Below are 72,089 nucleotides of genomic sequence, written 5' to 3'. Positions count from 1 at the left end.
TGAGCTGTAGTTGATTTCATCAGCAAATTAACATCAGGTCATCCTAACTACAAATTCTAACTCTGACTCTGTGCCCCAGTTATTAACAGCTGCTCCAAGCCTTTTTGCTGTTTTTCACTGTCCACCCTTTGGAACATATATTGCTAAACCCAAGTTTCTTATGTCAACAGCCTGCCTTCAGTACACTTTGTTATCTGTCACTATCTGTTCTGAATATCACATTCCTACAAGTTTAACTAAGGAAAGAATGGGAGAAAACATTCTCCAAAAGTGATGATTTTCAACAATATTTTTAAGATAATATGTTGAAATGATTGTTTTTAAGTCTTGAGACACAGAAAAGGGGGTCAAAATAGTCAATGAGCATTGCATTTTTTTCTTAACCTGCTCACTCCCCTATCAGCCAATACAATGCCCACTGCCATACAGATATACCCTGTGGTATCCTCTCCCTGATGTTAGAAACAAGGCGGGACTCTGTACTTTCTGCCTTCCGAGCTGGGCTTACTTTTATTAGCCAAAGCTGGGTCTCTTCTCCAGCATCTGCCCCATTCCAGACATCTTTGGTTCTAGCCTCCCCTTACTAATTAAATATTTATGAGTCCCAAGGTGCCTCATCAGTAAAAGGAACAAAGGCTCTCTCTCTACACCTTCCTGTGTCTCAGACTAGATTTTGTGTGGGAAGTGATATCCCCAAACTGAATTCTAATTTATATTCTTAATTTGAAAATTATAAATGTTTCTTTTTGACCTTCCTATGTTCTTTACTTTCTAGACATGGCTACATTTAAATGACCAAATAATACTCTGTAATAGAGGCAAAATAATTTTACAACTGTAAAACCCTTATTTAAAAAAAATTAGTCTTTGCTTTCCTGTTGATTTTTCAGGAGATTAGTAAATTCAGACGGATGTTGAACAGAAACAACATTTTTGGGCAGTAACCAGGAAAACTAAACTTTCTTTCACTGCTGGCTGCCTCCCCAAATCCAGCCTTAACCACCTACAGCAATAAGTGTGTGTGTGTGTGTGTGTGTGTGTGTGTGTGTGTGTGTGTGTGTGTGTGTGTGTGTGTGTGTGTCAGAGTGTGGGGAGGTGAAGGGACCTGTGTTCCTTAGGTAGCCAGATAGTATTTCTACTGCTAAAAGCTTAGCAAAACTCTAGCTACAGCATAGTCATTTGGCATTTCTGATGACTAATCAACATATGAAGGAACGTTAACTTTGTTAGCTTCATTATGTCCTCAGACACAGACTAATCCTCTCAACTGTACCCAGACTTCATACCCTCTGGACCAAGTAGAAGAAAAATAATTCCCTGGAAAGAAAATACTGGTTCAGAATAAGAACGATGGAAAAAAATCAGCCCACTTTAAAAAGTTGCACTCATTTTCAAGAGAGTAAAAGTGAATCATGATCTCCTTCTAGTGCCCAAACAAAGAGTAGCCACCACACTATCTCGAGTTACTTTTTTTCCTTTTCAGCAGTCTGTCTTTAAATGCAAAAATGTTCATATTTATCGTTAGTAACTAAACACACACACACACACACCCCCACCCACCCATACACACAAACACACACACACACACACACACACACACACACACACAAAATATGTATATCTCTCTTTGTCTCTATGACCAGACCATAATTGTGTGCTTGGAGCAGAATCAGAACACAGACAAATTATGGATGCTATAATTTGGATAACAGCTGAATATGCACTAATCATTTTAATATTGAGCATACAGTGCCCCATAAAACATTAAATCCTTGGGACTGGACAACTCCAAGTTTGATAATCTAGTGTTTAAAAGAAGAAGAAATTTGATTTTCTTTCAGTTGGACTAAATCTAATGAATTTACATTGAAGGATGAGCTTTTAGAAAATGCCGGGAATCAGATTATACTACACACTTTTTGTTTCTCCAGTCTTCATTAAGTGCTTTCCGTTGCACAGTGGTTTCCTCTCTCTATCGTTTTCAAAGTTATAATTTTTTAATGTTCTATAGTGTTTGCCCTTAAGAATCATTCTTATGTTTATTTAACTTTTAAATTTCTTAGCTATTAATACTTATAATTTTTCTCTAATAGAACAAGACGTTCAGCATGTTTCTCAACTTAATTTGGTTTGCTGCCATTTCCATTATGTTAACATTGACTAGAATTTTAGTTATGGGTTATGAATAATATACTTTCACTTTTTTCTTCTCTATAGTCCTGAAATAATTTTTAATTTTACTTTTAAGGCACCAATAACCTTATCAAAGAAATTTGGTCATCCTAACTTGCTATATTCCTAGCACCGTGTTTGGATTTCTCTTCTTGATTGAATACTTCTTCTGGTTGAGTTGTTCAGTGTTGGTTCTTGTGTAGCAAATCCCCTAAGGACTAATATTCTGAAGAATATTTTTATTATTCCTTCACATTCGAGTAACAATTTGGCTAGATAAAAAATCTAGTTTCAAAGTTATTTTTCTTCATGTTTTATATAAAAATCGCTCTATTGCTTTCTCGTGTCCAGAATGCTATTGAAAAGTCTGATATCATTCTAATGCTGATTCCTTTTTTGTCGATCTTTCTTTCTTGCACATTTCTAGGCTGGTTAATTTTTTTTTTTTTTAATTAATAGACTTTGCATTTTAGAGCAGCTTTAAGATTACCTAAAAATTAACTGAAGAGTATGGAAAGTTCACATACGAGGGATCATCAAAAAATTCATGGAAAGATTTGTATTATCTTTTAATTCCATTTTTCCATGAACTTTTTGAAGTACCCTCATATATCCTGACCCCCGACCCCCAAACATGCACATACACAGGTTCCCCTATGGTTAATATCTTACAATAGTATCGCACATTTGTCACAATTATGGGGCAATCTTGACACATTATTATTAACTAAAGTTCACAACATATTAGGGTTCACTTCTTGTGCTATACATGCCATGGGTTTTGACAAGTGTGTCATGATATTATCCGCCATTACAGTATCATGCAGAGTAGTTGCCCTGCACTAAAAATGCCCTATGCTTCACCTGCTCATTCCTCCCTCCCTCCATTGCCATCATCATCACCATTCCCATGATCATCAGTATCAACACCATCATCATCCTCACCGTCACTGAGTCATCATCATCTTCATTATCCCATCATCCTTACCATGCCATCTTTTTAATCATCATCACCATCACCACAATTATCAACATCATCATCATCTTCATAATCAACGGGATCTTTATCATGATCACAATCATCATCTTTACTACCATCAGCAGCAGAAGATCACCATCATCATCCTCATCCTCACGATCATGATTATGATAATCATCATTCTCGTCATCTTCATTATGACCAGCAGCAGACTCATCACCATCGCCCTCAGCATCATCTTCATCATCATTGTCAGCATCTGTTATGGAATAAATTGTGCACCTCCAGAACTCATATGTTGAAGCCCTAACCCCCAATGCGACTGAATTTGGAGACAGGGCCTCTAAGGAGGTAATTAAGGTTAAATGGGGTCACATAAGTGGGGTCCTAAACCAATAGACCTGGCATCCTTATAAGAAGAAGGGACTTCAGAGTGCGCGTGCTCGCTCTCTTCTCTCTCTCTCTCTCTCTCTCTCTCTCTCTCTCTCTCTCAGCACGGGCAAAGACAAAAGCCTTGTGAGGACACAGCATGAAGGTGCCATCTGCAAGCCAAGGAGAGAGATCTCACCAGAAACAACTTTCCTGGCACCTGGATCTTGAAATTCTAGCCTTCAGAACTGTGAGAAAATAAACTTCTGCTGTGTTAGCCACCCAATCTGTGGTATGTTGTTAAGGCAGGCTGAGCAGATAACTACATTACTGTATCATATTTATCATCTAAACCGCCACCACTGTCATTTTCATCATCAGCATCAGCATCATTTTCATTATCAGCAGCATCATAGTCACCACCATCATCACCCTCTGCATCATCTTTATTATAACCATCATTTTCTTCATCACCGTTCTTATCACCATCATCTTCATTATCAAATTCATCATCTTCCTCAGCATCACTCTCAACATTGTTATTATGTACACCATGACATTCATCACCGTCATGAGCTCCATCACCATTTTTATCTTCATCACAATCTTCGTCACCGACATCATCACCCTTAGCATCATCTTCATATCACTGTCACCAGAATCATTGGAATTATGACCATATTCATCATTTTCGTTATCATCATCATCTTTATTCTCACCATTAACACTATAGTCATTATCAGTACAATCACTATCATCTTCATTATCTCCATAATTATCATCATCATCATCATCATCAAAATTATCATCATCATGATGATCACTCCGTCATCACCATTCTCTTCACCAGCACTATTTTTACAACTATCATCTTCATCGTCATCACCACCGTCGTTGTCATCATCATCACACCATCATCATCTATGTCACCATCACTATTCTTACCACCATTCTCATCAAGATTATCACCATAATCAACATCTTCATCATCTCACCATTAGCACCACCATCACCATCATCCTCGCTTTCATTTATAATCATTGTCATCACCACCTTTTTCATCATCATCACCATTCTCATCACCTTCATCATCATTTTCATTATCATCTACATGGATTTTGTGATCCCACTCATCATTATCTTCATTATTATCACCAGAATCATCACCAACCTCATCATCTTTATAAACACCCAATTCATCATTATCCTAATAATCTTCATCTTCATCACTATCAACATTATTTTAGCACACTATCCATCTTAATTATTATTACCAGTATCACTAAAATCATCATGTTCACTATCATTAGTTTCATAATAATTATCACCATCTTCATCAATATCAGCGGATTTTTAATAAAAAAAAAATCCTCTTAGTCTTTACGACAATCAGATAACATAAAGAACCTCACTTTCTCGTTACCAGAGGCAGAAAAAGGGACGGGGGGCGGGGGGGCCAGGGAAAGGTTGGTAGCCTGGTACACGGTTACAGTTAGACAGGAACAATAAGTTCTGGTGCCCTAGGGGGACAATAGCTAATAATATTGTATATTTCAAGACAGCCAGAAAAGAGGATCTTGAATATTATAAGCAAAAAGAAATGATGCTTAAGTGATAGATATGCTAACTGTTCTGATTGCATCATTATATATGCATGTATTGAAACAACGCAGTGTACCCCATAAGCGTGTACAGTGAAAAAAAAGTTTTTTTTAAGAAACTCACTTAAGCATCAAATTCTACTTTAAGTATCAAATTCTGATACTTAAACTTTTAAGCCACAAATACTGCATGTTGTTAAATCTGTACACAATACAAACAGAGTATAAATCTATCTAGGTGTTTTATTCAAAACATACTTTTACCTAATGATCACTCAGACTTCCTCTGAAGTCAATACTGACAGCACTTTATACCTATTAAAGATGTTATGCAACATCATAATTTAATATTTACATAATTATGTTAAGTTACAAGCTGCAACAGAGTTTTGTAAGCAACAATTTATAGCCAAAATTCTATAGATGTGGTAAGTAAACAAATGGCCGTTCCATACAGGAATTTCCATTATGCTTAGTTTACTGGTGCCTTAAAAAAAGGTCCCTTTACAGGCTGGATGTTCTAGAAATATTCAAACATTAAACAATTAAGTCTTGGCAAGTCTTTTTACACAACTGCTTGGTTTGGTTATTTAGTCACTTTAGTGATACAACGTATTTATACTCTAACCAGAAGTGAAATAAACACTACATGAAAAAATGCAACCCTACCAAATTCATCAGTAATACCTATTATGCAATTTTAGCACTAAGGACCATCATTCCTAGATTTCAAACATTTTATTTTCTTTCTGGGCACAGCTTACAGCATTGTACTATAGGAATCAAAAGGCATAACCAAAAAGAAAATTGAGGACCAGTCCATTCGTTATTTGAAATATAATCAAATCCATGAAACTATACAATTTCCACATTAAAAACAAGTTGGTACAAGAATGTGTCCAAGTAGTGCTGCATATATTACATCTCTACCCCAACTATTTTAATCATTTTGATTCAAGAGTTTCCAAGATGCAACAGCACTAGATGGGGCTGTTACTACCTAGGCAAGAAAAATATGCCACTCGCAAACACATGAATTGGGTGTCATAGTGGTAATTTTTAAAAACTCTTCAGATAAACCATATTTGTTAGAGGAAGTAAGTAGAAAAACTAATGTTTGATTTGCACTATCCCTACCAGGAACTGTGTCACATATTCATAGTTCAAATATTCTTGGTAAAATAACACGGAAGGATATATATACTGTAAATTTAACAAAACAGTTTTATGTACAGAAGCCTAAATATCTTAGGAGGTTAGATTACTGATAAAGAAAATCACTAAGTAAATTCTTCAAGGCCAGTATCTTAGTAGTATTAAAAACCAGCCCTTAGTCTCATATGCATTCCACATAGAAGAATGTTCAAGAACTCAATAGAATAAGAAATATTAACCACAATTTTACACTCAATTTCTTTTCTTCAACTTAGTGTTCTATGGGACCTCAGATTTTGAATCTAGAGTTTGCATACCTAGGAAAGAAAATTATAGTAAGAGTGAGATTAGAGAAGACTTACTTTGTTTTGAAGCCATGTGAAGGTTTATTCCTCTGTTTGTTACTTTTCATCACTGAAAAGTTCTTTGGAGACCAATAGAATAAAAGTTTTACAAGCTATATCTCGGTTCTCTTATTTTAAAAAGTTCCATATGATTTTAATGTGGCTAGTGCAGTCTCCCTAGCCCAGCCCTAATTTCATTAGAGTTGATAACTAAAAATTAAATAAGGAAGGGTAAACATAAATTCCCAATAAAAGAAAAAAAAATGTCCGCGTGATAAAATACATCCTTAGCAAAAAGTAAGGGTATAATATACTCTGCAGCATAATATTTTCTTTATTATATTTCTCAGCTATAGCTCTTCCACTCAGAAATTGGAGACCATCTTTTAATGAAGTTGTTATTCCTTCCTCTTTCCCAAGCTTACAGGTAGGTTAACTTGTACAAATTGTTATAAAATTAAATTTTCATTTGTACATATTTAAGTGTTTATAAAGCACTCAAAATTGTAGATTACATGTACATGAATTCTGAAAATAAAATAACACTTTTAAGATAATCTTTCTGTTGTAAAAATATTCTACATACATGCGTATGACCAGAATAATCTTTTCTTGTTTGGGAAATTTCCTATGCACAGTAAGTTAAGAAAAAATAGTCAACAATATCAAGATTCATACTTCCCATGTAAAGATAACTGGGCACCACCTAGTGTTCAATTTCTGCAACTACTAACCTTACAAATCTAAAATTGCTACTGAAACTCGGGTTCTAAAAACTACATTTTAGAAATGCTTTGTAAAAAATATGTTTATAATGGCAAAATAAGAGTACAAAAAGAATGTACATGATGTCAAAATTAGTATAAAAATAGCCACATGCTACTTAAATGTGAAAATCAGACCTTTTTTTATTCCAAATGCAGATTTCTGCCTCCCTCAAATTGTATCAATTCTGAAGAGAAGATCTAGGTAACTGAAATATACAGAAAGACTGTACAGTCAACAGGCTAGTCAAAACTATGGCTTAATCATACAAGGCAAATGGTTTATTCAAAACATCTGTTTACTTATTGGAAGGGATCAAAATAGCAAAGGCAACAATGCATATTTTCCTTTTTCTTTACACAGCCAAAGTGGTCTTCTACCCATAAGCTCCATTACATCAAAAGAACAAAGTGGGATTAATTCTTCATTTAAGATCATTCAGCATTACCAGTTTTTAAAGAAACATGAATATCTTAGAAACGAATCAGTCTGCTTTAACAAACTGCATTCATGCTACAGAAATTTGAACCTTCTTTAAGGGTTAAGGCCAAAATCCAAACTGTAGGACAATGTTCAGAAAAATTAGAAATGTAAAATGTTGAGCTCAATTTAGATACCATTGATATCTTCATCAACATCTGCAGCGTCATCAAAATTAATTTTGTCATCATCTCCAGGACCAAATGTGTCACTTTCATTGATTTTAGCTTGGTCCAGAGGCTCACCATATGTCTTCAGGAGTGTAGCTTCATCTGCATTGTATTTAAAATTATATCAGCACTGTTATCCTGGCAGTCTCAGACACCAACCAACATAATGTTTGTGGTATTTATCCAAACATTTTTTCTCAGTTTCCCTCTGATGTGACATAACCTCTATATACCATGGAAACACATTGCTTCTGGAGGTGAGGTCATCGAGATGGCAGGATATACAGTCCTCAGCATTACTCCTCCCCCTCCTAACAGCTGATCAATCTACAACTATTTAAAAGGAAACACTGCCATCCTAAGACCGCTGGGGCTCAGCGGAAGAGGAGAAGAGACCTGCAGAGTATGTGAAGGCATGAGAAGCCATGATGAGAGGGAGTAGGGACTGTTCCAAGCCCTGGCTACTTCTGGGCCAGTGCAGTGTGGGGTGGGGAGCAGCTGCAGCACACGAAGTAGCTGGTGGAAGATAGCCAAGCTGCAGCAGCGCCCTCTGCATGAAGCTTCTTGGAGTCTGTAGAGGAGAAGAGGGCTTTGGAACATACCATACGAGCTCCTAGGCCAGCAAGACCACTTGCATGGTGTCCCTGGACCTGTATAGCAGCAAGGGGCGCCACAGCCTACAGAGAAAGGAACCACCCAGAGCTCGGTGCATCATTGCAAGGGACTCATGCACAGTCTGCCCCACAGGAAGAGTCTCGAGTGCGGGGGAAGGCTGGCCTGCTGGGGGAACATTGGAGCACAGTGTTGGCAGCTGATCTACACGGGCACCACTCAGTGAATACCAGTAACGGTGATAAAACTGCAGGGGATGCAGATTGCAAGAGACACTTAGTCCTGGACCACAATTTCCACACACCCAATTATATCTATGGAGACCTCATAAAACCCAGAAGTGATTAAAAGACCACACTGAAAATCCAATCTGCACAAAAAGCCTTCCCCATCAAAGAGAATCAGCATTGAAGCAACAATTCAGCTCAAGCACAGAGCTCAAGTTCAGGTCTCCACAGGAAGTGCCCCCAATTTTGGAGTTAGGCACAGGCCCCACCACAAAATGGAAAATACAACAGACCAGAGACAAAGCTCTGATATTAATGACTGAAGGTCTACCACCACCAAAGAACATTTATAAACCCTGGAAGAGGTAGAAGTCTCCTCAAATGCCCAGGTATCAATGTAAAGATGCAAAGATGGAGAAAGAACAGAGAAATATGACACCAACAAAGGAAACAAGCAAAGCACCAGCAAAGAACCCAAAAGAACAGTGGCTTTATAAAATGTCAGACAGAGAATTCAGAATAACCCTCTTAAAGATCTTCAGAGAGTCACAAGAAAATAGAGATAGAAAATTAAATATCTGGAAAACAATCCAGGAGCCGAATGAGAAAACTGACAAAGGAATAGAATCAATTTAAAAAAACCCAGAAATTCTAGCAATAAAGAATACATTATCTGAGCTGAAAAGTTAGAAAAAAAGATAGAAAGCTCCAACAGACTTGATCAAACAGAAGATAGAATCAGTGAGCTCAAAGACAGAACATATGAAATTATCCAATCAGAGAAGCAAAAAAAGAAGAATAGGAAAAACTGAAATAGAAATACAAAAGTTATGGGACTCCCTCAGGCAAAATAACATCCACATAATTGGGATACCTGAAGGAGAGGAAAAAGGAAGAGACCTAGAAAGTATATTCAAGGAAATAATGACTGACAATTTTCCAAGCGTGGAGAAAGATGACAGCATCCAGGTACAGGAAGCTAAGAGGTCACCATTCAAATTCAAGCCAAAGAGGAAGACCCCAAGGCACATAATAATTAAATTATCAGAAACCAAAGACAAAGAAAGAATATTGAAAGCAACAAGAGAAAAGGAACACATAACATTCAGTGGAGCCTGAATACATCTGTCAGCAGATTTCTCAGTAGAAATTTTATAGGACAGAAAAGAATGGGATGATATATTCAAAGTTCTGAAGGAAAAGACTGTCAGCCAAGAATTCTACATCCAGCAAAACTAACCTTCATATATGAAGGAGAAATAAAGTCTTTCCCAGATAAACAAAAGCTAAGGGAATTCATAAACAAGAGATCTGCTTTACAAGAAATGCTAAAGAGAGTCGTTCAGTCTGAAAGAAGACAACACGAAGGAGCAGCAAGAAAACATTTGAAGGTACATAATTCATTAGTAAAGTAACTACAAGACAACCTCAGAATACTCCAGTGTGATAAGGGTGGTGAATAACCCACTTACATCCTCTGTATGAAGACTAAAGGACAAACCTAACAAGACAATAACAAATACAACAACCATATAAGAGATAGTCAATATTAAAAAATGTAACTTGAGAAAACAATGTCAAAAAGTGGGGAAAGAGTCCAAAGCAGAAAGTTGGCTTTGTTTTTTTTCTTCTTTCTTAGATATCAAAGTTAAGTTATTAGTCTAAAATAATCTGTTATAACTATAACAAGTTTTTGGTAAGCCTCATGACAACTGTAACACAAAAACTTTTGAGACAGACTAAAAATAAATAGCAAGAAATCAAAATATACTGCTAGAGAGAACCACTCAAACACAAGGGGAGACAGTAACACTGGAAAGAAAGAAAAAGAGATCTGCCAAACAACAGAAAGAAAAGTTAACAAAATGGCAGTAACGAGCCCCTATATATCAGTAATAATTCTGAATGTAAATGGATTAAATGCCCCAATTAAAAGACACAGAGTGGCTCGATGGATATAAAACAAGAATCAATAATATGCTGCCTATAAGAAACTTACTTTACCTACAAAGACACACATCAACTGAAAGTGAAGGGATGGAAAATGATATTTCATGTAAACAGAAACCAAAAAGAGCAGGAGTATCTATACTTATATCAGATAAAATAGACATCAAGCCAAGGAAAGTTAAAAAAAGATAAGAAAGGTAGTTATATTATGATAAAGGAATCAATTTAACAAGAGGATATAAGAATTATATATATATATGTATTTTTTTTTTTTTTTGACCGGTAAGAGGATCGCAACCCTCTGCACAGTGTGGTCTGCACCACTCTCAGCCAGTGAGCGCACCAGCCACCCCTATATAGGATCCGAACCTGCGGCCTCGGTGCTACCAGCACCACACTCTCCGGAGTGAGCCAAGGGGCCAGCCCAACAATTCTAAATATATATACCCAACTCCAGAGCACCTAGTTATATAAACCAATTACTATTAGACCTAATGGGAGAGATAGACTCCAACACAATAATAGTTGGGGAATTTAACACCCCACTTGTAGTAAAGGACAGAACATCCAGACAGAAAATTAACCAAGAAACAGCAGAACTAATCTCTACTCTAGGCCAATTGGGCCTCACTGACATTTATAAAACATTTCATCCAACAGCTGCAGAATACACATCCTTCTCAGCAGCACATGGAACATTCTCTAGAACAGACCACATGTTAGGTCACAAAACAAGCTTTAACAGATTTTTAAAAATTGAAATCATATCAACTACCTTGACCAACCATAATGAAATAAAACTAGAAATCAGCTACAATAGAGACACTAGAAACCTTACAAAGACATGGAAAGTAAACAATACACTCCTAAACAATGAATAAGTCAAAGAAGAAATCTAAAAGGAAGTCTAAAACTTCCAGGAGACAAATGAAAATGAAAACACAACAAACCAGAACATATGGGATAAGTGAAAGCAGTGCTAAGAGGGAAGTTTGTACCAATAAATGACTGCATCAAAAAAGGAGAAGGACTTCAAATAAACAACCTAATGTTACAAATCAAGGAACTAGAAAAACAAGAAGAAGCCAAACATAAATCAGTAGAGAGAGACAAATAACAAAGATCAGAACAGAAATATATGAATTAGAGATTTAAAAAAGAATACAAAAGATGGATGAAACAAAGAGTTGGTTTTTCAAAAAGATAAAATCAATAAACCTTTAGCTAGACTACTGAAGAAAAAAAAAGACTCAAATAAAATCATAAACAAAAAAGGAGACATTACAACTGATACCACAGAAATACAAAGGATCATAAGAGACTACTATGAGCAAACTATATGCAAATATATGAAATCCTAGATGAAATGGATAAATTCCTGGACACATACAACTTGACAAATTTGAATCCTAAAGAACTAGAAAACCTAAACAGACCAATAACAGGTACTGAGATTGAAGCAGTAATAAAAAGTCTTCCAAAAAAGAAAACCCCAGGACCAGATGGCTTCACTGCCAAATTCTACCAAACATTTAAAGAAGAACTAATACCTCTTCTCAAACTCTTCCAAAAAATTGAAAAGGTTAAAATACTCCCAAACTCATTTTGTGAGCATTATGGTCATACCAAAACTGGAAGAAGACACAACAAAAAAAGAAAACTACAGACCAATATCTCTAATGAACACAGATGCAAAGATCTTCAACAAAATATTAGCAAACGGAATCCAACCATACACTAAAAAGATCATTCATAATGATTAAATGGGATTAATCCCAGGGATGCAAGGATGGTTGGACATACACAGATCAATAAAAATGATATATCACATTAATAAAATGAAGGGGAGAAAAAACCCATACAATCATTTAAATAGATGCATAAAAAGCATTTGATAAAATCCAACACTCCTTCGTGACAAAAACACTCAGTAAATTAGGGATAGAAGGAATGTACTTCAACATAATAAAGGTCTTATATGACAAACCCACAGCTAATAGACTGAATGGATAAAAATTGGAGGCTTTTCCTCTAAGATCTGAAACAAGAAAAGGATGCCCAATTTCCACTCTTATTCAACATAGTACTGCAAGTTCTAGCCAGTACAATAAGGCAAGAAAAAGCAATAAAGGGCATCCAAATCAGAGGGGAGAAATTCAATCTATCCCTATTTGAAGATAACATGATCATATACTTAGAAAATCCTAAAGACTCCACCAAAAAATTACTAGAACTGATAATTCAATTTAGTATAGTGGCAGTATACAAAAGCAACAGAAAAAATTCAATTGCCTTCCTATACTCCAATAACAAAGTAGCCAAAGGAGAAATCAAGAAAGTAATTCCATTCACAAGAGCTACGAAAAAAATGAAATACCTAGGTATAAGTTTAACCAGAGAGGCGAAAGATCTCTACAATGAAAACTGAAAACATCGGTGAAAACTTTGAAGAGGACACAAATAAATGGAAAGATATCCCATGTTCATGGGTTGAAAGAATTAAAATCATCAAAATGTCCATATTACCCAAAGCAATCTACACATTCAATGCAATTCCTATCAAAATACCAATGGCAATCTTCACAGAAATAGAAAAAACAATCCTAAAGGTATGGAACCACAAAAGACCCCATATAGCTAAAGCAATCTTGAGCAAAATAACAAAGTTAGAGGTATCATGTGTCCTGACTTCAAAATATACTATAAAGCTATAGTAACCAAAACAGCAGAGTACTGGCATCAAAATAGACAAATTGACCAATGGACAGAATAGAGAGATCAGAAATAAACCCAGTCACTTAAAGCCAGCTGATTTTCAACAAAGGTGCCAAGAATATACAGTGGAAAAAGGACAGTCTTTTCAATAAATGGTGCTGGGAAAACTGGATATCCACATGCAGAAGATTGAAATTAGGTCCCTATATCTCACCATACACAAAAATGAACTCAAAATGAATTAAAAGCCTACATTTAAGACCCCAAACTATGAAACTACTAGAAGAAAACATAAGGGATACGCTACATGAAATGGGAGTAGGCAGCACTCTTTGAGCAAGACTACAAAGGCCCAGGCAACTGAAGCAAAATTACACAAATAGGACTACATCAAACTAAAAAGCTTCTGTACAGCAAGGGACATTATCAACAACGTGAAGAGCCAATGTGCAGAATGGGAGAAAATGTTTGCAAACTACACATCAGCAAAGGACCTGAACAGACAATTCTCAAAAGAAGACATACAAATGGCCAACGGGCATATGAAAAAAATGGTCAAAATCACTAATCATCAGGGAAATACCAATTAAAGCCATAATGGGAAATCATCTCACTCCAGTTAGAATGGCTATTACCAACAAGATGAAAAATTACAAATGCTGGCGAGGATGCAGAGAAAAGGGAACTCTCCTACACTACTGGTGGGAATGTAAATTGGTGCAGCCATTATGGAAAACAGTATGGAAATTCCTCAGGGAACTAAAAATTGATCTACCATACAACCCAGCTATCCCACTATTGGATATATGCCCAAAGGAAATGAAATCAGTATATCAAAAAGACACCTGCACATCCATGTTCTTTGCAACACTATTCATGATGCCAAGAGATGGAATCAACGGAAATGCAATCAAGAAAGGAGTGGATTAAAAAAACGTGGTATACATACACAATGGAATACTATTCAGCTATTTTTTTTAAAAAAAGATATCCTATTATTTTCAGGAACCTGGATGGAACTGCAGAGAGGTCACCAGGGAACTAGAATGGCAAATAGCAACCAGATGGTGAATAAGGTGGGATGGTCATCCAGGACCAGATTAATGGGGAGGCTTCAGCTCAGGGCATGTTTATAGGGCTCAGCTCACTCTCAGCAGCTCAGAGATGTGACTCAACACTCAGGATGGGGGGGCCACGGTTCATGGTGCGCAACCCACCTTGTTAAATGAAGTAAGTCAGGCACAGAAAGACAAATACCACATTATATCGCTCATGTGGAATCTTTAAAAAAAAAGTGGTTCTCATAGAAGTAGAGAGTAGGATAGTGGTTACCGGAGTCTAGGTGGGGAAGGGGTCGGGTGGAGGGGAAGTGGTGGACTAACAGGTACCAAATTATGCTATCTACCCTAACTGAGTCATTATGCAGTACATGCATGTATCGGAACAATATAATGTACCTCACAAATATGTAAAAGTAAGTGTTAAAATAAAATTTTAAAAAGGAATAATTGTGTGACTAAGTCAAGAGTTTAGTTAATAGTAATGCACCAATATTGATTTCTTAGTTTTGATAAATATTCCATGGTAATTTGGAAGGTTAAAAATAGGGAACACTGGGTAAGAGTATATGAAAACTCTGTATTTGCAATTTTTCTGAAAATCTCAAATTATCACACACACACACAAAAATCTAGTGAACATGGCAGACTGTGACATTAAGGTTGGCACCTTAGGCTTGATTCGTAAAGACCACAGGGTATAGTCTCTGTTCCAACAGACTCTTGTCTACCCAACCCTAGATAAGAAAGTTTTCCTGCAAAAATATTGTTGCAATTGCCCCATATAAAACTATTATTTAAAGTGCACCTAAAGAGTACCTAAAAGGACAGAGGCCTAGGAATTCATTGAGTTTAAAGAACAGGTTGTACATTTGTGTTTTCTAAATTTATTTTTCACTACTATAATAATGAGGACATATATTTGTTTTGTACATTCTTGCTAATAATATTTATGTGCAAAAACAAACAAAAATTTTTTTAAAAAAACATGTTGCATTTAACCGTCCATTTCTCAACATTTTCAGTACCTGAGTATACTCTTGTCCATCTTCTTTGAACACCAGCTCCCTTTTATCAGATTCATTCTCATTCTTACCTCTGCATCTATTTTACTTCCTTTACTTTCTCCTGGGACAGTTTCACATTGCTCTGTGCTATTGTTAGGTGGATTTCTACAACTTCCTGAACCACATAGATTCCTTAGAGTCCAGTATTTGGGCATCGTTAGGACACACAGAAACTAATGTTCTTTATTCTAGGGCATGGCATTCATGGCCATCTCGCTGTGTCTCTGACTTTTTTCTGGGTTATGGCAGTGGCAGCAGTGGCGAAAGCAGCAGCAGTGTCAGTGATTTCTCCAGGGGGTGCGAGGGGTGACACAAGGAAGCACGAGGGATGAAGCAGGCGCTGGGAGCTGGGTAGCATGCACAGGAGAGTCTCACAACCGAGCTTTCTGAGATCTGCCTGCACCCAGTAACATCAGCAGATTCTTATCATTCTCAAAATCATCATCACCAACATCATGATCTTTACCATCATTATCACCATTACTTTCACCATATTGTTCCCCATTATGGCCATCATCATGACCAACAGGAAAGTTACCATCATTATTTCATCATCTTCATTATCACCATTATCTTTATCTTCACCATCCTCATCATCACCAATAAAATTACAATCATGGACAACAGCATCATCATGATCACCATGATTATCACCATGCCCATCACCATTGTCATCCTCAACAGCATCCGCATCATCATTTTCATTGTCTCCATTATCATAACCTTGATCATCAATATGATCAACATCATTCTTCACCTTTATCTCATCAATGAAATGTTCACCGTCATTACCATTACCATCATCATTATCACCATAATTAACAAAAATCACTCTCAGCAGCAGTATCCTCACCATCTTCACAATTATCACCTCCACCAACAATTTCATTGTTATGATAGCATTTTTATAATCTTCATTACCATCATTATCATGACTCTAATCACTGCCAACATCATTTTCATCAATAATACCATCATAATCAATACCTTCATCATCAACAGAATTATCATCAGCATCACCGATTTCACCATTATTATCAGTTATCACTGTTGTCATCATCATTACCATCATCATCATCATCATTTACAATATCTCCATCATTATCACTATCATCACCCTCATCGCCACTATGATAAACACACCCTTCTCATTTCATTATCATTAACATTAAATCATTTTTATCATCACCACTATACTCTTCACATCATCATCACCATTACCTTCCTATTCAGCATTACCATCATTTTTATCGTCTTTCACTCTTCATCTCCATCATCATCAACAGAATCAAAATCATGTCCATCTCATCATCGTTATCACCATCATCATTTTCTTCATTATCACCATCATCGTCTTCATCATCCATACCAGTATCATCTTCATTATCATTTGCATTATCCTCATAACGATTATCATCATCATCACTGGTGCCATCATGTCGATCACAATGATTATCATCATTTTCATTATCACTGTCATCTTCTCCACCATTATCACCATCATGAATATCACCATCATCGTTTTTTCATTATCACCATCTTAATCTTATCATCACCATTGTCTTCACCATTCAAATCACTAGTATCATCTTTACCATGAACTATTCAAATCACCATTGAAATCACTATTATCATCTTTACCATCATCTTCACACACATCATAAGCATCATCTTTTTTATCACCATTATCATCTACATTGTTACCATCATCATCATAATCGTCACTCCCATTATCAACTTCAATATCTCCATCACCATTACCATGACCATCTTCACTGCAGAATCATAACCATTTTTATCTTCATCATTATCATTAGCTTCATCGGACTTGCACTTACCGTGACCATCATGATTTTAAGAGATCATCATCATCACTATTTCACCATATTCATTCTTACCACCATATCATCATCTTCATCATCATCATTCTCAGAATTATCTACATAATCGTCATCGCTGTCATCATCTTTTACATCATCACCACCATGGTTATCACCGTCATATTAATCATTTCTACCATCATCACCATCATTATTATTTTCATCTTCTTTATTACAATTATCATAACCATCATCATCACCTTCATCACCATAATAACCGCCATCATCACTATCACTGTTATTATCACCATCATCATTTCATTACAATTATTACCATCATTATTGCCATTATCATCACTACCATCATCCTCATCATCTTCATTATTATTCAACCATCACTATTATTGCCAGTCACAGAATTGTTATCAATATAATTAAGAAGATGATGATAGCAATGGTGGTGAGGATGACAGTTATGATGATGAGATGATGGTGACCATGGTGGTTGTACAGATGATAATGATAATGATGATGACTGCGGTAAGTGTGATGATGGAATTAAAGAAGATGGCAGTTATTGTATTGGTGGTGATGAATATGCTTATGCTGATAAAGATGGGAAGAATGATGATGATGATGATGATGATGATAAAGTTGTTAAAGATGATATTGGTGCTGTTGATGCTGGTAATGATGGTGATGGTGATGATATGCTTATGCTAGTAATGGTGTAGATGATGGACTTGATGATGGTGATGACAATGAAGGAGTCGATGATGATGATGTGGATGGTAATGATATTCATGATGATGTTTGGTGCTGTTGATGCTAGTAATAATAGTGACATTGCTCTCCAGTAAATGGTGCTGGGAAAACTGGATGGCCACATACAGAAAAATAAATCTATACCCCTATCTGTCACCATATACAAAGATCAACTCAAAATGGATGAAAGACTTAAATATAAGACTCAAAACTATGAAACTGCTAGAAGAAAACATAGGGAAAATGCTCCATGACATTGGTCTGGTCAATGACTTTATGAATATGGTCCCAAAAGCATAGGCGACAAAAGGAAAAATAGACAAATGAGATTACATGGAACTCACAAGCTTCTGCACAGCAAAGGAAACCATCAACAGAGTAAAGCAACAACCTTCAGAACGGGAGAAAATATTTGCAAAATATGCATTTGACAAGGGGTTAATGCCCAGGATACAGAGAGAACTCAAAAAACTCAACAACGAAAAAACAAATAATCCAATTAAAAAGTGGGCAAAAGATCTGAATTGGCATTTCTCAAAAGATGGCATACAAAAGGCCAACAGGTATATGAAAAAATGCTGAATATCACTAATCATCAGGGAAATGCAAATTAAAACCAAAATGAGGTATCATCTCACCCCAGTTAAAATGGCTATTATCAAAAAGACAAAAAAGACCAAATCCTGGGAAGATTTGGAGAAAGGAGAACTCTTATACACTGTTGGTGGAAATGTAAATTAGTACAGCCACTATGGAAAACAGTATGAAGGTTCCTCAAAAAGTTAAAAGTAGAACTACCATATGATGCAGCAATCCCACTACTAGGAACACATCCAAAGAAAACAAATTAGTATGTCAAAGATATATGTGCGCTCCCAAGTTTATTGCAGCACAGTTTACAATAGCCATGATAAGGACTCAGCCTAAGTGTACAACAACAAATTAATGGATTTTTTAAAATGTGGTATCTATACACAATGGAATACTATCCAGCCAAAAAAAAAAAAAAGAAAAAAAGAATGAAATCCTGTCATGTGCAGCAACATGGATGGTCCTGGAGGTCATCATGTTAAATGAAGTAAGCCAGGCACAGAAAGCCAAATACCACACGAACTCACTCGTATGTGGAATCAAAAAAAAAAAAAAAAAGTTAAAAAGAGGTCGATATTATATATATATTTTTGCTTTTCCTTTTTATTTTATTTTATTTTATTATTTTTTTTTTAATTTTTATTTTTCAAATTTTATTTTGTCGATATACATTGTAGCTGATTATTGCTCCCCATCACCAAAACCTCCCTCCCTTCTCCCTCCCCCCCCCCCCAACAATGTCCTTTCTGAAAGAGGTCGATATTATAGAAGCAGAGAGTACAACAGTCGTTACCAGAGACCGGGAAGGGGGTGGGGGTGGGGGAGGGAGGAAAAACAGGGAGAAGTTGACCAACATATACAAAATCACAACTAGGATCAGTATGTTCTGGTGTTCTGTTGCAAGTAGAGTGACTATGGTTAACAGTTAACTTTTGCATATCACAGAAGCTTTTGAATGTTTTCACTACAAAGGAATGATAAGTTCAGGAGGACACGGTTACATTAACCACCCTGATCCGATCATTATGCAACCAACGTATGTGTGTATCAAAACATCACATTGTGGCAGAGCGCCGGGGTGGGAGCAGCGAGAGCAGGAGGCCATGGCAGCCGCCGCCACCACCACAGGCTATTGAGGGGCTCGGGCGGTGACCTCATTCATCTGGCCGCTGTCGCCACCGCTCCCTGCACCACCTCCCAAAACACAACAACCAAGGCCCAGCGCGGAAGAGCCGCCGCTGTGAGCCGCACTGTCCTGGAACCCCGCTGCCGCCGCTGCCGCCGCCGCCATCGCCGCCTGAGGACAACAGTAAGGCTGGTGAGAGAGCCAGGAGTTTCGGAGCCCTCCCGCCGGCAGCGCCGCCCTGCAGGGAGGGAAGCTGCGGCCCGAGGTCTTCTCCAAGGGGAAAAAAAATAAATGAACCCAGCTGGAGAGGAGACAGAAACTGGAGGCAGTGTTCAACGTGAACCTGAGGGTACCAAGCACCATGCTGTTGGATTTTCTGTACGGATGGGATGTCAGCTCCTTTTTCCAGCAAATCCAAAGAAGTAGCCTCAATAACAACCCTCTTTTCCAATATAAGTATTTGGCTCTTAATATGCATTATGTAGTTTATATCTTAAGTGTTGTGCTACTAACCGTGCCCAGGCAGCATCTGGTTCAGCTTTATTTATGTATTATTATTATTATTATTATTATTATTATTATTATTATTATTATTTACCATTATTGAATGGAATTGATTTTCGTGGCCCTTTCCCCCTTCCTCTCCCCCTTTATACCCTTGGCAACCTCAGCTCTCTTCTCTTCTCTCAAAAAATTCAATGAATTATTGTGATTGTTGTATCTTTTTTGTTGTTTATTTATTTTTATTAGCTCCCACATATAAGTGAGAGCACGTGGCATTTTTCTTCCTGTGTCTCGCTTGTTTCACTTAACATAATGTTCTCTAAGTTCATCCACGTTGCTGCAAATGGCAGGATTTCATTCTTTTTTATAGGAGAATAATATTGCATGGTATACATATACCACATTTTCCTTATCCACTAGTCCAATGATGGACATTTTGGCTGGTTCCAACTCTTGGCTATTTTAAATAGTGCTGCAATAAACATGGAAGTACAGGTGTCCCTTCAACATGATAATTTCCATTCTTTTGGGTAGATGCCCAGCAGTGGGATAGCTGGGTCATATGGCAGTTCTATCTGTAGTATCTGCAAAAGAAACAATTAACAGAGTGAAAGACAACAGAGTGGGAGAAAATATTTGCAAAATATGGATACGACAAAGGATTAATATCCGGACTATACAAGGAACTCAAACAACTTAACAGTAAAAAAACAAGTAACCCAATTAAAAAATGGGCAAAGGAGCTGAATAGGCATTTCTCAAAGGAATATATAAGAATGGCCAACGGACACATGAAAATGCTCAACATTACTCAGCATCCAAGGAATGCAAATCAAAACCTCACTGAGATATCATCTCGCCACAGTTAGACTGGCTATTCTTACAAAGACTGAGAATAACAAATGCTAGCGAGGATGCTGAGAAAGGGGAACCCTCCTACACTGTTGGTGGGACTGTAAATTGGTGCAGTCTTTATGGAAAATGGTATGGAGGTTCCTCAAACCACTGCACAAAGAACTTCCATATGATCCAGATTTATCTATATTCTTTGACTGCCCTACATTATGCTGGACGTCAAATCTCCAGGGACTATGTTAGGAGTGAACTGGAGTCCGCCTATGAAGGACCAATGTATTTAGAACCTCTCTCCATGAATCGGTTCACCATAGCCTTAATAGGTCAGTTGAGGGTGTGTACTTTATTCTCATGTGTCATGAAAACGAAGCAGATCTGGCTCTTTTCAGCTCACATGCTTCCTCGCTAGCATGACTCGGCCTTGTCCCTCTGGAGACTATTGTTAACATAAACAAATTTGCTATCATTTTTACTGGATTGGAAGTTCTCTATTTTCTTGTGTCTAATCTTCTAGTACCTTATAACCTTGCTAAGTCTACATACAGAGAATTGGTTCAGGTTGTGGAGGTAAATGGCCTTCTAGCCTTGAGAATCTCCCTGTGGAATCAACTGGTAGTCCTCGACCTTTTCATGGTTTTCTGGCTCGTCTTATTTGCTCTTTACATTTACTCCTATTTCAGTGTTCGAGATTAGCCTGCATCACATGAGAGGCCTCTTTTCCTTTTTCTGACAAATATTGCTGAACGTTGCCTCACTCCGTATTCTCTTTTGGGTTTGGTCTTCACAGTGTCTTTTGTCGCCTTGGGTGTTCTGACACTCTGCAAGTTTTACATGCAAGGTTATCGAGCTTTTGTAAATGATCCTGCCATGAATTGGGGCATGACGGAAGGAGTAACGCTGTTAATCCCGGCGGTGCAGACTGGGTTGATAGAACTACAGGTTGTTCACCGGGCATTCCTGCTCAGTATTAGTCTCTTCATTGCTGTGGCTTCTATCCTTCAGTCTATAATAGAAATTACAGGTCCTATTGTTTTGGCACTGGTAGCATCTAGAGACAAGAGTTTATGGAAACACTTCCATGCCGTAAGCTTTCATTTATTTTTACTGATTTATACAGCTTATATCATTTGCCAGTTTTCCCACATGCACTTTTAGCTTCTTATTATTATTTCCAGCAGCAATCTCACCTGTCTTCAAGTTCTAGGAACACTTTTTTAAGTCTTATTTATGGTGGAGGAATTCAGAAAAGAGCCAGTAGAAAATACGGATCATATCATCTGCTACGCGAATGGCACTTACTGCCTGCTGGAGTTTCTTGTGGAGTTTCTGTGTGGTGGCTTATGGCGTCTCAGAGACCATCTTGGGAGAATGGACAGTGATAGGCTAAATGATCATCTTCATTTATTCCTAGTGTAATGTGTGGCTTCAGGCCCAGCTTCAGTGGGAGAGCTTTCTTCTCCACAGGGATGCTGTGAATAAGATTAAATCAGTACCTATTGCTACAAAAGAGCAGCTTGAGAAACACAATATTTGTGCCATCTGTTAGCAGGACATGAAATCTGCTGTGATCATGCCTTGCAGTCATTTCTTCCATGTAGGCTATCTTAAGAAATGGCTGTATGTCCAGAAGACCTGCCCTCTGTGCCATTGCCACCTCAAAAAGTCCTCCCAGCTTCCAGGATTAGGAACTGAATGAGTTCCACAGCCTCCTGCTGCAGCTGAGCAAAATGTCATGCTTCAGGAAGGCACTGAACCCCCCAGAACAAGAGCAGCCTCCAGGGACCAAGATACAGGAAGGTTCTAGGGACAATAATGAGTGCGGTGCCAGAAGATCAGATAGCCAGGAAGGGGCTATTGACCCCAAACAAGATCCTCATAGTGCAAAAGACGAAGCACATCCTGTTGAGTTAGCCAAGGAAAAGAAGAGGAAATGATGCTTTGATTCTTTCTAGAAGAACTCAAAACAGATTCCTGCTCAGATTTGAGGAATGAATGTAAGAAATGATTAGGCAAGAAACTGACATTCCAAGGATCTTAATGCAGGAAGTACTCTCAGTGGAGACAACCTGCTTTCATCCCCTGACATTGTGGGAGAAATTCTGCAATGTGTGCTAATCAAAATGTATTTATATGTTCTGTGTTGATGTTTTGTAGAGGTTTGCCAAGAAAACTCAACCTCAGCAACTTCAGAAACTGCCCCTGATTTGTGAGGGATAAATAAAATTAGATTTGAATGTTTAAGCGGGGCTAAGGAAATGAGGATAAAGAGCATAAAGACAGCATGGGAAGAAGCAAGCAGAAGTGGAACTGATATTTCACTTTCTATGGGGACAGGATCATTCTTGTTATAAAGTATGAGTAGTGATTAGCCCTTTTCTCCATCCCCTTTTCCCTCAGTTAATTGGAACTCAGCCAGGTGATTGAGTTTTGTACAGCACTTAAATGAAATCGGAGAAGCATTGATTGTATTCAAAGATTGGAACACGCTCATACTTTATATGTGCTTTAGGGGAGGGGTGCGTGGACACCAGGCCCTTGCGAGTGCATTCATGTAACCTGAGACTCTGGAACTGTATGACAGAATCTTCAATATTTTGCTATATATGGAACTTTTGTTAATATTTTGTATACTTCACTGGCTCTGTGAAGTAAACTAAAACTCTCTAATGAACACTTTGGAGTCCGCTTCAGTGAAGGAGACCTAAGTGGGAAGGGCTTTAGGTCACTGATGAAGGCCCTGAGTGTACTTTTCAATCCTGTGTAATATTTAATTCTTGCAATTGAACCAAAACAATGTTAAGTTATGACTATATTTTCACTTTGGCGGTAAGTACATAACTGTATCATCACACTCTGCAAATGCCACATTTAAAGCTGTTAATAGACTTTGCAACCTTTTTTGACAAGGATGTGTCATATTTAAATTTTTACCTTCATCGTGACTACAGGTAGAACTGGGGAGGGCGAATGTAATTTTTTATGGGAATTTTGATATGAAAAGAAACTAGTCATTTGTTTATACAATAGGCTGGCTCAAAAAGTGTTTTTCAGACTCAGTATTCCTAACGTGGTACGTGACTTAATTTTTAGTAGCAAATTTGGATGTAGACTGACGGACATAGCTGAATGTCTTAATAAATTTAAATTTGAAGATTTAAAAAAAAACATCAGATTGTATCCCATAAGCTTGTACAATTGCAATGGGTCAATTAAAATAAGTAAATTAATTTTAGAAAAAGAAAATGGTAATAATAAATATAAGGATAATGGTGGTGGTGTTGGTGATTATAATAAAATGATTCTTGCAAAAGTCATGATAATGATAATGGAAATTTAAAGGGAATCAAAACAGTACATTAACAAAAATCAATTAAGCATGAAAGAAGGCTGTGGTGGAGGGACTGAGTAACCAAAAAGGTATAAGACCTACAGAAAACCAATAGTAAAACAGTAGAAGTAAGTATGCCTTTATCAGTAACTACAGTGCATATAAGTGAACTAAAGCACCTTTAAAGGGTAGAATGGAAAAAATAGGCAGAATGGATTGAAAAATGATCCAACTATATGGTGTCTACAAGATACTCTGTACATTCAAAGACAAAAGGTTGAAAGTGAAAGGATGCAGAAGCATATTCCATGGCTCTACTAATATCAGAAAAAATAAACTTTAAGTTAAGGACTTTCAGAGACGAAGAAGGACATTAAATATTGATAAATGTGTGAACCCATCAGAAACAGACAGGCACATAACAACAGAGCACCAAAATATATGGAGCAAAAAACTGGCAGAACTGAAGGGAGAAATACACAGTTCTACAATAATAGTTTGAGATTTCTTCCTTTATACTTGGTTATTGGCCTATTTTTATATTTTTTCATTATAAAATGAAAATTATATATATTTATGGTATACAATGTAATGTTTTAATATATGTGTACATTGGGGAATGATTAATCAAGATAATTAACATATCCATCACCTCACATACTTACCATTTTTAATGGTGAGAACATTTAAGATGCACTCAGCAATTTTCAGGTATGAAATACAGTATTATTAACTACAGTCACCATACTGCTCAGTAGATCTGCAGAACTTGTTCTTCTTGCCTAACTAAAGTTTTGTACTCTTTAACCATCATCTCCCCATGCCCTGCCCTTTCTTAGTCCCTAGTAACCACCATTGTACCCTCTGCTGTTATGAGTTCATTTTTTCTTGATTCCAAATATAAGTAGATTATGCAGTTATTTCTTTCTGTGCCTGGCTTATCTCACTAAACATAACGCTTTCTAGGTTCATTCATGTCGTCACAAATGAGAAAAGGTGAAAGCAACAAAGGTGTCAAATCAACAAATGCATGGATAAACAAAATGTGATCTATATATACAAGGCAATATTATTCAGCCATAACAGGAATGAGACTCTCAGCGCTGGCGCAGGTCGCTGTGAGATCGGGAGGCTGGCGCAATGCGCCTGACCAGCAGGCAGCACATGAACAGACTGCAGGGAGCTGGCCTGGAGGCCCGAGGGGCGGGGCCTCCTCTCTGGCCCAGGCCTGGTGCTCGGGACCCCAGGGAGGACTTCCGGGCGCCTTGCAGACGCCCTGCTGTGCGTCCCCCTGTGTGGCTCGTCCCCATGTGTTGCGTCACAGCTGAAGCTTCCTTCTACCTGACTTCCGGCCGCCACCGCCGCCATTTTGCTCACGCTGAAGACCCACAGCCGGGAGGGCGTCCTGGAGCTGAGCGGAGCTGACAGAGCTGCTGTCGCCATGCACTCGTCACCACTGAGGGTGGCTGTGGTGGACTCAAGCAACCAGAATCGGAGCATGGAGGCACACAACGTCCTCAGCAAACGAGGATTCAATGTCCGGTCCTTTGGAACAGCAACTCGCGTGAAGCTTCCAGGATCAACACCCCACAAGCCGAATGTTTATGATTTCAGTACCACATATGATCAGATGTACAATGATCTTCTTAGGAAAGACAAAGAATTCTATACAAGCAATGGCATTTTGTATATGCTGGACAGAAATAGGAGAATCAAGCCCCGGCCAGAAAGGTTCCAGAGCTGCAACGATGTGTTTGATCTGATCCTCACGTGTGAAGAGAGAGTCTACGACAAGGTGGTAGAACATCTCACTTCCAGAGAACAGGAGACCTGCCAGCCAGTGCACGTGGTCAACGTGGACATCCAAGACAACCAAGAAGAGGCCACCCTTGGAGCGTTCCTCATCTGTGAGATCTGCCAGTGTCTTCAGCTCCTGGAGGACATGGACAACAAGATGGAGGAGATGCTGAAGGAGTTGGAGAAGAAGAACGGCAAGACCTTTCTGCACACCGTGTGCTTCTACTGATGCTTCTGGCCACTCGTGGCTCAGCCTCCTGAAGGTATCTTCTTGAACTTCCAATTGTTAGGACTTTTCCTTCCTAGTATTTCTTTTGGCTTTTAGGTATTGCCTCGGTAGACAGCACTGTTACTTGAATAACCTGTACATGTGAAATGGGAAGACATACCTAAATACCAGATTAAAAACAAGTTTTTTCTATTCCCCTTTTACTTATGAATAAAATATAGATAACAGAGTTTTTTGTCTATAACCAAAAAAAAGAAGAAAAAATGGTTTATAGTACATTTCCCCCAACATATGTGCGTCTGTGGTTGTGCGTGCCTTTCCCTTTTCTTCTCCCCTAACTGGCTGGACTGTAGAAATACCCGAATAAAGCCTCGGGCTGCATCTTATTAGGAAAGAGCCTGGAATTGTCCAGTAAGTGGATGCTACTGGTCAAAAAAAAAAAAAAAAAAAAAAAAAGGAAGTTGATTCTGATTTATGCTACATATTTATGGGGTACAATCTGTTGTTTTGTTACATATATAATGTTGTATAATAATCAGACGGGTACTTAATGTATCAGTCACCTCGTGCATTTATCATTTCTTTGTGGCAAAAACATTCAAGAGCCTCTTGTCTAGCTACTGTGCACTATGCTATCAGGTTCAGAGTTTTGTGTTTAAGAATGAATTTTTTAAAGTTACACGTATAGATAGTGCTACAGTCCAAATGTTTGTGTTCCTCTAAAATTCAGATGTTTAACACCAAGGTCTGGGGTTCCATCCCCTTACTGGCCAGAAAAAATAAAAGAATCTAAAGTTTATATGTTGAAACCTGACTTCCAAGGTGATGGTATTAAGAGGTGAAACTTTTGGGAGGTGATGAGGTCATGAGGGCTCATCCCTCATGAATGAGATTCGTACCTTTATAAAAGGGCTTGAGGGAGCCGGTTTCCTCCTCCTACCATGTCAGAATACACTGTCTGTCCCTTCTGTCACATGAAAATACATAGAAGGTGCCATCATGAGGAACAACCCTTACCAGACACCAAATCTGCTGGTACCTTCATCTGGAACTTCCAGCTTCCAGAACTGTGAGCAATAAATTTCTGTTGCTATAAATGACCTGGTCTAAAGTATTTTGTTTTAGCAATCCAAACAGACTAAGACACTGATGAGGTTTACACAATAATATGAAGCTATTTAATGCCTCTGAATCACACATTTACATATGGTTAAAATGCTAAAGATTCTACGTGTATTTTACCACAATTTTAAAAAATATTGATATAGCAGACCCTTTCCCATCAGACTGGGTGTGTAGACATACACACACGTACGCAAATCTGATAATACCCAATGTGTGTAAGGTCTGTAGTCATGAATCGCCTTTTAAGAAATGCCATGATATTTTGGATGTAGGAAGCAAGGGAGCTGAAGAGAAAAGACGGAAATGTCAAGGGAGGGCGAAATAGGACCCAGTGTGTAATGTTAGTAGGTCAGAACTTGAATTGTAGACAGAACCAGTGAACACTTCCCAGTGGCAGGTCTAGGATCAAACATGACTAACGTTCAACTTTTATTTATTTATTTATTTATTTTATTTTTAATTTTTTTTTTGTCGTTTTTTTCGTGACCGGCACTCACCCAGTGAGTGCACCGGTCATTCCTATATAGGATCCGAACCCGCGGCGGGAGCGTCGCCGGGCTCCCAGCGCAGCACTCTACCGAGTGTGCCACGGGCTCGGCCCAAACGTTCAACTTTTAAATTAAGGTGTTTTGTATTTTTTTCTTTTTGCTTTTCATCTCTGAGTTATGTGGAAAAACTAATATTTTTTTCCTTTCATTAGTGAAGAAAAACAGCATCTGTAAACAGCATTTATTTTATTTGAACAACACACAAGTAGAAAAATAACTCAGATTATAAGTCTATACATTTTTCTAACAGGCGAGAACATTTATGTTGAAGCAAATGGTAATAAGGCCAGCGAGTTAACGGAAAATGGGTTTGTTATCACGATGTTTTTTAAGCAAATGTACTTTCCTATGAGAAATTTGAAGTTCTACCGTTTTTAACTTTAGAAATACAAACACATTTCTATAAGAAATATTTAAAGTATAGTTGCTGCAATAAATGTAAACACTGAGGTTACAGACTATAGCCTTTGTAGTTAAAAATTTCATATTACAGGCTCTCTCAACCATTAAAGACCAAACATACAATGGAAACTGTCGTTATATTTACAAGAGACAGATCATGTATTCATTCAAAGTTAAAGGAAAATCTTTATTCCCCTTGGCTTAAAGTTCTTCTTCCATTGTGTTCTCCACACTACCAAACGTAGCCACTCCATTTAGTCCTCCTTATCCCTTTGAATAATAAATAACCTAGGACTTTAAAGAACGTGTGACCTATACTTTAATTTTAAATTTAACGAAGATGGAACAAAATTATTCTTTAATTTATACAAACACACACACACACACATATGACTTACACAATACATCGTTTAATGCCTTTTTGAAAACATTTAAGTTTTTAATGTATTTTAGGGTTTTTTTGTTTCGGTAGGTATAGTTAGTAGATTTTAATCAACGTTTTTCAGATGTAAGGAGAAAATCATTTTTACTATAGTTTTGTTACCTTGAACAATTTCAGTTCTTATTTTTTTTAACATATTGCCCCAGACTAATTATACCAATATTAGTCTCAAAATATGAAAGCTTCTATATTACTATGACTGGTTATACAAGGGTACTTCAAAAAGTTCACGGAAAAGTGCAATTAAATGATAATACATACTTTTCCATGAACTTGTTGAAGACCACTTGTATTATGGATAAGTTCTGAATTATTTTTAATGTATATGTGCCATGATTCATTAATAATGTCACATAATCCTTCTTACTGGATTAATTAATATTGAGATCCATATGACTACATTGTTTTCTTGTCATTTGGTCTGAGGAGTTGTCTGTGTTATTAGTCATCTGTAGTATACATAAGCCCTTTCTTTCCCCACTCAGAAAATTCAGTTAACTCCCATACTTTTACTACAGTTAAGGTAGCTTTTACTCAACATTTTTTGAATGACATGTATTATCACACCAAGTGAAAGTTACTGCATCATAGGAACATTTCTTTAGAACTATGGGGAATATTGGCACAGACACAACATTTAGATAATTAAATCTCTAACATACTGATCGGCCACAAAGACAGTAGCACAGTCTTTATGTCCTTGAACTTGTGAAACAAAAAGACGTTAGCAGGAAGCAGATGGAAGCTGATCAATTTCATGAAGATTAACGTACTCACTCAGTTGTAGCGAGCCCCTTTCTCTCTGCATTGCCAAATTCTCTTCTCCTTCCCTGTGGAATGGCATTTTTTAAATCTGAGATTCACTGACATAAACCAGCAACCTCTAGGGTGATTGTTATACACAGGTAAATTCATAGCGGATATTTCATAGGACATTGTTTTCTCCTGACATGAGGGCAATTACACGGACATTCTTTTCTAAAAATGCTAATTATATTTGCTCATGAGGAGACTGAACCTGAAGCTGGGGCTGAGCCTTTTCAATATAGGAAGGTTCTGGTTCGGTCCTGTGCTGACTGTTGCTCTGTCAGAAATACTCACAAATCTCTCCCTGAGGTGTTAATGCTGAACAATGCACTATGAAATGAGAACGCGGGATCTTACATCCAGTAAAGCACGTTCTTTATTACAGTTTAGGCGGTGAACAGGACTAGGTATGGCCTTTGGCAGGGATATATGACACCATTTTTCATGTGGCTCTAATCTTCAGACAGTAGAACATGGCACGGTTCATATAGGTCGATTGGTTAGTTTTTCATACCTGTATACGGAATGCCTCAACAAACTGTGTTCAGTCAGTCTGGAATCTTCTCCTCATAAAATCAGCTGAGTATAGTACTAGTCATTTGAAAAGGAAGAAATAATAATTTTCCCCTTTGAGTACATTATAGACGCTTGGCATTTCATAGACTTGTCTGGTTTTAACTAAAGATAATAATTCTCTCTTTGATGATCATACTGTCACAGCTTGGCAATTGGTAGCTCATTTGAACTGGCTCCTGTGTCTCGTACCCCTAGACTATTTAAAGACAACAAGATATATAGGTCCAGCTTGCACATTCCCATTTGCATCACAAAAATCAACTACTCCCCAAGGGACCCTGGTTTACTAGAGGATAGTATTACAACAATTCAATAGATCTACACAATTTTATAATTTTTTTGAAAGTAATTTAATATTAGTTATTTAGATTTTAATGCATCCCTGTTGTGAACCTTTATTTGCTCAGACATTACTATCAACTTAAGTAATGTTACCTGAGAATTATAAAGAAAGGTAAAAGTAACAGCTTTGACAGAATAATTTTAGCTTTGATCCAGAAATCTGAATTTTTGCATCAACGTGTATTCGAACTCTCTATCCCAATTTTTGGATAAATGGGTTATCATCACAAAGACAAAGGAGACAATTATATTTAAAGTAAAATCAGACATTTAAAAAAAAATAGTTATTTTATTACATATATATTTATACTAAATATACATATGTAGATAATAGTGCATTTCTGTTATAATTAAAAAATGCTATTTGAGTTTTTAAAAACATAGTTTCACCATTTTCAAATAAAGTATTACACAAAGGGAATTACACACACATATATATATATTCTTTTAATCATACATACATGTGGAGTAAAAGGTTGATTTCGAATAATTTTCTACAATGTGTGGTGGTTAGATCAGTATAGTTAGCTTAGTCATCATTACAATACACAATCATTCTTTGTGTCCTTTGACCAGTTCCTCATAAGTCCCCCCCCCTTTTCTACCTCTATTTAACATCTGTAAGCCAATGGCAAATGAACAGACTAATTTAATTTTTCATATCCGAAAATTTCAATATTTCGTTTGTTTCATTGGTAGTTCTCAGTGAATGGTCACACATTGCTTTATTTATTGCAATAATATTGTATAATTAACTACATGGTTGTTTATCTTATGCTAAGGGTCATACGATGTTTATGGCAATAATATGGTACTTGAACTTGAAGCAAACCAACAACTATAAAGGGGTTCATCAAGAATTTTCAATGTGAACAATACAATGCTAAATATTCTAAATTATACAACGGAATACAATATTTTTCTATCTTTGGAAAAGTTATAATCCAACTAGAAAAATAAGGCACTTAAAGAGGTTTTGTACATGTATAAGCATATATACAACATATTAAAATAAAGACCAAGTGGAAGATGTTGGTCTCACAACTATACCATCTGATCTTTTTTTTCATTATTGGCTATGAATATTCATCAGATAAAAAGCCGATTGTCACCCCTCATGCACATGATGTAGGGGCCAGATTCATACTGACTCCATACCCATTACACAAATTGAATTTGTACCCTGTTTCCCCCACCCAATTGTCCCCAACTTCTCTTCCCTACCCCCCTTCCCCTCCATTCCACTTTGTAGCCCATAGAATGTTCGCTCCCTGTGCAAGTACAAAGCACTACTGTGGTCTTCCTTCCCTTCCTTCTTTCTCTCTTAGCTCCCACATATGACGTGAGTACTTGTGGTATTTATCCTTCTGTGCTTTGCTTATTTCACTCAACATAAGTTTCTCCAGGCTCATGCATGTTGTTGCAAATGGGAGTATTTCATTCTTCTTTATGGCAGAGTAGTATTCCATGGTGTATGTAAACCACAGTTTCCTTATCCAATCATCCATTGATGGACATTTAGGTTGGATGCATGTCATGGCTCTTGTAAACAGAGCTGTGAGGAACATAGGAGTGCAGGTATCCCTTCGACATGATGATTTCCATTCCTCTGGGCATACACCCAGAAGTGTGATTGCTGGATCACATGGAAGATCTACTGGTAGTTGTTTAAGAAACCAGAAGCCTAACACTACCTAACTTCAAATTATACTACAAAGGTATTGTAACCCAAACAGCATGGTACTGGTATAAAAATAGACATTCAGGCCAGTGGTCTAGAATTGAGAACACAGAAATCACCCCTCAGGCTTATAGCCATCTGATATTGGACAAAGGCAACAAAAATCTACATTGGGGAGAAGAATGCCTCTTCAACAAGTGGTGCTGGGAAAACTGGCTATAGCAGTTTTCATATGCAGAAGAATGAAACTAGATATGAACCTCTCACCGTACACTAAAATCAACTCAAAGTGGATTAAAGACTTAAGTACAAGAACTGAAACTGTAACATGACTAGAGGAAAATATAGGTGAAACACTTCAACAACTAGATCTGGGTGCAAACTTTATGAACATGAGCCCAAAAGCACAAGCACCAAAGTAAAAAGTAAAGAAATGGGATTATATCAAACTAAAAGGCTTCTACACAGCAAAGGAAACAATCAACAGAGTGAAACATCAGCCTACAGAGTGGGAGAAAATTTTTGCTAACTATACATCCATCCAACAATAGACTAATGTCCATAATATACAAGGAACTCAAGCAAAAATGCAGTAAAAAACACAAATAACCCAAGTAAAAAATGGGCAAAGAGCTGAATAGACATTTTTCAAAGGAAGACATACACATGGCCAACAGGTACATGAAAAAATGCTCAACATCACTAGTCATCAGGGAAATGCAAATTAAAACTACATCGAGATGCCACCTCACCCACGTTAGACTGGCTGTGATCCAAAAGAAGGTGAATAACAAGTGCTGGTGAGGGTGTGGAGAGAAGGGAATGTACAATCACTACGGAAAACAGTATGGAGGTTTTTCGAACAACTGCAGATAGGTCTTCCATATGATCCAGTAATCCCATTTCTGGGTATATACCCAGAGGAATGGAAATCATCATGTCAAAGGGATACCTGTACTCCCATGTTCATCTCAGCTCTGTTTACAAGAGCCAAAACATGGAACCAACCTAAATTTCCATTGATGGATGAGTGGATAAGGAAACTGTGGTATACATACACCATGGAATACCACTATGCCATGAAAAAAATGAAATACTCCCATTTGCAGCAACATGTTTGAGTCCGGAGATAGTTATTTTGAGTGAAATACACAAAGCACAGAGGGATAAATACCGTATGTACTCACTCATGTGTGGGAGCTAAGAGAGAAAGAAGGAAGGAAAGAAAGACCACAGTAATGCATTGGACTTGCACAGGGAGAGAAGATTCTATGGGTTGGAAAGTGGAATGGGGGGAAAGGAGGAGGGAGAGGGACATTGGGGATAATTGGGAGGGGGACACGGGATGCAAATGCAGTTTCTGGTAATGGCCATGCTGCCAGTATGAATCTTGCCCTCACATCATGGGCACGAGTGGTGAAAATCAGCTTTTTTTCTCATGAATATTCATAACCAGTAAAAAATAATAGCATTATTTGAAAAAGTATGAATTCTCTAATAAGAAATGTTTTTAAAATAGCATTTACGATAGGTAACAAAAGTATTAAATACTTAGGAATACATTTAACCAAGCAAGTGAAAAACTCAAAGTTAAAACTACAAAATATTGATGAAAGAAATTAAAGAAGACAAAAATAAATGGAAAGATGCCCTGTGTTTTAGGGTTGAAAAAATTAATATTGCTAAAATGTCCATACTGCTCAAACTCATCTACAGATTACATGCAATCCCTATCAAAATTCCAGTGAAAAACTTCACAGAAATAGAAAAATCTTAAAATTCCTATAGTACAAAAAAAAAAAAAAAAAAAGACTACCAATGCAATCTTGAGCAAAAAAAATCTAGAGGCATCACACTGCCTGACTTCACAATATATACTACAAAGCTATAGTATCCAAAACAGCTGGTACTCACATTAAAAAAAAAACATGGACCAATGAAACCGAATACACAGTCTGGGAATAAATTCACACTCCTACAGCCAACTGATGTATGTGCCAAGACACACACTGGGCAAAAGACAGTGTCTTCAATAAACCAGGCTGGGAACATTGGATATCCACATGCAGAAGAAAGATAATAGACCCCTACCTCATAACATATACAAAAATCAACTCAAAATGAGTTTAAGACTTCAATGTAAAATCCAAAATGATAAAACTGATAAAGGAAAACAGGGGAAATGCTTTACAACACTGGGCCAGGCAAGGAATTTTGAAATAAGTCCTCAAAAGCACAGGCAACGGAGCAAAAATAGACAAATGGGATTACATCCAACTAAAAAGTTTTTTTTTTTTAATTTCTTTTTTTTATTTCTTTTTTTCTTTTTTAAATTTTATTTTGTCGATATACATTGTAGCTGATTATTGCTCCCCATCACCAAAACCTCCCTCCCTTCTCCCTCCCCCTATCCCCCCCAACAATGTCCTTTCTGTTTGCTTGTCGTATCAACTTCAAATAATTGTGGTTGTTATATCTTCTTCCCCCCCCTTGCAGAACAAAGGAAATAATAAACAGAGTGAAAAGACAACCTACATAGTCAGAGCAAATATTTGCTAACTATACATCTGACAAGGTATTAATATCCAGAATATACAAGGAACTTAAAAGCAAAAAATCAAGAAACCTGATTATAAAAATGTTCAACAACTTTAATTGACGTTTCTCAAAAGAAGACATTCAAATGGCTAGCAGGTAGATGAAAATTAGCTCACAGAAATGCAAATTAAAACCAAAATGAGATACCACCTCACTCCAGTTAGAACTGCTATTATCGAAAGGACAAAAGACAACAAGTACTGATAAGGATGTGGAGAAAAGGAAACGCACACTGTTGGTGGCTTTGTAAATTAGTGTCACCAATATAAACAAAAAAAACCGGTATGAAGTTTCCTCAAAAAATTAAAAATAGAACTATTGTATGTTCCTGCAGTCCCACTCTTGTTTATGTATCCAAAGGCAATGAAATCAGTATGCGATGGAGTTTGGATGTATTGTTTTCCCAGAACTCACGGAAATCTGATCTCCAATGTGGCAGTTTGGGTAATGGGGGTAGATCTCTCATGAACTGATTAATGCTCTCCCTTGTTGGGGGGATTAATGCGTGAGTTCTCACTCTACTAGTTCCCAGGAGAGCTGGTTGTTTAAAAGAGCCTGGCATCTTCTCTCCCTCGCTTGCTTCCTCTTGCCATGTGATCTGCTTGTACCCACTTGCTGCCCGCCACTTTCTGCTACAAGTAGAAGAAGACTGAGGCCCGTGCCAGATGTAGCTGTCCCAGAATTGTAATTGAAATAAACCTCTTCTTTATAGAATACCCAGTCCCAGATATTTCTGTTATAGCAACACAAAGTGGACTAATAAAGTATTTCAAAGAGATATCTGCACTCTATGTTTATTGCAGCACTATTCGCAATAGCCAAAATATGGAATCAACACAAGTGTCCAACAATGGATGAATGGATAAATAAAATGTGTTGTATATACACAATGGAATACTATTAAGCCATTTCTAAAATGTCATTTTAAAAGACTGGTCATGTGCCACAACACTGATGAACGTGGAGGACATGATATTAAGTAGAATAAGCCAGACACAGAAAGAAAAATACTGCATGATCTCACTCACATGTAGAATCTAAAAAATAGAAGAAGAAAAGGAAAAGGAAGAATTGATATCTTAGAAGCCGAGAGTAGAACAGTGGTTACCAGAGACTGCAGATGGGAGGAGTGAGAGGAGGATGGAGAGAGGTTGTTCAATAGGTAAAAAGTTACAACTAAATAGGAGGAATAAGTTCTGGTGTTCTAATGTACAGTAGGGTGACCATGGTTAATAGCCACCTATCGTATATTACAAAATAGCTAGAAGAAAGGCCTTCAAATGTTTTTGTTATAAGGAAATAATAAGTGCATGAAGTGGGGTATACATTATATACCATGATATGATAGTTATACAACATACATATGTATCAAAACATCAAGCTGTATCCCATAAATATGTACAATTACAAAGTTTCAATTTGAAAAGCATTAAAAATTACACACAGTAAGAGATGAACAATAACTAATAATAAAATAAAACTATTATAACAATAAAATAAAAAATGATGGTGGAAGCATCACACTACCTGATTCCAAAATATATTGCAAAGCTATAGTAATCAAAACAGCATGGTACTGGCATAAAAACAGATACATAGACCAATGGAACAGAACAGAAATCCCAGAAATAAATCTACACATTTACAATCAATTCATTTTTCAACAAAGATGCCAAGAGCATATAATGGGGAAAGGACAGTCTTTTCAATAACTGATGTTAGAAAAATCTGATATCCACATACAGAAGTATAAAATCAGACCATTATCTCACACCATATACAAAATCTACTCAACATGGATTAAAGAGTTAAATGTGGGACCTGAAATAGTAAAAACTACTAGAACAAATCGTAGGGGGAAACCGCCATGATATTGGTCTGGGCAATGACTTTTTGGATATGACCCCCAAAGCACAAGTAACAAAAGCAAAAACAGACAAATGGAATCACATCAAACTAAAAAGCTTTTGCAAGGCAAAGGAAACAATTCACAGAGTGAAGAAACAACCGACAGATTGGGGAGAACGTACAAGAGTACTTCAAAAAGTTCATAGAAAGATTCTTATTATCATTAAATTCTACTTTTCCACGAAATTTTTGAAGTACCCTCATATTTGCAAACCATACATCTGGCATGGGGTCAATATCTATAATATATAAGGCACTCAAACAACTCCATAGTAAGAAAACAACCCAATTAAAAACTGAACAAAGAACCTGAATAGACATCTCAAAAGACAGACAAATGGCCAACAGACTTATGAAAAAATGCTCACTATCAGTAATCAAGGAAATACAAATTAATACCACAATTTGAAATCACCTCACACCTGTTATAAATGGCTACTATTAAAAAGACAAAGAAAAGTGTTGTGGAGAACAGGGAACCCTTTGCACACTACTGGAAGTAATGTAAATTAGTACAGCCACTATGTAAAACAGTATAGAAGTTTTTCAAAAAACTAAAAATAGAACTATCATATGAAATAGCAATCCCACTGTGGGGTATATATGCAAAGGAAATGATATCAATATGTCAAAGATATCTGCACTTCCATGTTCATTGCAGCATTATTCACAATAGCCAAGATATGGAATCAACCCAAGTGTCTAACAATAGATGAAAGGGTACAAAAAATGTAGTGTATATATACATAATGGAATACTGTTCAGCCTTTTAAAAAGAAGGAAATTCTGTCATTTGCAACAATGTGGATGAAACTGGAGAACATTATGTTAAGTAAAATAAACCAGACACAGAAAGACACAGTATGCAGAGAGTGGAATGGTGGTTACCAGGGGCCAGGGTGATTGCGAGGGAGAGGTGGGGGATTGGAAAGATGTTGGCCAAAGAATATAAACTTCCAGTTTGAGAGGAGGAATGAGTTCAAGAGGTCGATTGAATATTATGGTGACGATAGTTAAAAACAATATATTGTGTATCTGAAAATCACAGAGTACATTTTAAGTGTTCTCACTGCCGGAAAAAAAGGATATGAGGTAACAAATATGTTAATTACCATGACTTAGCTATTCCACAATGTCTACATACATCAAAACATCATGTTGTATAGCATGAACATGTATGAAAATAAATGAAAAAAATTAAATGCTTTAAAAAGACAGTCAATTAAAATTTTACATGTGTACCTGAATTTAAAAAAGCAAAAAGCCAAACTCCTAGCCTGGAATGCAAGTATACTTACATAATATTATAAAATAATCTCTAGTCATAAAGCTACACAACTACGCCACTTGTCAGGGCTGAGGCAATAGCTACGCTAATTGTATGGCTATGTATTTCATAACTAAAGCCAAAAAGTTTCATTATTTTAGTTATAATAAGTTTCCATTTGTATTGTCAGGGCTAGGGCTCAGACCCTTTAAAGCCATTGTACAGACTGGGTCAACAGACCCCTCACATGCCAGGCTGGCTCACAAGACCCTTCACATGCAGGTCCACGCTAGGTAATTGGGAAAGATCCTGGGAGCCATTGGCAAATGACATGAGCTCAGTCCTCGGCTGCGGCAGTGGTGGCGGAAGCAGCGGTAGCTGCAGCGGCTTATGGCAGACTCCAGCAGCAGCAGAGGCTTATGGCAGCCTCCAGTAGCAGCAGCAGTGGCCCCCGGAGGGTCCCAGGGGCCCTGGCGGCAACAGCCTCCAGCAGCAGTAGCGGCCTCCCTGTACCCCTCCTCCAGGGCATCCCAGGGGTGGGGGGCATCTTGGATCAAAGACACTGATGGTTTATACTTAAGTCCATAACTCAGTACACCTGAGTGCACATGGGCAATTACATTAGACAATAACCAAGAAACACCTGGGCGCACGTGCGAATTTGCATCAAATGCTTGGCAAGATTCTGAACATCGGAAGGGCCCTGCACATTTTTCTTCACTTTCCCTACGCTAGGCAATACCTAACTTTGATTTAGCCTCTCCACAATGTATACATATTTCAAAACATCGTGTTGTACGTAATAAATATGTACACGTTTTGTCAATTTAAAATAATAAGCACGTATTTTATGCTTGTTAGCTTCTGTTTGCCATTCTGGGTGACATTTAACCCTTCTACATCCTACTATACACCCCATGAGATGCCTTTTTAACATGTCAACTTGATTACACTACCTACACTCCGCAGAATTTCTGCTGTGAGCTACGAAAGGGATTCCCTCATAAGAATTGGAGAGAAGGAACCTCCAAATTGTTTTCCAAAATGGTTGTACTAATTTACATTCCCACCAACAGTGCAATAGTGTTCCCTTCTCTCCATACCCTCGCCAGCATTTGTTATTCACCATCTTTTTGATTATAGCCAGTCTACCTGGGGTGAGGTGGTATCTCAATGTGGTTTTAATTTGCATTTCCCTGATGACTAGTGATGTTGAGCAATTTTTCATGTATCTGGTGGCCATTTGTATGCCTTCCTTTGAAAAATGTCTATTCAGCTCCTTTGCCCACTTTTTAATTGTGTCATAACTTTTTTACTGTGTAATTGCTTGAGTTCTATGTATATTCTCGATATTAGTCCCCTGTCAGATGCATAGTTGGCAAAAATTTTCTCCCACTCTGTAGGTTGTCTTTTCACTCTGTTGATTGTTTCTTTTGCTGTGCAGAAACTTTTTAGTTTAATATAGTCCCATTTGTTTATTTTTTCTTTTACTGCTTGTGCTTTCAGGCTCATGATCGTAAAGTCTGTGCCCTGAAATAAACGCTGAAGTGTTTCACCTATATTTTCCCTTTGTAATTTTACAGTTTTGGGTCTTATACGTAGGTTTTAATCCATTTTGAGTTGATTTTAGTGTATGGTTAAAGATGCATATCTAGTTTCATTCTTCTGCATATGGATATCCAGTTTTCCCAGCACCACTTGCTGAAGAGGCAGTCTTTTCCCCAATGTAGATTTTTGTTGCCTTTGTCTAATATCAGATGGCTATAAGCCTGAGGAGTGATTTCTGGGATCTCTATTCTACTCCACTGGTCTGAATGTCTATTTTTATACCAGCACCATGCTGTTTTGGTTACAACATCTTCATAGTATAATTGGAAGTCAGGCAGAGTTATGCCTCCAACTACAGAAAGATCTTGCATATGATCCAGCAATCCCTCTTCTCGGTGTACATCCAGAGGAATGGAAATCATCATGTCAAAGGGATACCTGCACTCCCATGTTTATTGCAGCTCTGTTTACAATAGCCAAGATATGGAATCAACCTAAATGCCCGTCGATGGATGATTGGATAAGGAAACTGTGGTATATATACACCATGGAATACTACTCTGCCATAAAAAAGAATGAAATACTCCCATTTGCAACAACATGGATGAACCTGGAGAAACTTATGTTGAGTGAAACAAGCAAAGCACAGAGGGATAAATTCCGCATGTGCTCACTCATATGAGGGAACTAAGAGAGAAAGGAAGGCAGGAAAGAAAGACCACAGTAGTGCCGTGATCCAACAGAGGGAGGGAACATTCCTAGGGCTACAAATTCGAGTTGAGGGGAGAGGGGAACGAGTGGGGGGAGGGGGAATAATTGGGAGGGGACAAAGGGTACAAAAGTAATTTCTGGTAATGCATATGCCCCCAGTATGAATCTGGCCACCACATCATGCTCAGAAGGGGGAACAATCAGCTTTGCATCTCATCAATATTCATAATAAATAAATAAATAAATAAATAAATAAATAAGAATTGGAGAGAAGGGAGGCCGTAGCCATTTTGTAGCATACGCACACCTTCTCCCAATTATTCAAACAAACACTAATCTAGGTGCTTTCGTGATGGGGTTTTGCAGTAGTAATTAAAGTTTCTAACCAGTTTCTGTTGAGTTAATCAAAAGGAAGAGTATCCTAAGTGGGCATGTGCTAATCCGATGGAAGCCCTTTAAATGATGTTGTAAGCCTTCCCTGAGAGCAGAAACTCCAAGCAGCAGAAAGGAAGAAAAATTGTAGATATTTCTTCACACTCACTTTGTCATTGTGGCTTTGCTGGCCCGCAAGGTTGGCACGCAGTAATTCCTGGTCCTGCAATTGCTATGCCTTTTCCCTGGACCTCCTTCAATTTTTTTCACCTAACATTTGAGGAGTTCCACCTTCTTAGGATCTTCCCTTCCTGACCTCATGCTTTGTGGACTTAGGGCTTTCTAGACACCTCCCACAACTGATCAGGTAAGAAAATTCCTTGTAATTAACCCCATGAGCACCTTGCTTGGGAGGCTAGTTTATACTGATTAATTCAGTGACCTCCCTTGCTCTCTGGTTTCTGGCAGGAGATTAGGGGAGGGAAGAGTATGATTGACATGAGATTTATCCCTATTTATTTATTTATTTACTTATTTATTTTGTTTTGCCTTGCACCTTCTCCGAAGGTTGCCACGGACTGGCAGTGTCCCTTGACCAAGTCAAACGCCCCTCAGCTTGCCTTACCTACCCAGCTTTCTCTCCTTTTCATCGCTTTAGCATAGAAGTGGTAACAGAGCCTCGCTGCAGTGAATGGTGTTAGCCTCGAGGTAAGGCATTGTTCTGTCATTTCTCTACACCCTGCCCTCAGGTTTGTCAATATTACCTTTATTAAACATTTCCAGAGCTATTCTAATTTTAGTGTGCCACCTATTTCTTGCCAAAACCTTGAAAGTTAATTTTTAGTTAGAATATTAGTAGATAAAAATAATAGAAAACTTTGTAGGACACTATCTTTACAAAGCTTGGTGCTGGGAAAATTTTTCAAGGTAGCATTTAAAATCCAGAAGACATTATGGGGAAAAATGGAAGGTTTCATCACAACTATTAAAAATATCGCATGGCAAAAGATACAAAACAAAGGCAGAAAAGCATATAACAAACTGAGAGAAGGCAATTGCATCATATAAATGAAAAAGGTTAATTTCTATAACACAAAGATGCCAATAAATCTTTAAGGAAAAGAACAATTAGAGAAAATGAGGAAAGGATACAAACAGTTTGTAAAATAATAAAGTTAAACATGTTATAATTAAATGAATGTAAATCCCATGTTACTTGTTACCAAGGAGATGACAAATAAAATGAGAATAAATTCCCCCCGTTTTACTGGAAAATTTTTAAGTTGATAACATCCTCATTTTATGAGGCTATAGAAATAGGCACTAATATATACTGTTCATGAGTATACAAATTGGTGAAGCCATTTTGATGAAAATTTGGCGATATTTATTAAAATAAAAAAGTTCAGACCTTCTGATCCAGCAATTTAAAAAAGAAAGCATCAAGAAGAGCTTCCCCCACAAGTAAGCAGTGATATATGTGCAATAAAATCAATAGTATCATTGCTTCTAATAACAAAAATCAGTAACAACCTATACTTCTAAAACTGTAAAAATTTTGGATAAATTGTGATGCATTCATACAATGCAATACCCATCAAAAGGGAAGTCCTACGTTGTGGATTGCTGTATAATAATGGTAGCTGCCTCAATCTCAATCTTTTTAAATATCCTCAAAGAAAAATTTACCGCAGATGAGTAAGGAAAACAAAGAAAATTATGTTAACTCATCCTGTAACATAACTAGATATAACTAGTGATGATACAATGTTAACAACACTTGGAAATTTGATGGCTAAAAGATGTGACAGATTTAGCAGACCTGACGAAGGTGAGTGAGTCCTACCCTAGCAGTGAGAAGTGAAGCACGGCCCTCCGTAAGTGCTCAGGCATTTCTGCTTCCTGGTACCTCTGGGAGTATAGGTGAAACTAAAGCTAGAAACAAAAACATTATGTCAAAAACATGTGTAAGAATAAGACCCCCAGGTCCTCTACCAAATGCCAATCAGCCAGGCAATTTACCCTCTCAAATATAAAACCAAACGACCACACTGGGGAAGGATAGGCAGGGGAGTCCCAAGCACACTTGAGGGCAGAGGTGTATTACTGAAAACACAAAAGTTAAATAAAAGATCCTCTACAAAATGAATGTTAAGACCATTTTTGCAAATCGATTTCCCCACTCTATTTCCAGAATGCTAGCAAGAGGATAATAATCTCGAAATAATAATTTGAAAAATTATCATGGCAATAGCACAAGAAATAACATAATAGATTACTGTCACTAGGATTAAACTAAAGAAACTTTATTTGTGCTTAAATATGAGCAAATAGCCAAAGATCATATTTATCTACTTTTAAATATAAGTAAATAGCCAAGGATCACCACATATGTAGGAAAGCCTCTAACATCAATGACAAAGGCCAAAATAAACAGTAAAAAACCCACTTTCGGGATAGTGACATATTCTGGTAGAAGAAAACCTAAGAGATATTATGATTCATCTTGTTAGAGAGATGAGAGAGGGTACTTGTTTCCATGAAACAAGGACATAATGGAGAACAAAAAAGATTTCAGAATTTTTTTTTTTCAGGTTTCTTTTTTTTAATTTTAATTTTAATTTTTATTTTTTTATTTTTTATTTATTTTTTTTAATTTTATTTTGTCGATATACATTGTGACTGATTATTGCTCCCCATCACCAAAACCTCCCTCCCTTAAAAACGCAACAGTGGAAATGAAAATGTCAATAGAAGAGTTGAAAATAAAGTTGAAGCAGTATCCCAGAAAGTAGTTCCAAAAGAAAATGGACAGCCTGTTTTAAAATTAGTGGCTTGATGCTATTACTAATTGTTTTCTTAAGTTCATTTTGGGGTTGTTTATTGATATGGTGTTTAATTACTATTGATTTTTGTATATTGACCTATCCTGTAACCTTGCTGAACTTGTCTTTTGGTTGATTCCTAGTTTTTCTGTATGAAAAAAGCATGGCATCTGTAAATAGAGATAGATTTACTTCTAGCTTTCCAGTATGGGTGTCTTTCATTTCTTATTCTTCCCTGGTTGTCCTAATGAAAACCTCCAGGACAAGATTGAATAGAAGAGACAAGAATGGACATCCTTGTCTTCTCTTAATCTTAGGGTGATAGCTTTCAGCATTCACCAATAACTGTGATAACTGTGGGTTTACTGTAGTGTCTGTTATCAAATCGAAATAGTTGCCTTCTATTCATAGTGTTGAGTGTTTATCATGAAGAGATTTTGAATTTGTAAAATGTTTTTTCTTCATTTAGTAAGGTGATCATGTGGGTTTTGTTCTTTATTCTATTGATATGGTATATCACATTAATTGTCACATGGCGTATCACATTAATTGATTATCAGATGCTATACCAATCTTGCGTTCCTGGAATAAATTCCTATTGGTCACGGTGTATAATCCATTCTGTATAATGCTGGATGCAGTCTGCTGATATTTTTTGAAAAGTTTTGCCTCTAAATTCATAAGAGATATCAGTCTGCAGTTTTCTTTTATTGTAGTAACTTTATTTCTTTTTGGTATCAGAGTAATACCGGCTTTATAAGATGAATTGGGAACTGTTTCCTCCTCTTCTGTCTTCTTAAGGAAATAGGATAGGATTGGCATTAGTATTTTTTTAAATGTTTGGAAGAATTCACAAGTAAAGCCCTCTGATTCTGGTCTTTGCATTATAGGATGATTTTGATTACTAATTCAATTCCTTTACTTGTTACAGAACTATTCAACAGGACACAAAATCTTTGCTTCACATCCCCTTCCTTTATGTGGTTGTTAACACAAACATTACATCTTTATGCATTGTATGCCCATCGACACAGATTAATAATTATTGCATTACAAAGTTCTCCTTTAAATCAAATAGAAAAAGACATAAACAAAAATGTATTTATATATATATATTTATATATATTTATATTTTTATGTTTATCCATATACTTACCTTAACTGATGACCTTTACTTCTTCGTGTGGATTTGAGTAATACCTACTGTCCTTTCATTTCAGCCTGGAGAGCTTCCTGTACTATTTCTTCTAAGACAGATCTGATAGCAATAACTTTTCTCAGTTTCTGTTTATATGGGAATATATTAATTTCTCCTTTATAATTTTGTGCTAAAATTTTGATTTATGAAATATTTTAGTAATAACTATAACTGAATATGCCTTGCTTTTATGAAGATAAACAACATAAATGTCACCCTCTAAAACTATGTAATTTAGTGGTTTTTAGTACATGCACAAAGTTGTGAAATCATCACCGTGTAATTTGAGGACCGCTTTATGAATGTAAAAACAAACTCAGTGCCCATTAGAACCCATTCCACACTCCCTCCACCCCCAGCCACTGGCAACCATCCATTGACTTTATTTCTCTATGGATTTTTTATTCTGAACATTCATATAAATGGGAGCGTGCAATATGTGGCTTCTGATATCTGGATTTTTTCACTTAGTATAATGTTTTAAAAGTTAACCCATGTTGTAGCATTTATCAGTACTTCATATTTTGTAACCAAATAATAGTTCGTTGAATGGATACAATACATCTTATTTATTCATTCAGTTGATAGGCCTTTGGGTTGTTTGCACTTTTTGGTTTTTGGCTGTTATGAATAACGTTGCTATAAACATTCTTGTACAAATCTGTATGTGGACATTTGTTTTCAAATCTCTTGGGAATATACAGAGGAGTCAAGTTGGTAGGCCGTAAGGAAACCCTATGTTAAATTTGAGGAACTGCCAAACTCTTTCTCCAAACTGCATGCACTACTTACCTTCCTACCAGCAACATATGAGGGCTCCAATTTCTCCACTTCCTTGCCAACGCTTGTTATTGCCTGTCTTTCTTTATTATTATAGTCATACAGGTGAGTGTGAAGTGCTATCTCATTTTGGATTGGATTTGTATTTCACTGATAATTAGTGATGCTGAGTGTCTTTTCATGTGCCTATTGGCCATTTTCATATCTTTTTTGGAAAAATGTCTATTCAAATATTTTTACTTTAATTTGGGTTATTGGCCTTATTATTATGGACTTATAGATGTTCTTATATATTCTACATACAATTCCATTATCAGATACAAGATTAGCAAAATTTTTCTCCCATTTTGTGGCTTGTCTTCCTCTTTTATACGTTATAACCTGGGAAGCACAAAAGTATTTAATATTGATGAAGTCATATTTCCCTATTATTTTGTTGCTTGTGTTGTTTGTGTTATATCTAAGGAGCCATTGACTACTCCATCATCACGAAGACTTAGAACTCTGTTTTCTTTCTTTCTTTTTTTTATTGAATCATTGATTATACGCATTTTGGGGATTCAATGTTGACATATGTTGATCAAATCAATATTACTAGTATGTATATTGTTACAAATTGTACTTATTCTTTATACCCCTTGTCCAATCCCTCCCCATCCCCCTCTCGACCCCCCCACCACTGATAACCCTAGATGTCTTCTCTCCCTCGGAAAGAGTAATGGTTACTCTGTTGATTTGTTGCCTAGATGATCTGTCCAATGCTGAAAGGTGTGTTCAGGCCCCCCAATATTATAGAGCATATGCTTCTTCTGTCACTCTGGAATGGGTTTTTTGGAGAAAGACATCTTATTCTTTTCTGTGGACTCTGCTGGTGACTCTCCTTGTGTCAATGCACTCCAGTCTCTGGCAGACCATCTGCATGGTGGTTGTGACGTCTAGACACTTTTGTGGCAGCTGTGGTTACTGTGGTGGCTATAGTGGGTCACCTACATGGAGGTGATGCTCCTTGGCACTGGCGGAGTGCCTGGTTGTGAGCAGGGGGTCTGGTCCCAGGCTTGATGACCTAGGCCCTCAGGCGGGGCCCAAAGAACTATGTTTTCTTCTAAGAATTTTAGAATTTTCACTTTTACATTAAGATCTCTAATCTCCTTTGAGTTAATCTTTTTATAATATCAATTATATGTATTTAAGGTGTACAACATGATGTTTTGATATATACATATATAGTGAAATGATTACTCTAGTCAAGCAAATTAACATATCATTCTCCTTGCATAGTTACCGTGTGTGCGTGAACGTGTGGGTATATGTGTTCATGTGTGTATTGATAATGCCTGAAAACTATACTTCTAGCAAATTTCCAACACACAATACAGTATTATTAGCTATAGTCATTCTATTCTACATTAATTCTCTAGACTTACTCATCCTACATAACTACGACATTGTACACTTTGGCCAACATCTCCTCATTGGCCCCACATTCCTGCCCCTGGTAACCTCTATTCCATTCTCTGCTCCCATGTATTTGAATTTTTTAGATTCCACACATAAGTGAGATTTTGCAGTATTTGTCTTTCTGTGTATGGCTTATGTCACTTAACCTAATGTCCTCTAGGTTCATCCATGTTGTTGCAAATGGCAAGATTACCTTCTCTTTTAAAGGCAAATAATATCCCTGTGTGTGTGTCACATTTTCTTTACCTACATATCCGTCAATGGACATTTATGTTGTTTCCATACCTTGGCTACTGTGAATAATACTGCAGTGAGCACAGGAGCACAGAGATCTCTTTGAGGTACTGAATTCATTTCCTTCAGATAAATACCCAAGGAAGGAGTTTCTGGATCATATGGTAGTTCTATTTTAAATGTTTTGAGGAACCTTCATAATGTTGCCCGCAATGGCTGTACTAATTTACATTCCTACCAACAACCTGCAAGGGTTCCCTTTACTCCACACCCTAATGCTTATCTTTTGTCATTTGGATAATAGCCATTTCAACAGGTGTGAGGTAATCTCATTTTGGTTTTGATTTCAATTTCCATGATAATTAGTGATGTTGAGCATTTTATCATATACCTACTGGCCATCTGTATGCCTTCTTTAGAAAAATGTCTATTCAGATGCTTTGAACATATTAAAATCAGGGCTGTTTTGTTTTTGCTATCAAGTTATGTGAGTTCTATATATATTTTCCATATTAACCCCTAATCAGATATATGATTTGCAAATAATTTCTCCCAATCTGTAGACTGCCTATTCATGTTGTTGATTGTTTCCTCTGCTGTACAGAAGACTTTTAGTTTGATATAATCCCATTTGTCTATTTTTGCTTCTGTAACTTGAGCTTTTGATGTCATATCCAAAAATTCATTGCTAAGGTGAATGTCCTGGAGATGTTTTCCCTATGTTGTGTTCAAAAACTTGTATGGTTTCTGGAGTTACATTTAAGTCTTTAATCCATTTTAACTTAATTTTTGTGAATGGTGTAAGATAATGGTTCAACTTCATTGTCTTGCATGTGCATACCCAATTTTCCCAGAACCATTTATTGAAGAGACTACCTATTCCCATTGTGTATTCTTGGCACCCTTCTCAAAAATTAGTGGACCATATTATGCTTGGGTTTATTTCTGGGTTCTCTATCCTGTTCCGTTGGTCTGTGTGTCTAATTTTATGCCAGTACCATACTGTTTTGATTACTATAGCTTTGTAATATAATTTAAAGTCAGGAAGTTTGATGCTCTAACATTTTTGTTCCTTCTCAAGATTTCTAAGGCTATTTGAGATCTTTTGTGATTTCTTACACACTTGAAAATTTTTTCTATTATGGGCCGGCCCGTGGCTCACTCGGGAGAGTGTGGTGCTGAGAAAATTTTTTCTATTTCTGTGAAAAATGCCACTGGAATTTGGGTAGAGATTACCTTTATGAACTGTGGTATTTTAGTAATATTTATTCTCCAATCCATGAACATTTACTTGTGTCTTCTCCAATTTTTATCATCAATGTTTTAGAGTTTTTAGTGTACAGATCTTTCACCTCCTTGGTTAAATTTATTCGTAAGTATATTCATCTCTGATGCTATCATAAATAGGATTGTTTTCTTTTCATATAGATCATTCTTAGTATAAAGGAATGCAACTAATTTTTACATAGTGATTTTTTATTTTTCTGAGCATATATCTTACATTATTTCTGCACTGGGGTTCACAAAATATTGGTTGCTAGAATTCAAGTTTAGACACAGGGGCTTATTTACCCTTTTAATGAAGGAAAAAGGGTTGGGACTTAAGTAAGCAGAGTTTATGGGAGTCCATTATTTAGACTAAGTAAACAAGAATGGAGTTACTTGAGCTAAATGTCGTGAAGCCAAATTGGCAGTGGGGCAGTTTCCAAAAACTCAGAAGATTCACAGCAACAACACATGAGCCATCATAAGGAAGTTCCGTGTATGTTAACCCTGTAAGGAATTTAACTTTAAAATGATTCTAGAATGCCAATTAAATCTCTAAAGTTTTTGTCAAGTTGTTTTCTAACAGGCTTCAAGTGACTAGGATGTATGGAAATACATGGGTGAAGTAATGAAAGATATGAGTTACTGACATCTGTTTATGCTTACTCACCTTGGTGTTGGCTCTCGGCCTTCAGTGAGAATGGTAGCTCTTCTCTCCCTGGTATAAAGGGGGCACCTTCCTCAAAGGGCAATCCATGTCTTGCCTTTTAGGCAGATCAAGCCTAAAAGAGGATAGAACTCTTCCGGCATCTGTTGAGTCTCAATTGCCTTTAGTTCAAATTAATCCTTATGGCTTATTTAGGTGTAGTGTGTTCCGATCCCCTTTGGAGCAAGCTCAGGTAGGTAATAGAAATAATAAACCTTAAGCAAACAGCCAACCATTTTACTAATATGGAAATCTGAATATTGTAAATATAGTCAGTGGAAATTTATTGTCAATATCAGCAGGGACTTAAAGGTTGGATGTTGATTTTGTATCCTGCAACATTACTGAATTTGTCAGTTTTAACATTTTTTTCATGGACTATTTGGGGTTTTGTACATGTGAAATCATCTCATCTGGAAAGAGACCATTTAACTTTTTCTTGTCCAATTTGGATGCCTTTTTGTTGCTGCTGTTGTCGTTGTTGTGTGCTCTGGCAAGTACTGCCGGTACTATGTTGACTAGTAGTGGTGAGACTGAGCATCCTTGCCTTGTACCAAGTCTTAGAGGAAAAGTTTACAGTTATTCCCCATTGATTATGGTATTAGCTGTGGGCTTTTCATAAATGGACTAAATGTGGAGGAAATTTCCTTCTATAGCTATTTTGTTGAGAGTTGTTATCATGAATGGAAGTTGAACATTTTCAAATATATTTTCTGCATTAATTGAGATAATCAAGTGGTTTTTATCTTTCATTCTGTTAATGTGGTGTATGACATTGATAGAATTCCATATGTTAAAACAGCATTGCATCCCAGGGATAAATCCCATTTGGTCACGTTCTATAATCTTTTTGATGTGTTGTTGAGTTAGGTTTTCTAGTATTTCATTGAGGATTTTTGCATCTATGTTCATGAGAGATAGTAACCTGTAGTTTTCTTTGCCTGTGGCGTCTTTCTCTGGCTTTGGTAACAGGGTAATGCCAGCCTTCTGCAAATATTCCTTCTACTTCTATTGTTTTTAATAGTTTAAGAAGGATTAGTATTAATTTTTCTTTAAATGTGTGGTAGAATTCAGCCATAAATCCATCTGGTCCTGGCCTTTTCTTTGCTGGAAAGGTTTTGGTTACTGTTTCAGTCTTTTTATTTGTTACTGGTTTGTTCAGGCTTTCTATTTCTTCTTGACTCAGTCTTGGTAAGTTTTATGTTCCTGGGAATTTGGTCATTTCTTCTAAGTTATCCAATTTCTTGTTGCAAAATTGTTAATAATAGTCCCTTGTGAACCTTTTGATTTCTGAGATATCTATTGTAAAGTATCTCCTTTCATCTCTGATTTTGAGGGGACATTTTTCTTGGTTGCTCTAGCTAAGGTTTTGTTGATTTTGTGTATTAAAAATAAAACTAAATTCAGGTGATATTTTTATTTATATATAGTTTTCCTGTCTTCTACTTGATTTATTTCTACTCTGATCTTTATGACTTTCTTCCTTCTGCTAATTTTGTGTTTAATTTGTTCTTTTTCTAGTTCTTTGAGACATAAAGTTAGATTACGTGAGATTTTTCTTCTGTTTTAATGTAGGCTTTTAGTGCTAAAAGCTTTCCTCTTAGGACTATTTTTTCTGCATCCTATAAGTTTTAATAAGTTCTGCATTCATTTACTTATGTCTCAAGATATTTTTCAAACTTCCTCTGATTTTATGTTTGACCCAGTTGTTGTTCAAGAGTGTGTATTTTATTTTCTACATATTTATGAATTTTTCCATTTTCTTGCTATTATTGACTTGTAGTTGTATTCCATTATAGTCATAAAAGATATGTGGCATGATTTGACTTCTAAAGTTCATTAAGACTTGTTTTTTGTCTTAAATGTGATGTATCCTAGGGAATGTTCCATGTGTGCTTAAGAAGAATTAAGTAACCATGCTGCTCTTGGGTGAAAAGTTCTGTATATGTCTGTTAGGTACATTTGTTCTATAGTGTTGTTCAAGTTTGCTGTTTCTTTACTAATTTTTCTGACTGGGCATTTTATCCATGATTGTAAACGTGGTATTGAAGAGTCGTGCTATTATTGTATTGTTTAATTTGTCCATTCCGATTTGTCAATTTTTTTATATATTTAGGTTCTCTGATGTTTGGTGCCTATGTAGTTACAATGTTTATGTATTCCTGTTGAATTGACCTTTTCTATCATTATATAATAATCTTCTTTGTATCTAGAGAAAGTGTTTGACTTAAAGTCTACTCTGTCTAATACTAGTACAGCCACTCCTGCTTTCTTCTGATTGCTATTTGCATGAAATATTTTTTGCCTTCACTTCACTTTCACCCTTTGTATGTATGTGAATCTAAAGTGAGTTCTTGAGAACAACATACAGATGAATCTTGGCTTTTGTTTTCTATTCGTTCAGCCACTCTGTAATCTTTTTACTGGGAACATTAGTCCATTTACATTTAAAGTAATTACTGATAGGCTAGGATTTACTATTGCCATTTTGTTATCTGTTTTCTGTTTTTCTTATAGTTCTTTTGCTCCTCTGTTTCTCTCTTCCTGTCTTCCTTAGCGTGTGGGGGGGGATTTGTATTTTTTTTCTTTTATGTAACTTCTATAAACATTTTATTTGTGATTACCAAAGGGCTTGTGTGAAATATATTATAGTAATAACAGTCTATTTTAACCTGATAATAAAGTTGATACAAAATAGCAGATATGTAGGATGAGAACGTCTAGAGATCTAATGTACAACATGAGAGCTATACTTAATATTGTACTGTACTTGGAAATTTTGCTAAAAGAGTAGATTTTTAGGTGCTCTTGCCACGTACACACACACACACACACACACACAATGGAGTGTGAGATATGTTCATTTGCTTTACTATAGTAATCTTTACACTATTTCTATGTATATCAAAGCATCATGTTGTAGACCTTAAACATATATAATAAGTTATATTTAAGTCTTACAGCAGGGGACCTGATGAGCTAGTGTGGACAGGCAACCTTGCCTTTCAGAGCCCTCTAGTGTTTTTGGGGCCCCAGGCCAGGCACATCAACCTGCTGTGCATGTCCCAGGTTGTAACACCAATGCTGGTTTCCAGTTGTGCGGCCGAGGGTTGCATTATGTGGCTAGTGGCACTGGCCAGCAGGCTGCTGGACAAGCAACGGCAGTCCCACAGGCAGAGCCAGAGCACCCCAGCCTCGCATCGCCTGCATCTTGCTGCCCAGCCTGTGGGAGACTATAGCCCCGCAAACTCATGCTGCCATAAGGCCCTTCCTACCTGTGGCCTGGTTGGTTAGCATGTTGATGCAAACTGCCTTTTGCCACAGCTGCAGCCATGGCCTACAGGTAGGACCAGCATCCTGATCCCTGAAGCCAGTTCAGAATGGCCACATAAGCGTTCTAAACACTAGTGCTTGCGCAGACCCGGAGGACGATGTGGACGGCAAGAAAATAAAATGAAGAGAGGATTTCTGGCTTCAAATTTAAATGCTGACAGATATATGAGGGTGATGCCTCAGCCGGTAGCAAGCCTGGCCCAAGTATTGCTAAGGACAGCACAGGCAGTTGGCATGGGCAGAGATGAAGGGCAGACTGGCAACAGCACACGGATATGCACACCGCACACAGTGACATAAAGTCCGAGAGGACGTGATTGTGCTCTCCAACCATAAGAAGCCTTCGAATCTGAGAGTGAATGTGCTGACCAAGGTGGCCTTGATGGAAACAAGCAATGAAGCCCTCATCAAAAGTAGTCCTGAAGGATGAGAAAGGATGATCAAGCAACTGATAGAACAATTAAGATCAGAGGAAGCAAAACTCATCTTGTTGAAAAACTTGCCACAGAGTCAAATGCAGAAGGAAGCCACCGCCCAGAAGCCCATATGCTCCGCTGGGAGCACCGTGACCACCCGTCCTCTGCTTGTGCAGGGCACCCAAAACATTCCTGCTAGCAAGCCGTCACTTCTGACCTCTTCAACTTGAATGCCGGGCAGCATGATCCCGCTTCTGCTGGTCCGGGAAGGGCAGCAGGCACCCTCAATGCTGGTGCTGCAGGTGACCTCACAGGTGGTCATGGCCCCACTCGTCAGGGGATCCCAGCAAATCCACAACATCAAACAACATTCTAGCATGGGACACTGCCCCTCCTCCTGGACCCCAGGGTGTCCATGCCCAGAGTGCCAATTCAGGTATAGAGAGTCATCCAGCAAGGGCTTATCCGTGTCGCCAACGTCCCCAACACCATTCTGCTCATCAACATCCTGCAGCCCTCCTCAGCGTCATTAAAGTGTTCACGACCAACTCCGCTCAGACCAACTCCACCTCCACCAGCGTGGCCTCCATGATCACCTCCACTGAGTCTCCAGGCAGCCAAGAGGTGGCCGCCGAGCTCGAGCTGTGCAAACAGCTAGAGAAGATGCTGCTTGAGATTCCCCCTCCCAAGCCCCTCACCCCAGAGATAAATTTCCTGCCCAGTGCTGCCAAGAAGTTCGTCTACCTAGTTGGCCTGGAGGAAGTGGTGCAGAACCTACTGGAGACGCAAGCAAGCCGGATGTTGGCCGCCCTTGTGCTGTCCCAGGAACCTTCCATGTGCGTGTACTGCAAGATGGCCTTCGCAAGCCGCAAGGGCGGGGCCATCATGTGCGAGAACAGGCGCTCAAGGTGGAGGGCACTAGCTGGCTCAAGGCCACCTTTGTGAAGGCGCTACAGCGGGAGCGTGCGATCAAGCAGCGCCTCCTGCAGCAGGACGCCGCGCCTGCCACCGCGCTGCACCCACACTGAAGCAGCTCATAAAACCCCACTGTAAGTTGGTGCTCGGCTCAGGAGAGGCTCGCGACTGGAGTAACAGAGCTCTGCTACTGGCCTCCAGCCAGCTGTCCTGGGGCTCAGGCACGATGACCCATGGTGTCCTGTACACGTTTAGCCAGTCCCCAAACTGCAAAACACGGCCTTGGGCACGGCCCTGGTCAGGAGGACTGGCAGACATTCCAAGAGAGCCTTGAGCGCCGGAAGGGGCAGCACCGCCTCCACCTGGAAGAAGACGTCCCTGAACACCCAGTACCCTTGCGTTTGTCCCCAGAGTTTGGCAGTACCCAAGACGTCCTCGGCCGTGGACCGCCAGCGAGAGTACGTCCTTGATGTGATCCTGCCACGCTCCACCCTCCAGTCAGCCACGTGGGATAGTGCCAGCCAGGACCGGTGGAGGACAGGCTCCCTCCTCACTGTTACCTGGCCCCGGTCTGGAAGGACACACTGTGCCGCCCTCCACTGTGCTCACCCTACAGAGTGAGTGACGGCCGTTCTGCACAAGCGACACCTCGATTCTTGGCTGCAAAGTCTCTTCGCGGCTGGGAGATGCTGCTTCACAGGCAGACGAGGATTACAACTGGGGGACCTTTCCACGGGGCTTTCTTCCTCGATCTCTTTCCCGTTACTTTGCCTAACACCAGCAGTCAAGTGGACCTCCGGGGCTGGTTCTGCCCCAGGCCGCCTCCTTTTGCCCCCAGCAGGGCGCAAGGGAGGCTCACCGTGGACACTGTGACAGGTCTGAGCAAGGCTGGTTCCCCGGGGCTCCTGACTCCAGCAAGGCGTTTCCTTTTGTTTTTGTTTTTCCCTGTCTTCGGCCCCCAATCTGTGGCTGCGTCTCTTCATGGCAAACTCTAGGTTGAAAGATTTTTGGTTTCTTTAAGCACCTCATGATGATGGAGTTAAAAGTAAACCGAGCAGACCCGGGGTCTCTGTTGTGCACACGTAGTCCCGGCCGCCCCCGTGCGCTGGAGGGTGGGCGGCCGCGGCTACATGAACCCTACGAGTGGCAGAGGCAGGAAGCGCCAGCGCAGCCTCGCTCCTGCCAGAAAGCCTCCCTTGCTGCGCCTTCCTGAGACCCCCCAACCCCCCAGGCTCAACTGAAGAACAAACTGAAATCCAGACCCGGCCAGAGAGTAGGGATCCCAGAAGCTGCGCGCTGCCCACAACGGAGGGAGGAGAGAATCCGCAGCGACGCCCTGAAGCCTGGCCAGGAAGTCGGAGGGGAGGGTTGCTGTGTGGTTTTTTCTTGTGCGGCTACTGGTGGTGGTTTACTGTATTTTTTTTTTTCCTTTTCTTTTCCTATTCATTTTGATGGACACAGTCTTAGGCCACCCTGGCCTGCGTTGCTCTCTGGTGACCTCGCACAGTTGCGTCTGGGCTGGGAGGCGCCGTCCAGGTGTGCGGTGAGCTGCTCCCCCAGACTGAGGATTTCTGTTTGGGTCTAGCTAGCTAGAGCCTTTCCTTAAAGCTGAGGTTGCTGGCAGGGCTCGCTTTCACACTTCCTCCCCCTACCCCACCCCCTTTAGTGTCTACAGAAATGTTTTGTAAAGGATCAGGTCCTCTTTTAGTTTGGGGTTTTTTTTTTTTTTTTTTTCTTTCTTTCCCCTCCCACTCTCTAAAAAGCAGGTCCACATCGCTTCTCGGCCTTTTGGCCAAGATCATGTGTAGTATCTATTCTCATCAGTTTAATATCTGATCCGTCCTGTATCGGAGGACAGTATATTAAATGGATTTTGGGAGCAGGGACATGGAACGGGAGCTTGCTCCGTCCAGTCCACGCATCGGCCTGGTATGGCAGTGTCTCCAGGCACAGGTGCACCCCCTTGGGGACATAAACACTGGTCACGCAAGATCAGAGACGGTGGGGAGAGGGGGGTTGCAGTCCCTCCGCCTGGCGAGGGCTAGACTCGAGGGAAGCTGCTTCGCGTGTGGCCTGATCCTCTTCTGTCCGCCGTGAGAGGGAGGCTGGCGGGGTCCCGCCGAGCGCTGCGTGCCCGCCTAGAACCGGGGGGCCCTTTGACCGGCTGCCATCGCCGTCGTCAGGCTCTCCACAGCCCTTTTTCCCATCTTTTCTTTCACTTCGGAGGCCCCGTCTGTCCCCGTCTGTCCCCTCTCTGCGTCTTCTACAAATGTTCTCTTAATATTCTTGCGCATACCTGGCTCTTTCCCAAGGACGTGGCTTTCCCTTCCGCTTTCTCAGGGGCTGTCTCTTCTCTGCCACATGCCTCATCCTGTACTACCTGGGTGGGGAGCACGTGTACTTGCTGCTTCTTTCTGCTTCCCATAGCCTTCATAAAAAATAATAAATAAATAAATAAAAACCAGTTCCACGATGAAAGGCAGAAGTCGTTCTGTGTCTACCGCCAACTGGTCCAGCTCCATGCATAGTGAGGGCGTCGGGTGTCCATGCACAGGTGTACGTCCATGTGAGAACTGGGTCCCTCTGTCCCCCAGTGCAGCTCCAGTCCTGTTTTTCTGTTGATGCAGTTAGGGACTTTAATTTAAAATCCTTAATTTGTAGGCCTGCCTTCTTCAAACAAAACTGCTACAGCATTCCAATAAAGGCTCACTTAACCCACTTGAAAAAAATAAAAAGTAAAAAAAAAAAAAAATGTTACAGCAGATTAAAACGGAAATTCAACATACCAAAACTTATGGAGTTCTGCAAAAGTAGTTCAAAGATGAAAGTTTGCAGTGATAAACTCCTACATTTAAAAAAAAAAGGAGGCCTTAAAATAATGTCCTAACTTTGCACATGAAGGAACTAGAAAAAGAAGAAACTAAGCCCAAAGTTAGCAGGAAGAAGGAAATAATAAAGATTAGAGTAAAAATACAGAGAAGAAAAAAGATCTAAAAGCTTGACAAAACTAAAAATCGGACTTTTGAAAATACATACAATTGACAAACTTTTAGCTAACCAACAAAAAAGAGAGAGGACTCAGTCAAAATTATAAATTAAAAAGAAGACATTACAACTGCTACAACAGAAATACAAAGTACTATGAGATTATTATGAATAACTGTATGCCAACACAGTGCATAACCTAGAATATAATGGATAAATTCCTAGGAGCATGCACCCTACCCAGACTAGGTCATGAAGAAATTTAAAATGTTAACAGATCACTGAGAAAGGAGATTAAGTCATTCATCAAGAAATTTCCAACAAAGAAAAGCCCAAGACCTGATGGCTTCACTGCTGAATTCTATGAAACATTTAAAGAATTAATGCCAGTTTTCCTCAAACTCTTCCAAAAAATGGAAGAGGAGAAAACACTTTCTATCTTATTCTATGAGGCCAGCATTACCCTGACATCAAATCCAGACAAGGACACTACACGAAAAGAAAATTACAGCCCAATCGCTGTGATGAAAATAGACAGAAAAACCCTCAAATATCAGCAAACCGAATGGAACTGCACAGTGAAATGTTCACACACCATGGTGAAGTAGGACTTATCCCTGGGATGCAGGAGTGGTTCGACATATGCAAATCAGTAAGAGGCATATACCACATCAACAGAGTGTAGGACTACAATCATATGACCATCTCCGTGGATGCAGGAAAATCATTTGAACATCATGAAAATCATTTGAAATCGTGTGAACGGCCTTTCACAATAAAAACTTTCAACAAAATAAGTATAGAAGAACAGTACCTCAGAATAATAAAGGCCAGATAGGAAAAGTCAAACGCATAGAATCCAAGTGCAGAATGGTAGTTGCCAGGGGCTCAGGTGTGGGGGAAATGGGGAGATGTTGGTTAAAGGCTACAACCTTTCAGTGACAAGATGCGTAAGTTTTGGGGATCTAATGAACAGTATGGTAACAATAGTTAATAAAGTTTTGTTTACTTGAAATTTCATAAGAGTAGGTCGTACATGTTCTCAGCACACACACAAAAATAACTGTGTGTGGTGATGGATGTGCTAACTTCATTGTGGTAATCATTTCCTAGTGCATATGTATATCAAATCACCACGTTCCGTACCTTCAATATAGACCATTTTATTTGTCAATTACACCTCAATAAAGCTAGAAAAAATAAAATATAAGAGCTTACACACAAAAAACCAAATGACCTGTTTAAAAAAAAAAGACATAAGAATGTCATGATGACGTTAGGTTAGACAAAAATTAATAAAGCAGGACAGAAAATTTTTTAATTACAGCAGTGTTTCCGTTTTACTTCTGACTGAAATCTATTCCCAATTATTAATTGCTGCCCATTTCCATTTAAATATCTCAGTCACTTATCTACAGTGGAGATCTAACCCAGAAAAAAAAAATCTAAACCTGCCTTTTAGACAGGGAATCTCTTCTCCATTTACTTCAGTTAACTACAGCACAGAGTAATTTTTAAAATATAAATTAAGATCTTAAATTATTTTAAAACGGAACTAAATTTATAATCAGGATCCGTGCACCGCAGGGACCACGCACGACCCTGCCCCAACGCCCCAGGTGACATGGAGGAGGGGGCCAGGGCCACGCACGGCCGCCAACATGTGACCGTAAGGGGCCGGGTAGTGATGCCTGTTTGTCGGGTAAGGGCCCCCAGTTTCATGCTACCGCTGCCCCCGACACCCCATCCCCCTTCTCTGTGTGCCAGGCAGTGCTGTGCGGGGCTGTCTCTAGGCCTCTGTGCCCACCATCGCTGTCGGAAAATGAGTCAGCCACAGAGGATGGCACCTGCGGGCACAGACAAGGAAGTCAGCGACCTCGTGGACGTTAGCGTGATGTTTCTGCTGCCTGTGGCGAGTGGGAAGGGCCTGCCCACCTCCTTGAAGGTGAGCGGTTTGGAGGTTCGGGTCTCCAGGACACACCCAGCTCGGGTTCCTGGGGCACCAGCAACCAGAACAGTTCCCCCTTTGACCCTAGCCCCACCTACAGTGAAGGACCCACTTGGGTGAGTCCCACGACATTCCTGGGACCTGAACTTGGAGGCGACGGCGGTGAGCAGAATGCCTATGCCACTTTCAGGAGAGACGCAGGTGTTGGCAAATTGACTCAGGCTGGCTTCCTGCCGGGCAAGCTGGCCCTCAGCAGCCTCAGGCCACTGTCCCCTTTGGGCATCAAGGGTAACTCCCAGTACCTACCCCGGCAAACCTCAGTGGAGAGCCGCCGACAGCAGCCTGGAGTCCGCCAGGGCGGGCGGGCTTCAGGCCATGCTGGGCAAAAGCTGGTCTCCCCTGCCCCTCCCGCCAGGCCCGTAGCTCAGTGAGCTGTGGCAGTGTGTTTGGTCGCTTGCACCAGCACCAGCGCGTGGGCTACCAGCTGCAGGGAGCAGAGGTGAACGGCAGGCTTCGAGTTGTGTCCACCTTCTCCTTGGCCCTCAGGGCCACCTACAGCAGCATCTCCACCAACGGGCCATCAGCGGACCAACAGCCTCGTGGGCTCCTGCGGGACCACAGCCTGCGGCTTCACTACTCCCTTGGGAAGGCTCTGGCCTCCACCTACTCCCTGGATGATTCCAACAATAACTTCTCCTCTAGCCCCTTGACCCCCGGGAGCTCCCCAGAGTGCTGGCAGGAACACCGCAGTGGCCCCAAGCAGGAGCTCTCTGTGCCTTAAAGCCCAGCTGTGATGGGGTCCCCACAGCCTGAACAGGATGTTGGACCACCGGGACGAAAGCATCCACGTGGTCCATGGCAGGGCGTGCAAAGTGCACGGGCTGCTGCACAGCCACAGGACGCTGGCCACGGGCTCTGCAGGCCCCCTGCTGCAGGGCGAGCGGCATCCTGGCCTGGTGGGAGGCGCCCATTCCGAGGAGGGCCTCGCAGGCAGTGTCGGCCGCCTGCCATCGCAGCCTACCCAGCTAGCCCAGCGCCCTCCCTGAGCGCTCCCGCCTCCTACAACGGACTGGGCGAGGGGTGCCGCGGCGGGTGCCAGCGCAATCAAGCGGGAGGAGAGGGAGGACGAGGAGAACACGTCGGTGGCTGACAGCTCGGAGGAGGAGAAGGAGTCGAAGGCCCCCGGACACGGACGAGCCCAGATGAGGACGACCTTCTGCGCCCAGAGCAGATGGCCGAGTGGGAGAAGGAACGGCCGGTTGACCAGTAACCCCCATGAGCCGCTGGGGATCAGAGACAACGAAGAAGCTTTTAAGGAGCTGGGGCGCATGTGCCAGCTGCACCTCAACGGTGAGAAGCCCCAGACCAACCTGCTCCTCCTGCATCAGGCCTTGTCGTTCATCCTCAAGCTGGAGCAGCCAGGGCCAGAGAGGAATTGGAACCCCAAAGTGGCCTGCTTGAAGCGGTGAGAAGAGGAGAAAATGTCAGGCGTGGTGAGGCAGCAGGGCAGGGATTTTCTGGTCCTCTAAGGTTTCGCTGCAAATCCGGTTAACGTGAGGTTGTATCTGAACCCGAGCACAAGGTAGGGAGACAGGACTAGCATAGGCGGTGGAGCCAGATAGATTTGAATGTGGAGCCTGGTCACTAAGCGGAGATGCAGACACAGGAGGGTGCTGAGCCGCCTGCTGATGCATGGAAGGTACCGGGGTCCTATTATGAGGCTGGGCTGCAGCTGCAAGGGGGACCAAAGTTCAGGCACGTCCTCATAGGTTCAATTGCCACAATCCAGGGCAGATAACTTTGAGGTTTCTGGTCTCACTCTTAATTTAGCGGCTGCACAGGTCATCACTGGTACCGGGGATCTGCTCTTCACCTGAGGTGCAACGACAAATCTCGTTGTCCTTTTGGACCTGCTATGGCTCTTTTTAGTGCAGTTCCTCATTCAGCTGTTGATAGTGGCTGAATAGTGTAGGCCCTTTACCTTTTGGGGGTTTAATTCAGGGGACGATAATTTTTGCAGGGCTTTTGTCCTTACACTCCCTTGAAGGGATCTTAAGTTTCACGGATGTCTTGGGCCCCTGTAAGGACAACTGGAAGATCACAGATGGGCAATGGTTTGGGGAAGACGGTGGAGAAGGGATGGGAACAGGGGCTTCCTGAGAATGCGTGTGGGCTGAGGGGGTTCTACCAGGCGAGGACAGAGTAGGAGTCTTGGGAGAAAGGAGTCAAGGAGAAGACGAGAAGGATCTTGGGTGGTCATCTCACCTTGCCCTTTCCTCTGGACTTGGGTGGAGAGGGGTTCTTCCTCTTCTTCCCTGATTTGGTGTTTCCGGTGAGCTGTGCTTTCCTGGTCTCCTTTGCCATGTCAGCACTGCCCAGTGGTCTGTCCCAGGGCCCCTGGCCTCCCTATATACGCCCTGCACAGGGCAATGAGCAGCCACACCCTCCACTTCATTTGGTCAGCAAGCCAGTCCCCCAGCCTGTCTAGCCCTGTCCTGGCAGGGGTGGCTCAGACATCACAGTGGCCCATCCTGACTCCTCTGGGAGTGGGGGGAGACCAGGTGCCCTGGTTGGAAAATGGGGTGTTTTCTTAGCAAACTTCAGCGCCTTCTGAACAGACCTGCCACACTCCTCATGGTTCAATTCTGGGGGATCACATGGCAAGGAGAGGGTATCTTCTCCAAGCCCTTCCCCAGGGCCACCTGACTCAGTGGCCCATTCTGTTCTCTCCCACCCTTCACCATTACTTGGATTTTGTATGTCCTGCGTACAATCCACCCACGGTAATGTGGCCACGCTTAAGTCTGTGTGGAAATATGAATCATCCTACTTCCTTTGTAAAAATTTGTCTTATGTACCCTGAAGACCACTCACTTCCTGGCTGCCACCAGGAGACTTTTCCATCCCACTTGCTTTTCCCAGTGTCCACAGGGGTCCCCTCAGTTTTGTTTTCCAGTCTGAAATCAGTGCCTTTAGGCTGGCAGACTCAGTAAATAAACTTGCTCTTCTGCGTATCCCAGTCTTGTTTCAAATCTGGGGGACCTACTTATCTCAATAGATGTAGTACCGAGACTTGGATTTTAATAGTGTGTGTGCAGCAGTGAGGCAGATATTTACATGCCAGAAGTCATGGTGGATGTTTGCATGGAGGAAAATATTATCCAAGAATAATAAATTCATGATACGGGGAGGGGGATTGCTCAGCATTTTACTTGGGATTCTGTTCTGTGCAACAAGGAAAAATCTTGGCCTCCAGATTGGAAAAGGAGAACTAAAACTGTTTTTCACAGGCCACAAGTTAGTCTATGCAAAAAGCTGTACTTATCTAAAAAATCGCTACTAGAACTAATGATTCAGTTTAGCAAAGTTGAAGAACAAAAGATCAATACACAAAAATTAATTGTAGTTTTATAAACTTGCAATGAACTGTTGGATATTAAAATAGACAACTGTGTTATTTAAAATAGCTTTAGAAAATAAGAATTATGTAGGAATAAGATGGAAAATAGTTACATTAATAAACTCTACATCACTATTTGTTAGGAAAATTAAAATCGAAATCACAATTAGAATTCTATACACTATTAGAATGGCTGAAATTGGAAAGAATCATCCCATCTAAAGGTTGGCAAGCATGCAAAATACTGACACTTTCACACATACTTGGTGAGATTATAAAATGTTACCTTTTCAAAACAACTTGACAGTTTCTTAAAAAGTTAATCATATACCTACAATACACTGCAACCATCCCCCTCTCAAGTATTCATATAAACCTTTTCAATATTCAAGCTAATCTACCATGACAGGCAGATCAATAGTTGCTTGGGACTGGTGATACAGGAAGGGGCTGGAGGGAGGAACTACACAGGGATAGGAAGAACTTTTTAAGGGTAATGGATATGTTTACTATCTTGACCGTGGTGATGGTTTTCCTGGTGTATAGATATGTAAAATTTTCAAATTAGACACTTTGGGAAATTCATTGAATGTCAAAGTCAAAAAAATCATAACCAAAACTCTATTTTAAAATTATATTCTCTGCAGAGTAAAGCAACTTTTTAAAAGACTAAAGATAAGAGATTTGTGGGGAGAGTATTTTGTCACTTGAATTATGTAGATATACCGGGATACGGTGGTGACCAAAGTCAAGGCTGGCTTTTATTCAGTCTTACCACTGTTGTAAAATTCTCCATAGGGATTCAACTTCCACTTCTGGGAAGATGGAGTAAATGTGTTTTCCCCCATTTCTCTTGCTAAGTACAACTAAACACTCAGAACAATATTTGTAAAACAAGCATAAGAAGACTGAACAGTGGAGAGAGAAAGGCAGGCTGGTAAAGATCTTGGCGTCCAAGGAATAACACAGTGGTGAGTTCCTTGGGTTTTCCTCATGCCTCATATATCTCAGAAACGGAGCTTTAAAAGCTAGCAAATGAAAAGGCCAACAGGTGCACGGGGCAAAAAAAGCCTCAACAAAAGTCTGCTCTCTCTACCCAAAAAAGGAAGGGGTCAGCCTAAGAAGATGGAAATCTTTTAGACAATAACTACGCTGCTCCCACCAAACACCACGACCAAAAAAAAAAAAAATTTTTTTTTTAAATAATCTGTGGCTTCCCTCACACCCACACCAACAAAATCTAAATAGGAAGCCTAGATTTTCTCCCTCATCAGGATATACCATGGTGCTCCAGCTGCCCCATCACCACCATTAGATTGGTGTCAGGTAAGTCTGAGTGGCAGCTTGGAGTTTTTTACCCACCAGGAACACATGAGGCCTTCCCCTACCCCCAACCCCAGCTTGTCTGTACAGCTTATGTGGGGAACATGGTCTTCCATCCAAAAATAAGCAGTTACCCCTTCCTCTGTCAACTGGGTTGTCATCAAAGTAGGCCTAAAGAAGTGTGAAGACTTTCACTACTGTCCAGCAATAATGAGGGCATCCCCCCACACCGTGGTATCAGTGGAGGCCACATGGGGGACATGAATGAAAATATCAACCACTCCCATATAAGGAGGTATCAGTAGAGGCCTAGTGGGGATCCAGAGCAGCCACTCCCACTCAGCAGTAATGAAGAGACTTGGGTGTCAGTGGAGGTCAAGAGGGGAACCTGGTCTTCCATTTCCACATGGCAATAATGAAAGGGTACCCTGCTTCTCTTGCTAGAGTGGTGTCAGAGGAAGCCAGCTACAATAGAAGCATTAAATAAGATCCAGAGTAATATACCATGACAATCAAAATGTCAATAGCTCAACCAAAAATCACCCAACACAGTGCAGAGGGTGTCAGGAGCATGCTGGCTAGTTTGGGTGCTCACAGTAGGGCATATCTCAGGTAATAATGTCTAGATCCACGTACTCCCGGAGGGAAATTTCAGAGAGCCCAACCACCTCCCCTGGGCAATGCATTGTCCTACCCAACTTGGAAAGCCTGCCGGGGCCTCCCACTCCAACTGAAATGTTGAGGGGAGCATGCTGGCTTCTTCCAGGTATGCATAGTGCATTGTGGCCCTGATAAACTTGCATAGACCCGCCCACTCCAGTAGGGAAACTTCAGAAAGCTTGCCCACCTCGCTCAGGGGCACAGAGAAGAGCACCAGCACTTTGCCCAGTAATGTACACTCTGCTCAGTACCCCAGCAACCCTGCCCAATTTAGCAGAGGAACTGCCCATTGCCACAACACCTATCCAAGGAATCAAAGTTCCAGAGGTGACCACAGCAACACCATACAGAGTCACCCATTTTGGCACCAGAATCACTGAGCAAACCAGCGTACCCCCAAGGTACATAATGTTGTGCCCATAGCCACAAAAACCCTACTCAGTGTTACCCACTCCCAAGAAGAAACTGCCAAAGGCCCCACTGCCTCAGCCATGATGACACCCACAGAGAACTCCGAGATTGAATGCAGCTGAAGAAGTTGCACGAAGACTACCCTACGGTGCTCACCTGGAACCAAACCTGAACTACTCAAGCTGACTGGTAATATAGAACACTTCTACAGGAAGTTTCTCCATTCAAGAACTACTCCAAAAGTTAGAAGAAGTGACTGCCACACCTGATGCCCAGACATCAACTCACAGACATGAGAAGCATGAAAAAAACAAGGAAACGTGACTCCACTAAAGGAAACAATAGTTCTCCAATACCAGACTCCAAACAGCAGAAAATCTATGAAATTCCTGAAAAGGAATTCCAAATAATAATCTTCAGGAAACTCAGCATGATGCAAGAAAATAGACGAAATAACAATAAGGGAGAAAAACATTCCAGAACTTGAAGGAGAAATTCAACCAAAAGATTAATATCATAAAAAGGAACAAAGGAAACATCCTGTGACTGAAGAATTCATTCAACAAAATAAAAAACACCACCATGAGATTAAGCAAGAGCCTAGAACTAGCGGAAGCAAGAATTTCTAGACTTGAAGACCGGTTTTTGAATTATCTCAGTTGGACCAAAAAGAAAAAAGAATTTAAAAACTGAAGAAAGCTTATGCGATCTATCGGACAAGCTTAAGCATGAAAACATACAGATTATGGGTGTTCGGGAAAAAGAAGAGGAAGGAAAAGTCATTAGAGATGTATTTCACAAAATGATAGCTGGAAACTTCACAAGTATTCTGAGAGATATGGTCGTCCAGACTCAAGAGTCTCAGAGATCCCCAAACAGGTAAAAACCCCCTCTCAAAAAAAAAAAAAAAAAATGCCCTCCTAGGATATACTATGGTTAAATTGTCAGAAGTCAAAAAAAAAAAAAAAAAAGAGGGAAGAGAGAAGGAGGGAGAGAGAGAGAGAGCAGTGAGAGAAAAGTGTCAAGTCACCTATAAGGGAATCCCCAGCATACTAACAGCAGACGTCTCAACAGAAACCTTATAGGAAATGACCCACCAAGAACACTATAACCAGCAGTGCTATCCTTCAGAAGTAAAGGAGACCACAATGAGACTGACCGTACAAGAAATCCTCAAGGGAGTTTTACATTCAGAATCAAAAGAGCAATAATCATTGTCATGAATGCATGAGAAAGAATAAAACTCCCTGGTAGATTAGATACGCAAACAAGAAAGAGAAAAAACCTATATTTTATCACTAGAAGAAAAGGAAAAACAAAAAACATAAAAGAAAAATAATCAAAGGGAACGAAACAAGCAAAACAAACATAAAACAATCATTAAAAAAAATCAATACACTGCCAGGAATAAGGCAAAACCTTTCAATAACAACCCTGAATATAAATGGATGACATTACCCAATTAAAAGATGTAGACTGACTGATGAACTAAAAATCTAGAACAAACTATATGCTGCCTACCAGAGACTCACTTCACACATAAAGACACACATAGACTAATAGAGAAGGGATGGAAAAAGTTATTGCACACAAGTGGAAACCAAAACAAGCAGGAATAACTACACTTCTATCAGATTAAATAGACTTTAAAACAAAAACTATAAAAAGAGACAAATAAGGACATTATAAAATGATAAAGGGAATGATTCAGCAATAGGAGGTAGTAATCATGAATATACATGCACCCAACATCCGAGCCCCTGGATATATGAAGCAATTATTCTTAGATCTAAATGGAAAGAAAGGCCCCAATACGATAACAGTTGGAGACTTGAACATCCGTCTCACAGCACTGGACAGATGACCTGCACAAAAAATTATCAAAGGAACATTGGATTTAAATTGCACTTTAGACCAAACAAACCTGCCAGACCTTTACAGAACATTTCATCCAACTGCAGAATATGCATTCTTCTCATCAGCACATGGATCATTCTCCAGGGTAAACCACATATTAGGCCCAAATCAAGTCTCAACAAATTTTAAAATATTGATCTTACATCAAGTATTTTTTTCAGACCACATTGAATACATCTGGAGATCAATAACAATTGAAACTTTGTAAACTATACAGATTCACTGAAATTAAACAACATGCTCCTGAATGACCAATGGGTCAAAAAAGAGGTAAAGCAGGAAATCAAAAAAATTCTTGAAACAAATAAAACTAGAAGCACATCACACCAAAACCTACGGGATACTGCAAGAGCAGTATGAAGAAGGATGTTTATTGCAATAAGTTTTTATGTCAAAGAAAGATGAAAGATCTCAAATAGACAACCTGATATTATACTTCAAGGAAATAGAAAAGCAAGAAAAATCCAACCCCAAAAATAGTAGATAGAAGGTAATAATAAAAATCAGAGCATAAGTAAATGAAAAAGAGACAAAAAAAAAAAAAGAGATATGAAAGACCGATGAACCAAACACTTGTTTATCTGAGAAGATAAACAAAATTTACAAACCATTAGGTAGGCTAACCAAGAAAAGAAGAGAAGACACAAATAACAAAATCAGAAATGAAAAAGGAGACATTACTACTGAATCCACAGAAATGCAGACTCACTAAAGACTATTATGAACAACTATATGCCAACAAATCTGAAAATCTATAGAAAATGGATAAATGTCTGGACATATACAACACAGCAAGACTGAACCAAGAAGAAATAGAAAACCTGAACAGACCAGTAATGAGCAATGAGATTGAATCAGTAAACAACACTATCTCAACAAAGAAAAGCCCAGGACCAGAGGACTTCATTGCTGAATTTTCCCAAACTTTTTTTTTTTTTTGTCTTTTTGTGACCGGTAAAGGGATCGCAAACCTTGGTGTGGTGTTGCCCGCACCGCACCTAGCCAGTGAGCGCACTGGCCAGTCCTATATAGGATCCGAACCTGCGGCTGGAGCGCTGCTGCGCTCGCTCCCAAGCGCTGCACTCTCCCGAGTGCGCCATGGGGCCGGCCCTGAATTTTCCCAAACTTGAAAGGAAGATTTAATACCAATTCTTCACAAACTAACCCAAAACTAAAGAAGATGGTAGGCTTTCAAACTCATTCTATGAGGCCAGCTTCACCCTGATACCAAAATCAGACAAAGACACAACCAAAAAAGAAAACCAAGGGCCAATATCTGTGATGAATTAGATGCAAAACTTCTCAACAAAGTACTAGAAAACAAATAAAACAGAACATCAAAAAGATTATACATCACTTAATCAAGTGGGATTCATCCCAGGGATGCAAGGAAGATTCAACATAAGCAAAACAATAAATGTGATACACCACATCAACGTAATGAAAGACAAAAGTCATATGATAATCTCAAAGGATGCAAAAAAAGTTTCTTTATCAAATTCAACATCCCTTCAAGATAAAAGTTCTCAACAAACTAGGCATAGAAGAAAAGTGTCACAACACAGTAAAGGCCATATTTGACAAACCCACAGTTAGCATCATCCTGAACTGTGAAAACTTGAAAGCTTATCCTCAATGTACTGGAACAAGACAAGGATGCCCACACTCACCGCTCCTATTTAACATAGTACTGGAAGTTCTAGCCAGGGTAATTGAGAAAACGAAAGAAATAAAGGATATCCATGTCAGAATGGAGAAAGTAAAATTGTCCCTGTTTGCCGATGACATGATCTTATATAGAGAAAAACCTAAAGGGTCTATCAAAAAACTGTTAGAGCTGATTTAAGAATTCCGTGAAGTAGCAGGATACAAAATCAGTATACAAAAATCAGTAGAGTTTTTACACAGAGTCAATGAACTAGCAGAGAAAGAAATCAAGAATGCAATCCTATTTAAGATAGATACCAAAAAAAGTCAAATATGTAGGAATAAATCTAACCAAGGAGGTGAAAGATCTCTACGATGAAAACTACAAATCAGTGCTGAACGAAATTAAAGAGGACACAAAAGACAGAAAGACATTCTATGCTCATGGATTGCTAGAATTAATATTGTGAAAATGATCATACTACCCAAAGTGATCTATGGATTCAACACAATCCCTATCAAATTCCCAATGACATTCTTCACAGAAATAGAAAAAAAATCCTAACATTCATATGAAACAAACCAAAAAAATCCCCGAATAGACAAAGGAATTGTGAGCAAAAGGAATAAAACAGGAGGTATCACACTACCTGACTTCAAAATGTACTACAAACCTGTAGTAACCAAAACAGCCTGGTACCAGCATACAAATAGACACATGGAAAACTGGAATAGAATAGAGAACCCAGGAATAAATCCATGTACTTATAGCCAACTGATCCTTGACAAAGGCCCTGAAAACATAACATTGGGGAAAGAAGAGCCCCTTCAATAAATCATGCTGATACAACTGGATATCCATGTGTAGATGAATGAACCTAGACCCCTATCTTTCACCACATAGAAAAATCAAGTCAAAAGGGATTGAGGACTTTAATGTAAGTCCTAAAACTATAAAATTTCTGGAAGAGAACACAGGGGAAACTCTCCACGATGTACACCTGGGAAAAGATATTATGAATAAGACCTTAAAAACACAGGCAACAAAAGCAAAAATAAACAGATGGGATTTATCAAACTAAAAACATCTGCACGGCACAGGAAACAATCAACAGAGCAAAGAGATAACCTGCAGAACAGGAGAAAATATTTGCAAACTGTGCATCAGACAATGGACTAATACGTGGAAAATAGAAGGAACACAAACAACTCTATCATAAAAAACTAAATAAACCAATTTAAAAATGGGAAAATAAGGTGAATGGATATTTCTCAAAAGAAGACATACATATGGCCAACAGGCATATGAAAAAATGCTCAACATCATTAATCACATGGGAAATGCAAATCAAAACTACACTTAGATATCATCTCGTTCCTTTAGAATGGCTATTATCAAAACGACTGAGTATAACAAAAGCTGGTGAGGATGTGGAGAAAGGGAAACACTTGTACATTGTTGGTGGCACTGTAAATTAGTTCAGCCATTATGGAAAACAGTATGGGTTTTTCTCAAACAACTACAAGTAGAACTACCATATGATCCAGCAACCCCCATACTGGGTATATACCCAATGGAGTGGAAATTATCACGTCCGAGTGATACCTGCACTCCAATGTTTATCACAGATCTATTTACAATAGACAAGATATGGAACCAACCTAAACGTCCATTGACAGATGACCGGATAAGGCAACTGGGGTATACGTACACAATGGAATTATATGTACACTACTCAGCCATAAAAATAATTGAAATTCTGTCATTTGCAGAAATATGGATGAACTTGAAGAAAATCATGTTAAGTGAAATTAGCCAGGTACAGAAAGAGAAATACCTCACTCATAAATTGGAGCTAAAAAACAAACAAACAAACAAGTACATCAATAAGAAACAAAGAAAGAAACAACAATCCCAATGATATGCTGAACTTTCAAAAGGAGAGAACACAACTGTCGTTACTCGAGGTGGGAAAGGGAGAGGGAAAGGGGCATTAGCGATAAGTTGGTTAAGGGTCACAAAGAATGTTCAAATTATGTAATGATGAATATGTTAATTATCCTGATTTACTCATCACATATTGTGCACAGGTATTGATATTCAACTTTATATCCTACAAATATGTGTAATCAATTATCTTTCAATTAAAAGAAAGAAAATGTGGTATATAGACTCAAGGGAATGTGGTATATAGACTCACCCATAAAAAGGAATGAAAATCTGCCGTTTGCAGCAGCACGGATGGGCTTGGAGAAAATTAAGTTAGATAAGCCAGGTACAGAATGAGAAATGCCACGTGATCTCACTCATATGTAGGAGCTAAAAACAAACAAGGAAACAAACAAATAAATAATACATTGAACTCGTAATAGGAGAGGGAGGAACTGTGGTTACTGGAGGTGGGAAAGGGCAGGGAGGAGGGAGGGAAGTGAGAGGCCGGTTAATGGACACAAAATTACAGCTAGAAAGGAAAAATAAATTCTATTGCTATGCAGTTGACCCAAGAATCTTTAATAACGACGGTTTAACACAGGTTATGAAACAACTAGAAGAGAGGAGGTCAAATGTCCACATCACAATGAAATGATGAAGGTTTGCAGTGATGAATATGCTAATTACCAGATTAGATCATCCCACATTGTATGCACATATTGAAATATAACTCCGTACTCCTCCCAGCTATCCCACTGTTGGGAATATACCCAGAGGAATGGAAATCATCAAGTCGAAGGTATACCTGTTCCCCAATGTTTATCGCAGCACTCTTTACAATAGCCAAGAGTTGGAACCAGCCCAAATGCCCATCATCAGATGAGTGGATACGGAAAATGTGGTACATCTACACAATGGAATACTACTCAGCTATAAAAACGAATGAAATACTGCCATTTGCAACAACATGGATGGACCTTGAGAGAATTATATTAAGTGAAACAAGTCAGGCACAGAAAGAGAAATACCACATGTTCTCACTTATTGGTGGGAGCTAAAAATTAATATATAAATTCACACACACACACACACACACACACACACACCACACACACACACACACACACACAAAAAAAAAAAAAACCGGGGGAGGGGGGAAGAAGATATAACAACCACAATTACTTGAAGTTGATACGACAAGCAAACAGAAAGGATATTGTTGGGGGCGAGGGGGGGAGGGAGAAGGGAGGGAGGTTTTAGTGATGGGGAGCAATAATCAACCACAATGTATATCGACAAAATAAAATTTTTAAAAAAATAAATAAATAACTCCGTACTCAATAAATACATACAATAAATATGTTTCAAAAAAAATTTTAATTCACCCACGTAACAAGAAGCAGGAAGATCTTAAACAAAGCAAAAATATACAGGAAGATCTTAAACAAGTAAAAACATAAAATCCATACATGCCAACACCAAGATGACAGACACGAAAGAATTATCTGACAAAGATCTTAAATCAACCATCATAAAAATGTTTCAACACAAAATTAGGACCACACTTGAAACAAATGGAAGAAAAATAAGTCTTAACAAAGTAGCACATAGAAAGAAAAATCCAGTGAAGTTTCCTCAAATGAAAAACTGCAAGGAAACTCAATGGCTCAGAAGAGCATGGAGATAAGGAGGAAAGAATCAGAGAGCTGAAAGATAGAATAGAAATTT

The 72,089-nt window shown here is 39.1% G+C and overlaps 1 protein-coding gene, 1 non-coding gene and 3 pseudogenes across 2 annotated transcripts; all 5 read left to right on the top strand.

The window, feature by feature from the left end:
- The first annotated feature begins 17,938 nt into the window (after positions 1 to 17,938).
- Positions 17,939 to 23,259, top strand: LOC134368340 (RING finger protein 145-like; annotated as a pseudogene).
- Positions 23,260 to 26,094: 2,835 nt separating this feature from the next.
- LOC134367587 (RNA polymerase II subunit A C-terminal domain phosphatase SSU72-like) lies at positions 26,095 to 26,679 on the top strand. Its single transcript, XM_063084329.1, has one exon. It carries the CDS (start codon positions 26,095 to 26,097, stop codon positions 26,677 to 26,679), a length of 585 nt encoding a protein of 194 aa, XP_062940399.1.
- Positions 26,680 to 52,590: 25,911 nt separating this feature from the next.
- On the top strand, positions 52,591 to 55,132 carry LOC134368339 (transcriptional repressor p66-alpha-like; annotated as a pseudogene).
- Positions 55,133 to 55,909: 777 nt separating this feature from the next.
- On the top strand, positions 55,910 to 56,101 carry LOC134368864 (U2 spliceosomal RNA). Its single transcript, XR_010022552.1, has one exon. It is a non-coding gene; the product is annotated as a U2 spliceosomal RNA (small nuclear RNA).
- A 2,843-nt stretch (positions 56,102 to 58,944) lies between these two features.
- On the top strand, positions 58,945 to 60,599 carry LOC134368337 (transcription factor E2-alpha-like; annotated as a pseudogene).
- Positions 60,600 to 72,089: the final 11,490 nt, after the last annotated feature.

This window comes from Cynocephalus volans, chromosome X, assembly GCF_027409185.1.
Source record: "Cynocephalus volans isolate mCynVol1 chromosome X, mCynVol1.pri, whole genome shotgun sequence".
NCBI classification, from domain to species: Eukaryota; Metazoa; Chordata; class Mammalia; order Dermoptera; family Cynocephalidae; genus Cynocephalus; species Cynocephalus volans.
The sequence above is the reverse complement of the archived record's forward strand: the minus strand, read 5'-3'. Positions and strand labels throughout refer to the sequence as shown.

Excerpts from the sequence above, each read along its gene's own strand:
- LOC134367587 (XM_063084329.1), top strand. The coding sequence starts at position 26,095 with ATGCACTCGTCACCACTGAGGGTGGCTGTGGTGGACTCAAGCAACCAG.